Source organism: Cavia porcellus, unplaced genomic scaffold, assembly GCF_034190915.1.
Source record: "Cavia porcellus strain 051 isolate PalLab524CR breed Dunkin Hartley unplaced genomic scaffold, mCavPor4.1 scaffold_26, whole genome shotgun sequence".
Taxonomy (NCBI): Eukaryota; Metazoa; Chordata; class Mammalia; order Rodentia; family Caviidae; genus Cavia; species Cavia porcellus.
Window position 1 is genome coordinate 46,320,603 of NW_026947509.1, and position 70,671 is coordinate 46,391,273.

Genomic DNA, 70,671 nt, shown 5'->3' on the forward strand with positions numbered 1-70,671 from the left:
AGCTGAATGACTCCCTGAAACCATCACTTGCCATGGTAATAGCCTGACTTTTCTTTTCTTCGGCAGGTGCACCCTCTCAGCCCATCATGACTTGTTTACACTCCATTGTGCTTTGTACTTCTTGAACAGATCCCTCCTTTTTCCATTCACCTCTTAGCTTTTGAAGGAGAGCATTTACAAGGAGATCGATTTGCACACAAGAGAAATAAAGGCAGAAGTCCTCAATTGCCAACAATACAGACTAAATACTTTATTAGGTTCCAAAATGAGAAAATGGTAGTGTTCACCTATTTTAGTATAAATCCACCACCCTCCGTAAAGAGCCTGCCTTAGCATCCACAGCCCCCCAGTCGTGGTACCGCCTGTACTCCTGGGGCCGCAGCAGGTATTGCCGCCCGCGGTAGTTGGGCAGCTCATAGAGGACCCAGTGGCCCTCCAGCACGTGCAGAGAGCGGAGCTCGCTGAGGTGGAAGCGGTCCTGGATGCAGGGGCAGTCCTCGCTCAGCTCCATCATGAGGCCCTTGTGGTCTTCTCTCTCGTACAGCCGCATCCTGTGGGAGCTCGCCTGCTCAGCCCCAAAAAGAAGCATTGGAAAAAGCAAATGAACCATCTCCAGAATTCATTTAACTAAACAGCAGTGAATGGGAAAGATCGGAGCAAGTGGTTGCTAATGTAAAGTCGGAACCTCTAAGCTTGCAAGGCTGAGTCTGTTGCTAGAGCCTAACCCTGAGTTTTGGTGTGCTTACTGTACATTGCTTATCTGGGAGACGGACTTTTTAAAAAGTTCAAACTCAGCATTAGACTCCATCAAGAGCTCAACTATCTTGGTTCCTAATTCCTTGTATTAACTCTAACCTGTATTGTGCATGGGGGGGGGTATAAATAATTTGACTGGTATTCTATTAATAAAAGTGTTATTTATTTTATATGCATATAAGTTTACCATGAAAGTCAGATTTCAAAAGTCATGCACCTGAGGTGGAAAGTTGGTAGTCTGGAATCAAAATTTAGCTGATTTTTTAAATTAGGGGAAATGACCCTTCTCAAAGCTGACTAGCCCAAAAGGTAGCTGCACCATGAGCTGAACAAGAGTCTTTAATATCTCCTAGTTCACAGGGGAACCTGCTTCATTCACTCATTAGAAATTCCTATGCTGTAGGTAAAATTACTTTGTGAGAAATGCTGGCCATCAGCTTCCTGTTTGCACGCTCTGTTTTCTAGTTCTTTATGATATTGCATGTGCTGCAACGACTTTTGGTTGACTTAATGGGAGCAACGATTAAAAAAATACAAATGACTCTTCTCCTAAGTGGATGCTTGCTTAATTTCCTGATATCTGCCACGCCCGCCTCCATGCAGAAAGGTATCTAAAGGGTTTTAAGGCTTAGATGCTTTTTAAGGAAAAAACCTCCCCTCTCTGGAGCCCCGCTGGATAACACAGCGGCTGTAGCCAACTTACGTGGGGCAGGAGGCGGCAGGAGCGGACCGAGTCGTTGAGGCCCATCCACTGCTGGTAGTCGGAGTATTCGCCACGCCGCAGGAAGTACTGGTAGCCCTGGTAGTTGGGGCGCTCATAGAGCATCCAGCAGCCGCTGTCCACACGGACGGAGTTGCAGCGGCTGAAGTAGGTCTGCAGGTTGGGGCAGTCCGTGGTGATCTCGTAGCAGCGGCCTTGGAAGCCCCGGTCCTCGTAGAAAGTGATCTGCAAAGGAAGAAGCCTTGCAAATGAGATGATTCGCTCCCCGCCAGCCCGTCCGAGGCCCCCCCGTCTCGCCTGCCCTTTGCCGGTGCCCCTCACCTTCCCCATGGCTGGTGGATGCGGGCGGACGGTGCAAGCTCAGTGTGGTGCAGCCGGCCAGCCCCGGCGGGTCTATATAACCCGGGCGCTGCTGCGTTGGCAGGAACCACACAAAAGGGGCCCGCAGGGGTGAGTAAGGGGATTTTATGGATCCCTTTTACGTGCTGCATTCAGTGGCAGTGACTGTAGATTTGCCTTCATTCTCTGGTATATTCTAATGCTGCCCTATATGCGCTGCTGCTCTCTGTTGTTTTTATTTGGATTCTTAGTGTTTTCTAAATTTATCAGCACATCAGTCTGAACTTTTGACCTGAAAGTCATCCCTACACCATGATTCCATTATACCTCCTGAATCTTCTGGGGGAAAGACTGTCCCTTTCTAGAAATGTCCCAGAATTATAGGAGGCCAGAATTCTGAAACAGAATGCTGCAGGTACTGGCTAATAATTTCCCCAGATGAGACAGCCCAGTGTATCTTGAGTTTTTCCTTTTTTCTTTCACAAGATTTGCCGGTCGGGGGCAGCGCACAAATCTAGATTCTGATCTTGGTGACTTTTGACTGTGCTGACCGGATGTTTTACACTGAGCTCTTAACTTCCTCTTTGGTGGGCGCTCTGGTGTGTAACTTGAAGTCTGCCCCTCAAGCCCACCTTCTGATAAGAACCAAGGGAAAGATTTCCGTGGTCCTGGGGCCCAGTACTGTAAGGTACATTGCTTGGTGAGTTGTTTTCTCTTTCCCAAAAGGATCTGAGGAGGCCCCAATGTTTCCTGGGTGGGAATGTGAGCTTTGGACCCAGCCTGTCTGAACTCAGGCCCCCTGCATAGCTCCAGGAACACAGCACAGTTTCCCAGAGCACAGGGGGCTTGGGAGTGACAGCTCAATGACAATGGTGATGACATGTATGTGTGGGGCTCTGAGAGGCTGGCCTTGAGCTCGCACCTAGCCATTTTATTCCGTTAGTAGACATCAACAGTCTCACAGGATTCTTCTGGGGCCAGGATACAGTGAGATAAAATAAGCCCATCTCACCATTTTTGTCTAAGCTGAGGCAAATGCAAAGCTGATGTGCTATTCATAAAATACCAAATACTCTCTTCCCTCAGCCAAAATTATTGACTGCGACTCTTTAAAAGGAATTTTTTAAAATCAATTCCAGCTGTATCCTTGTTGCCCTGTGTTGCGTGGGACAAGTCATAAACCTAATTTGTTTAATCAGGTGTGTTCCTGGTGGTCTCCAGCTGAAGGACATTGGGAGGAATACATGGGACAATGTTTGTAATGTGTTTGGCACCATAGTTGGTATAAATGAGCACCAGGAATATTTCAAGATTCCTGAAGAATTTATCCCCCATAGAGCCATGCAATAGTTTAAGACAAAGTTAGGCTTGGAAGGAACTTTAGAAATTATCTACTGTTTTTCAGACTCTAGCAGGCAAACACATGCACTTGCTTGTTAAAACTGGAAATCTCCAGCCCCTACTCTCTTCCAAGAGTCTATATCATTAGATTAATACCAGACGCCTGGCATTTGCATGCATTTTTAATCAGCATCAAATAATTCCTGGACTAAACTTTGAAAAAGCTGTCTTCTACAGTGACATTGTATGTGGGCCCTTTTATAAGATTAAACAGCTAGGAGGATATTGCAGATTCAAAGTGTGAAGAGGGAAGGCCTTTTGCAGAGCTTTTGTCTCATCTCAGAATGGCATAGTCTTTTCAGAATCTTTCTCCTTGTCTTTGTTCCCCTCCATATTACTTACTGCCTTTCTTAGAGGGTCTCTTCATATCTCAGCTGGACTTTTTTCGGCCCCCTATCCTGTCCGGTCTTTTTTCATCCACATTGCCTGCTGCCAGGACGCTGGAGTGGTGAGCACAGGCTCATCTGCTCAGCGTGCTCCACTGCTTAACACCAGTCCAGCACCAAACCCCAGTCCCTCAACCTGGTACACGAGGTCCAGTCTCATCTGTCTGTGGCCTTATGGTGTGTCGCACAGAACCACACAGTCCTTTTCCAGATGCATTATTTTTACATGACTGGTTTTTCTCTATTTTTCAACTTTTCTGCAAGCTTCAGCTCAAGCATCAATTCCACTGTAAAGATTTTTTTGAGGACTTTTCCTAATCTTCTAAATTGAGCTTAATATTGTCCCTTGTTTTCTCAGGCATCCTGTTAATACCACTGTGATGGTAAGTGTCACTTCTGTGTTTTGGTTAGACTCCAGTCCCTCAGGATAGATATGGGGAGCCTCATCTTTATTTTTGCATTCTCAATAATTAGCAAAATGGATTGGCAAAGCTTCCAGCATAAATGATGAATGAATGTGAAATTCTTTGTTGCAAGAGTCCCTTGGGCCTTTTTCAAATGCTCAGCCCACACTGGCATCCACACTCACACCAAAGGCCTAACTTGCAACCTTCAGTGTGCAGCATAGCTCAAATATCCTGGGCTTGATTGATTTCATCCTTTGTAACAGTGGAGATGAATGAGAGAAAGGAAGAAATCTTGAATGTTGTGTTGTCTCCGAAACCATCAACTCCTTAATAATTGTAATTGTATAATATTTATGTCTTTTGAAATAACAAATGAATGTTCCAACAGCAGCGGGCAATCTCAGAGTTTTGATAGTGTCTAAGGTGTGGCTAACAGTTGATTTTGCTCCCTTTCTGCTTCTTAGTAATGAGTGTAGAATTTGGCTTTGCTAAATAAGCAGAGGTCATTTGGGTGATGATTATGGAGATCGAAGTGTCCCAAACAAAGGCTGGGTAAAGGATCAGTCTCTCATAATATTCTTCTGGGAACAAATTAAACATATATTTCTTCTTGTGTAAGCAACAGGTGGTGTGTTTGTCACTTTTTTTTTCTCTCCACTAACTGATGAGAAAGAAGATGTAAACTTCCAAGGCCTGGAGGGGAAAGAAAAGGACACATCCTAACATCAATGGCTAATTCCACGGTAGCAGGGAGGAAGATTGCAGAAAGTGCATAGTAAAATTCTTTGGGGGCGTTAACTCAGCACAGCAATTCTTTTTACTGTGCTCCTTCCTGCCATAACTTCTATTCCAGTTTCATCGTTTGATGGGCTTTTTATGAGATGAAATGAGTGGGAAGTTATTGTAGAGTCAAAGGATGAAAAACGAAAAACATTTAAATCTGGATTTAGTGTTTTGAACTAGGATGTGCAAGAACTATCACGGTGTCTATCAGTCTATCAGTTAACTCAAACTGTTGGTTCTCTGATTAAGAGGGGAGAAGGAAGGAAGCAGTAAACGGTGGGCACTGTAAGTGGCCCCAGGTCGCTCCGTACTGGTGACTTTCTCTGTATGGTGGGCTTAGGGAAGGGTATCTTTCCCTTTGCCTCTATTTCAGGGATGAGAGAAAGCAGTTTTTAAGAATAAGGTCTCCATCAAGGAGATCCAGGGACTCTAAATTCTTGTGTTCTCAGATGTTTCAAGATAACTCCTGTTCCTGAAGTCTAATTTTATGTCTCCTTGGTGAATACTATAACATTCGGCACCCCAGAAGATTTAGGTTTCTAACTTATATTTGATGTTATATTGGCAAGTAGAGGACTCTGTTTATTATGTCAAGGAAGCCAATCCCAGTGTGGGGAGTACAAAGGTTAAAGAACTGGGACTTAGAAGCAGTTAGCACAAAATAATCTGAGAATTTATTTCCCAGAAGAGGAATCTCTCTGTATTTGTATGCATTTGCTGACCATGTGCCACAGTTTTTTAAGAACAATCCTAGTTCATGCTTATTTTTCCATTATGATAATTAATAAGACATCATTTCACACTTAACAATGACTCAGTTGAAGGAACAGATTATATGCTCACTCTGGCACGGGCCATGTGGGTATTGGATATGAAGGCCCTGAAAATGCGGGGTTAAAGCTGACTTCATAGAAAATGAGTGTCCCTGCATGAATGGCTATGCACGGAGGAGAGAGAGCAAATCAGGGCAGGCTAGCAGGCCACAGCAGGCTGGACCTACAGACCATCCAAAGCAGTGCCATTTATGTGAAACCTGGTATCATTTTCTTCTGATAAACTTGCACTTGTGCCTCTAGAACCTCTGTTACAAAGCCAGCTATGCACATCCATGCTTTATGATGGTTCAGGGAAAAGAGTTCAGGGTCAGTGGGGTGCATAGGCGGGCAGCACTGGTGGGAGGGTGAGATGACCCACCCAGGGGCAGTGCAGAGTGCAGATGCAGGACTGCAGAGGAAAGCACAGACCACCCATCCCTTCTCCAGAATTCAAGGGACACGGGAGGAATAGGTATCTGTGTGAAGACATGGATTCACGAAGCTCTCACCCATGTGGGATGAGACTTGGGCCAGTTCATTAGAGTCTCAAAGGATGGGGAACTCAGTGAATTTTGACCAGAAGTCAGCAGTTTCAGTGGTAAACTTTAGCAGAAAGAACCCAAGAACCTTATTAAACACTGCAAGATATTTTGGAGGATATTGTTTATTCAGTAGTCTCTACCTGGATCCACAGGAAAGCTTTCTTTTGGGCTTTAATTCAGGGGATGATTAGGATTTCCTTGGTAACTAATTAGTTTGTCTTAGAGACTGTGATTCATGAAACTTGTCTTGTTTTCCTGTCTTCCATAACTGCTGGATCAAAATCTGGGTCTATCTACAGCTAACATCACACCTTCCAGCGTATGCCTTGGACTTGATATGACTCACCATGTTTCATCTCATCTCTCTTATTCTTGTTTTTCTTCTGGCCCAATGTCTTCAGCCACTTCTTTTTAACTTATTATAATTTTTTACTTATTATAATTTTAACTTATTATAATTTTTTAACAGCTTTAATTAATTTTGGAAAATGAAAGAAACAAATACACAGCTATATAGAGTTCTCCAGAAAGTTCAGATTCCTTCCTTTCCATTTAGCACTACTTCTGATTTGTAAGCCAGAATATATTGACTTTCTATTGAAATGATGTAAGACTGAGTTTCCTCGTGGATATGTACCTTGAAATCATCTACAAAGCTCGTAAACAGAGAATGATGGCAAGATTGGAACTCTCATCAGGGATAAAGCATTGGAAATTAAACTGGGAGGAAAGAGATAGCAGTTGTTAGAAGGATGAGGAATATGCGATAAGTGAGACCAGCTTGTTTGTTTCCTTGTGAAGCTAGCGTGAGAGCCTGCATATTGAGAGTGGCTTCCTTCCTGGAAGCAATGGTCAGTGAGGACAGCCAGTGAGGACAACAGAGGGGATAACTTGAGCTGCTTTGATCAGTACGAATTCAGCATTGTAGCCCATGATACAACTTTGTTAGACAACCGCAACTAGCTTTGTCCTAATTGAAGTCTTGTTAAACCTACATGGTTTGGTCACTGGAAGAGTGATGGGATTATTCAGTACTTTATTCCCCTTAAAAGAAATTGCTGCCCATCTCAAAAACATGGCCCAGTGCTTGCTGCTTATGAATACTTAATAGATTGAAAGAAACACAGGACTCTATGAGTGCCAGAATCACAAGCTACATATTTTATTAGATTTTAAAGAAGAAAAGTAGGGAATGGAAATGACTTCAGTAAAAATCCATAACTCGTCTGAAAGAACCAACTTTGGCATTCGTGGCCCCCCAGTCAAGGTATCTCCTGTACTCTCCTGGCCTCAGCAGGTACTGCCTCCCCCTGTAGCTGGGCATCTCATAGAGGACCCAGCAGCCCTCCAGCACGTTAAGGGAGTGGATCTCATTGAGGTGGAAGCGGTCCTGAAGGGAAGGACAGTCATCTGTGATCTCTGACATCTGTCCTCTGAAGTCATCTCTCTCGTAGATCCTCATTCTGAAAGTGCCAGAGTGCTGGAGTGCAGACAGAAAAGAAAAAGAAACAGAAAATGTCAAACACAGAGAGAAATTAAAGTTCTTGCCCATGCACCACCCTGGTCACAGTTGGCCAGAGTTTCCCTGAGTCCAAGTTTGCCTTTATGCTGCCCAGTCCAGAGTCATCCTGCTCTACTCTCTCACTGCTAATGAACTGAGTGCTTCATAGGCAAAGGAAGGGAAAGAGCTTAGCAGCTCTTCAATTTCTATCTACCACGTTCTTGTCCTGGGGAATTAAAATATGCTTAAAATAAATGCACCATATCACTTTAGTGCTTGTTATTTGACACAGCCCTTCTCAAAGCAGAAAGCTATCACTGGACATGCTACAGTTGTTTAAAAAAAAACCTATTGGTTTTCATGTATGATATGGAGCAGAGGGTTAGTACATTTTTGTGATAAATAAGATGCTATGTTTCCCTTTTCTTTGTTTTTAAGCCTGAGTTTTGGGTCAGATCACAACTGTCCAGCTCTTCCACTTTCTCCCAGCTTCCTACCCTCCACAAAACCATTTCCCTGAGTTGCAAAAACCACCTTTGGTAAAGCTCTGTCCGATGACACTGTGTCTCGTGCCTCTAACACCCCAATCTGCTATGACCTCTTTAATCATGCTCCAGAAAATACTGAATCTCAAACTTCAGTTTTGAATATGGATGGCCTTTCTTGTAATTTCTATTGCTGAGCAAAAGCAGAAGGTATGGCCCTGTCTTTCCTAGGAAGAATAAGCTAATAGAAAAGTAAGGCCAAACAAGCCAAGGTACTTTTAATTACCTAAACAGTCCCAACTTTACAGACCGTGAGAGACTGCATTTCTGACTTGCCAGGCTTGGAATGAATACTTTTAAGAAATTTTATCTTGAACAGATAGTAAATTCAGTCTCTCTCCTGCACACTACTTTTTCCTAATTAGTCATTGCACCCTTAATTTTTTAAAACCACGCTGACAATGTACAATCTGGGAACATGATTTTTATAAAAGCACTACTGCATTCACGAAGACAGGCGTCACACAGAGAAGCACTTCTACACTGTGTAGCTTCCACCCCCAGCTCCTGGTTGAACTATTGGGTTTCAGATTCCGTGCTTGTTTTTGTTTTTGGTGCTGGGGACAGAACCCAGGGCCTTAAGTAGCGAGGCATATGTCCTATCACTGAGCTGTATCCGCAGCCCCAGTAAGTAGATTTCATTTCCAGAGACCAGGGCGGGACAGAGCCACACTCACCTGGGGCAGGAGGCGGCAGGAGCGGACCGAGTCGTTGAGGCCCATCCACTGCTGGTAGTCGGGGTAGTCGCCCCGCCGCAGGAAGTACTGGTAGCCCTGGTAGTTGGGGCGCTCATAGAGCATCCAGCAGCCGCTGTCCACACGGATGGAGTTGCAGCGGCTGAAGTAGGTCTGCAGGTTGGGGCAGTCGGTGGTGGTCTCGTAGCAGCGGCCTTGGAAGCCCCGGTCCTCGTAGAAAGTGATCTGCAAAGAAAGACGCAGAGACGTGGGTGCTTTTCCTCAGCGAGGATGCTGCGGCAGGGCAAAGACCCAGCACCAGATGCCCAACACCTACCTTTCCCATTGTGGAGCGAGCGAGCAGCGCAGGTTCTCTCGGTGCTGTGCGGCCCTGGGGGAACGGCCGCTGTATATATAGCAGCCCTGGCTGCTGCCTCCACAGGAAATCACACAAAAGGGCCCATTCCAGTGAGTAAGGGGATTTGCAAGCTGCCCGCTCTCCCTCCCGCTGGTCACTGGGGTTGGCTGAATGGTTTACTCTCATTCTTTCTGGTAGGTTCGGGTTGCTCTGATTCACTAAAGCTGTTGTTGCCACCGAAGTGAAAAGACTCTTTACTCTTTTAGTTGAGCAAAAGGGTGAGCGAAACTCTAGCCCCATGCTTTTATTTTATAGCTTACTCTGCTAATTGACTTCTCAAAGGAAACTGCCAGTATTCCACTCAGGGCCTGCGCTTTTTTTGTTTATTTGTTTGTTTGTTTATGTTTAACTTCTGAAAAGCCAGAATTTAAATAATAAGACGGCTTAAGGAAGAAGGAATCCGGAAAAGTAATCTGCAAAAGTGCTTTGCAAAGCATAAAGCTTAGCTTCAATTCAGGAGCCTGTGATCATCACTGTTGTTGTTTGGGAGGGAACCTCGAGTAGAATTGTTCCTGGAGTGGAGTTCTTAGGCCTCAGGACAGGATCAGATGCCTGTCTTGTCTTTGTCCGCCCCTGACTCGCACAGCCGAGGTTGGGCACACAGTAGGCCTCAGTATTTGGTTCTGATGGACCATCAGTGGGCACAGGCTTGTGGTCCTCCTCTCTTTTCTGTTTCCCGCCCGGCCCTGAATCCTTCCTGCTGCAGCTGCTGCCCGCTACTCTCCCTGCTCTTTGTAATCTTTGCTGCCCTTCAGATCTCCTAAGGTCTTTCTTCTTCTCTGTGAGGGTCCTTTCTCCCTGGGTGAGGGCGGTTTGGGCAGTGGAAGGGGTGATACAGAAACCCTCCGGGAGCCACTCTGCTCACATCCCCAGATTCCAGATGTTAGGCAGTATCCAAGCCACACTGCAGGGATTTCTGGTAGTGTGGTTTTGGGGTCCCTGAGGCCCTGAGACAATTTCCAACCATGCATATAATTAAGACAGTTTTAAAAGTAATTCTAAGATTTATTGTTTTGCCTTTTTTATTCTTATCTTTCTTGAATGTGTAGTGAGATTTTTCCAGAGGCCACATGACATTAAAGTACTTTGCAAAAAAGCATCAAACAGCGCCAGTCTTTTTACTAATTGTTTTTGTTTTGGAAAATAGGGTTATTATCCATAAACATACTTTATGTATATTAGGATGTACTAAGTTTACTGACCAAGAGTTCTCAAGACTGGAAAAGTAAACCCATCCAGGTAAGGAAGAGTCATTCCTTCCAAAGCAGAAGGGATCCAGGTGTTTGACTAACCATCACATGGCTGGTTGGTCTCTTCAAGGGACAGCGGGGCTCTCTGGGACTGAGCTGGTCTGTCTTACTGACAGAGTAGGCATCCTCCAGTGGCAGCAGCTGGATTAGCCAGGTAAGCAGGAGTTAATGCATAGTCTTCACCTTTGGCACAATGGACACACTATTCATGAGAGGCTGGCCAGTGTCAAATGACCAAGTCATTCTGTCCACTTGATTGTTTAGTGTCTCTTTCATGGTGCTCTAATAAGCATTGGCATGGGATGTAATTGTCTTCATACTCGTTCCACTCCCGTGTATCTCTACACATCTCTATCCCAGACCCTCCTGTCTCTCATCTTCCATTCTTTCCTCTTCCCAGCTCTGGACTAACCAGCCAAGCCACTTACCACTGCTCAGTAATTCTGCATATATCCTAATTTCAAGCTATTTTTCTTTCCACACAAACGGTACTTCCTTAAAATTAGCCATTGGGAGGATGTCCCCCGTTACTGTGTTAGGCTGGCCCTGAGTGAGCTGTTGGGGTGCAGCCACACTCCACTTTTGGCCAGCACCCACTTTCCATGTCGAGCCTCTAGTGAACCAAATTCACCCAGTCTTTTCTCTCTTCTGTCACTTGGCCATAAAGAGCCCTGCCTGGAGTTTTAAGTGTGAGCTGGGAGTGAGCTAGTGAAATGGTGGTAACTTCAGCCAATCCCACAGGGAATGCTGGTGATAGTTCTTTTGACTTGAGATAAGGTAACTGCAACTATGTGCCCCTCCATTTTCAGTCATGTGACTGTGGAGGGGTGTACTTGGGCAAGGAAGCTCCCTTCTGCAGGGGGAATGTGTCTTTATCTGGGACAAACTCAGTTTTCAACTGTGAGCAACTTGGGAAAGAGGTAGGAGTCTAAGCACTGCCCTACAGAATCTTTTTTATGACAGGAAGAAATGACTATCATCTTACTATTTGAGATAATCATAATTAGGACTTGGAAATAAATGTTCCCTAAAGCCTCATGTGTTCAGAAGGTGACTGGGTCATGGGAGTTGCTATACTCATCAGCTGATTCATCCATTCCTAAGTTCATAACTGAGTGTGCTGTGAGGAGGTGAGGAGTGAAGGGAACAGCGGATCACTAGGGAGCTGACCTAGAAGGGTATATTCTTGTCTGTGGTTTCTCCCTTCTCTCTTTGTTTCCTGGTTGCTATGATATGAACAGCTATTTTCATGACCAGACTCTTACCTCATGTCATTTCTTTGTTTAAGCTTGCCAACCACTGACTGAAGCTTCTGAAACTGTAAGCCAAAATAACCCTTTTCTCCTTAAAATTAAGGGTGTCTGGTATTTTGTCTGTGATGGGAAAATGACTATATATAATCAGTTAACATTTTTGTGTTTGTCTTCCAATTTTCTATATATAAAACCCACATGTGGTTATATTACTTATACTGATTCTAGATGTCCCCCCAAAGCCCCATTCAGTCGCGAGGGTGGGCTTTGTGATTCATTCACAGTCCAATGCTGGGACTGAGGGTGTGAGTGCTGCATGTGCCCTTGGGTGGGCAGCCTGCATACAATATAAGGGGAAAAAAAAGAGTTTCTGTCTCTGTCTCTGTTTCTGACTCTGTCTCTGTCTGTCTGTCTCTCTCTCTGCATTGTTGCTTTTGCTGTTTTCTGCCACCATGAATAGTTGCCCCTCTGCCAGGTGATTATGGACTTAAACCTCCACAAACTGTTAGCTAAATGAATCTTTCATCGCTTAACTTTGAGTGTTGGGTATTTAGTCTCAGCAATGAGAAAAGTAACTAAAGTGGCTAGGGATTTAGCTCAGCGGCATAAGCACCTGCCTTGCAAGCAGGTGGTCGTGAGTTCGATCCCTGGTACCGATAAAAAAAGAAAAAGACAAAAAAAAAAAAAAAAAAAAAAAGAGAGAGAAGAGTAACTAAGACAGAATTTGGTAGGAGAAGTGGGGTGTTGCTTTGACTATACTTGACCATGTGGTTCAGGAGCCTTTGAGAATGGCTTGTGGGAAGAATCTGGAAATGTTCAGAGATGCCAGTTTAAAAAGTGGAACTCAAGTGACTTAGATTTTTCTGCACTTGAGATTCTGGTCAAGAGACCAGAGGGTTGATAGAAATCCTGCTGGTAAAGACTAGGCTTGAGAGGTTTCTGCTGGGAAGGACTACATTGGATTTTGGATTCCAGGAAGCGTGTGTTTTGACTTGGCAACAGGTTTATCTGCATTTTGCTCACGTCCAAGACTCTGCCTGAGACTGAGATTAATGGCAGTTCTCATAATCTGGCAGAAGAAATTTCAGAGAGGTCGAATATTGAGGCTGTGGCATGGCTACTGTTGGAGCTTTTAACCAGATTTATGTTGAAAATCAACAGGAAAGAGCCAAATACAATAAAAAACATTGTGAGTTTGGTCCAGAAAGGAAGCTTCAGTCAAGCTGTGAACCGTAAAGATAGAGCACAGTACATCTTGGTTGCTGAGAAGTAACTGGAGAATAGGAAAGAAAGCCTGAAAGCATCACAAGAAGCAGCATGACTCCATCCTTTGTAGCCTCAAAATTATAAAAGTGAAAGACTTTGCTTTGAGAAGAAAGCTGTGGAGTACTGTGTTCCAGAATGGTGGCAGCCGCACCAGGTTCCAGGATGGAGATGGCATAGAGAATTTGTTCCTCAGAATCAGATTCAGAGTGCCTAGTGATCAAGGCACTTGACCCTTCAAAGAGAATGAGCCCTGGCTGTTGCTCCAGCTTTCAGCAGTCCTTGGCATCATCCATGTGGCGCTGGTTTGAGGTGTTTTCAGAATGCAATGGTTGTGGGGTTAGGAAAGCTTCTATCCAAATTTCAGAAGACGACTTGGAATTTCAGGCTGTGTGGCCCTGAGAGGGCAGTGTGTGAAGCTGTGAATGTAAACAAGGGTGCATTGGAGACTCAGAAGTTTGGAAAAGCCACAAACATGGATTGTCTGAAGCAAACTGCAAAGAAGGAGCATCCTGGGTTCAAGAGAGAAGCCATGGAAGCTACAACTATCAGCAGTGCCATATGGGCGGGGCCACCCAAACCCTTTAGAGTTTATATCTTGCCACAGATTGCCTTACATGCTGCACGTGTAACTGCAGGACTTAATCTTTACCTTGCTGGGTTTTGGACTTGCTTTGGTCCCATTCTTTTATATCTTCCAGCTTGTAAGTTTTAGAATGGAAATGTCTATCTTATGCCTTTGAATGCTGAAGAGTTAACTTTCTTTTTCATTTGTATAAGCACTCACAGCTAAGGATTTGCCTTGGATCTCAGAGGGGACTTGGAACTCAGACTTTTCAGCAATTCTGAAACTGTTAGGACTTTGGCAACTCCTGGAGATGGACTGAATGCCTTTTGTAAAAAGGAATGTACATGAATTTGGGGGGGGGGGTTCAGAGGCAGAATATTATGGTTTGTGTCTAGATGTTCCCCCCAAAGTCTCATGCAGTTATGGGAGTAGACTTTTAGAGTTTATGATTAAGGGTGTGAGTGCTATACCTACCATAGGGTGGGTAGTCTGCATACAATACAAGGGATAGAAAGAATCTCTCTCTGTCTCTGTCTCTGTCTCTGTCTCTGTCTCTGTCTCTCTCCTTTTACTATTTTCTGCCACCATGAACTCTTGACCCTCTGCCATGCCACCCAGCCTTGGAGCCAGCTGATTAGGGACTAAAACTTCCACATACCGTGAGCTAAATAAACCTTTCTCCCTTAACTTTGGATGTTAGGTATTTTGTCCTAGCAACAAGAAAAGTCACTTAAATATATATTGCATAGCCTACTCTGGTTTTCATCTTTTAAATACTAGTAGTAATACTGATTAAAGTGATGATATTTAATCCTTTCCTATAAAGTTATTTTTTGGTGAAGAAAGACCCTGAATGAAAAATCATTCTGAGCTCTCAACCATACCTAGGTTTGAAGCCTATTCAGCACTCAAGAAAGAACAGTTACCTGGTGGATTCACTAAAAAAAAGTACTATTTGCATATACTGAAAATTCTAATCCTTAAAGAGACTAATCTGAGACCTAATATATTCAGTGTCATTTATAGTTGTGTGTTTGAGGACAACAAAATATCACTGAGTGATTTTAGTCTGATTTAAACTCATTCAGATTTTTATCTGCAGCACAATGTTTACTTAATTTATGACCCTGGAGAAATATCTTTTTTGTTTGTTTGTTTGTTTGAGACAGGGTCTTACTATGCAGGTCAAGCTGATCTGGAACTCACTATGTAACCCAGGCTGGCCACAAACTCATAGTGATCCTGCCACCTAAGCCTCCCAAATGCTGGGATACAAGTATGTGCCACCATGCTCAGCTGGAGAAGTATTTTATAGGTCACTTAGGTTGATCCAGAATTACCCATAAATTTGTCTGTATAAAGACATCACAATTCTGTGAAAGAAAGATAAATTAAATCTCAGGGTCACAAGACCGGGATATGATCAATTCTTTATTTTTATTTTTAAAATTTTATTGGTACATTTTAAAAATACATAATGATAACATTCATCATTGGGGACTTGTACTTATATGTGGTATATTTGCTTTCTTTTTTCCCCTGTTCCTCTAACTTCCCTTCAACCCCTCTGATCAATTCTATTTGAACTGATGGTGATGCTTTCTGGGCCTGAACCGCTGGCTTGGTGGAAGAGCCTAAAGTTGCAAATGACACCACCTGTAATGAGTCCCCCTGCGTGTCCCATGGGATTTTTTTTTTTCCTTTGGATTGGGAATCAAACTCAGGACCTTATGCTTGCCAGACAGGCACTGTGTCACCGACCTACATCCCCATCCCTTCCATGGGCTTTCTTTGACACTGCTTCTCCTAGACTTGGTTTTAGTTTTTTATCACAATTTTAACAACCTTGTGAAATTACTAAAGAAGCACCATTTATAGGGGGCACATTTGAGGAAGCAATAGTGTTACCCATCCATATACATATGTCTGCATTTTCTGTTACTTCTTGTATAATTTTTGAAAAGTCTTTTAACTTCCTCCAGCCCGTTTCTTCACAGGAATGATGATGAAAATCAAATAGTACAACTGATTCAAAATCCCAGGAAAATCATAAAGTATACCAATGACCTAAAAAAAAAAAGTTTTGTACATTTGGTTAAAGAAAAAAATATTCATGATATTTGTTAACGATAGTAAGGCAGACTTTGCAGAAAGAGGGCTGTGAAAATGGGTACTGTAGAGAGATCACTGAAATGGGTTTTTTTGTTTGGGAAGAGAGATTGGACTCGATTCCAGCTCAAACATAGACAAGAGATTTATAGCCATGAAGCAGCATGCAAGTCAGTGGATGGAAAATTACTAAGAAGCACTGAGGATAAGAGGTTTCTGATCTAAACTGATTGTGATAAGATTATTGGTGAATGCAGGCCAGAGTGCTCAGGTAACCATGGGTGGGAGACAGTCACTTACCCACTGAAAAGGAGCTAAGTTCTAGGAAAACGCTGGACCAGACCTAATCAAGCACAAGATCTTGTCAATATTTTTAAAATGGTAGAAGTAATAACAATTTCCTTCATACATAAGTAATAATACGGGCCTTGCTATCAGAGTGTTTATGCTTTGGCTTATCGTTTGGAGACTAAATATGATGAATGAATACTTTCACCTGCAGTACTGGAACATTTTGATTTAACATAGATTTTTTGTTTTGGTAATTTTGACACCATCAGTGATGATCAGTTGTCTACATGTTCCTGGCCAAGGTCCCAGACAAAGGAGGAACATACGTGAAGCCTGTGCGTTTGGTGCAGATGTGGTCCGTGTGCCTCCCCCACTCAGGGCACCTGGCAAGGGTAGGACAGACGCTAGTGGTGCGTCCAGGGATGCACCACTGGTTTAGCCAGCGGCCAGCAGCAAGGTGGTCTGCAGGAGTTGCTGTTGTGTGCTCAGGAGATGCTCTTCGGTGGACCTTGTGGATAGTTGGGAAATCCTCCCTGTCACCACGAGTTCATGATCAACCCTGCTCTAAACCCACGTCCTGGGTGGCGGACAGTGCATGCATCAGCCAGCTTTGCTCATCAGCTGCAAGAGAGATTTAGGTGTGTATGTGTATGTGTGTGTGTGTTTGTATCAGATCTATCCCCTCTTTCCATTTTTGTACCACCAATACAGTGGCTGTGTGTGTTTCAATTCAATTTCTTATTGCATGATAGCTGTATGTTCTATTAAAAGGCTTCAGAAGTCATTGAAGTAGTGTGAAACAGAGAAGTCAGTACATAAAGAATAAGTCAGAAAGGTGTCCTCATTCTCACTGTTTTGTTGAGCTCAGGCTGAGGCATTGTCTCCAGTTCCCTGGTCTCCTTCATGTCCTCAAGTTGGGGTGCTGGCTAATGATACAGAGATATAGCAGTGTGTCTTTTTGTTTTTTATCGGTACCAGGGATCAAACTCACAACCGCACACTTGCAAGGTAGGCGCTGATGCCACTGAGCTAAATCCCCAGCCCATAGCAGAGTGTGTCTTGCTCTAAGATCTAATGTCTCACACCACTGATCCACCATCTTCTGAAATGCCAGAAACTGGCTGAGAAGCTCTTTCATTGTTTGCCTTCACAAAAATGCTGCTGTATACCTTTTTTCTTTTTGTTTTTGCTCTCTCAGCCTACTTGTCTTACCGTGCATTAGACTTTTGAAGTAAGTTCTCAGACCTTAATGCAATAGACCATAACCCACTGTGCTCATGCCCATCCCAATGCCCTCCATTCCCTCGGGGAAGCCTCCATGCTGTTTGTCTACCCAGCTAGCCAAGATTTGGGGGTCATTTTTGTCTCCCTTCAGTCCTCCGAGGTCACCAAGCACAAAACAGAATGGAAGAGTGTAGAACCAGGAAAGTAAGGAGAGAAAGTAAGTGTAGGAATATACATGTGGCTTCTATGTCTTTGGACCCCTCTAAGAGTTAACTTAAAGTGAGGGAATCATTGTTTTCCAAAATAGAGTAAGAATTATCTAAATTTTCTCTTGCTGCGTCTTCAGCAGAAGCAAAATACCTGACACCTAAAGTTAAAGGGGGAAAGGTTTATTTAGCTCATAATTTGTAGTGCTTTCAGTTCATAATTGGCCAGCGCAGGGTGTTCACAGAGGAGAAAAGTTCATGGGGGGCGGAGGGGGGGAGAATATAGGAAAAGTAATGAACTAGAGGGACAGGGAGAAAGACAGAGAGTGAGCAAGCCTCTTTCCGTGCCTTGTACTGTATGCAGGCTGCCTGCCCTAGAGTGAATGTAACACTCATACTCTTAATCCCAGTATTGAACCATGAATCAATCACTGACTCCAGATTCACCACCTCTGAAAAACCTGCCCCCATGACTGCATGAGGCTTTGTGGGGGGGACATCTAGACATAAACCATAAAAGGAATTATCAGTGTTTCAGTTCTTTTTCATTTTTCCAGAGGTATATTTATCCACGTGCTTAATTAGTAATCACAGAGGATGGAAAAGTGTGACATGTGACATGGCTGTGGTCCTTATGCTTGACTTTATTTCCTACTGAGGAGACTAAAAAAGTCCAGAAAGATTCACGATTGGAGGAACTAGGAATTGAGCTCGTCTGTCTGCCCCCAAGCCCTGGGCCAGGGACCTCTCAAATATCATAGTTTGTTTTAGATATGAAATTTTCAGATGTGCATATCTTATCTTCCTAAATTATACACTTCTCATAGTAGGTCCACTGTCATTACTAACCCTAAGAATCACTGGCTCTGACAAGAGTTCTAGGAAATTCTAGTGGATTCCTCCATTGGTGGATTTCAGCCTTGCTGTAAGATCTCAGCGTTCAACTAACTAGAGAGGGCTCTATAATTTTAAGTTTACTTATTTGTGTGATAGCCATAATAGGTGACTGTCAAAAGGACACTCAAGATGTTCACAGTCCCCTGAGCTTGAAAAATTTCTAGTTCATTTCCTCTGAGCTGGTACCTTCTAACCTCCTTGTAGAATATATCTTTGAAAGACCGGCATGAGATTAGCTATACTACTTTCTGTATCACTTTGTTGTTGGTGCTAATTGTGAGGTACGTCTGCACACAAAAGCATGATGCAGAAATAATGGGACTAGAAGCTTCCTTACTCATCTCCAGAGCCTCTTCAGTATCCAGATTTCTCTTGGGAACTTCTTGAACTCTGCTTCATTCTCTGTGACCAGTCCTGGGCATGTCCATGCGTATAGCATAAATATAGAAAGCCTCAAAGAGTGATGATTTGTATATTGAGCCTCTACTGTATTGAGCATTTACAGAAAGCTTTTCATTGATTTTTCACGGAAACATGAAAGAGAAAAACTACAACTAAGTAAGAAAAACTCACTTGCTTGTATCATTCACCTACTAACCAGAAACCAAGTCCATGGACTTCAAAGCCTGCATTGAGCCACTGACGTACCCCACTTTGAAACCTAGTAGAGCCTTCAAATATCAGAGCTGGAAGGAAACACAGCTTATCTTACCCATAGTCCTCATTATGAAGAGAAAGAAACTGGTGGCCTTCTAAGCTTTATCAGATAAAATGTGACTTTTTAAATCTTCTAGTTCACCCGGGTTAAAATAGAACTTCAAATGAACTAAATTATTTCCAGTAGTACAGGTCACTAGTTTTTCCTTTTTTGTAAAATAGAGCTCATATGTCATTGGTCACCCAAGCAGAGGACAATACAGAATGACTTAGCTAAGCCTGCAGCAAAACAGTAAAATTTCTTGTATTTTAGGTATTAGTTCAAGCCTTACTTTCTGGTAAGATGTGTATTTTCTATTTATAGTTTATAGCACATGTTCCGCCAACAGAAAAGAATATTGTTTTAAAATAATTTTATTATATAATGATATTTTAAAGAACTCTCACCCATTTAATGTGTACAATACAGTAGTTGTAGTGTATATGTTCAACCATCACCACAATATAGAATACACTTACTTCCACAGTGAGAAATCGCTCCCTTATCCCTACCTTCTCCTGTCCCTAAGCAACCGATAGTTTATGTAATATCTCTGCAACTTTGCCTATCCTTACTGTTTCATGTAAATAGAAGCATATAATATATAGTCTAATGTAACTGGTGTCTTTAATTTAGCATAAGGTTTTCAAGGCTCACCATGTTGTAGCAAGTATCAGTGTCTCATTTCTTTTTATAATCAAAGAATATCTTATTGTATGGATATGCCACATTTTGCTTATGTAATGATCTATTGACATTTGGGTATTTGGGTTGTTTCCATCATTTTGGCTACTGTAAATAGTGCTGCTGTGAAGATTTATGTGTTAAATTTTGTTTGAAGATCTTTTTTCATTTCTTTGATTGCATATCTATAAGTGGAATTGCTGAGTCGTAGATAATTCTATGGTTAACTTTTCAGGGAAACACCAAATTATTTTCCACAGAGACTACTATTTTACATTCCCACCAAAGACTTGTGAGGGCTCCAATTTTTCCAAATTCTCATGAACACTGGTGTTTTGTTTGGGGGTTTAAAATATCATGACCACCCTAGTGGACATTTAATGGTCTCTCATTGTGGTTTTGATATAAATTTTCCTAATGACTAATGATATGGAGCATCTTTTAATTTATCTGCTGACTTGTGTCAGCAAATGTGTATCTCCTTTGGAAAAAAGTATATTCAAATTCTTGGGCAAATTTTCAGTTGGATCATTTTTGTTATTGAGTTGTAAAAGTTCTCTATATAGTCTAGATCCTAAAACCTGATCAGATACATAATTTGTAAATATTTTGTTCCATTGCATGATGTCTTTTCACTTTCTTGATAGCATCTTTTAGTGCATAAAAGTTTTTAATTTTGATAAAGTCCAATTTATTTTTTCTCTTTTGTTGCTTATGCTTTTGTATCAAACTTAAGAAATCATTACTTGATAAGAGATAATCATATCTTTTTCTGTCAGAGAATTTTATAATTTGAGTTCTGATGTTTCAATTTTTACTCTATTTTGCATTACTTTTATATATGATGTGAATTGGGGGTTTTAACTTCATTGTTTGCATGTGGATAATCAGTTGTCTCAGTAACCAGTTGTGGAAAAGAATGTTCTTTACCTATGAATGGTCTTGATGTCTTGGCCAAAACTTGGTTGAATCTAGGTTCATATAGGTTTCTGCTCTACCATAAATTCCATTCCAGTGTACTTACGCCAGCACCACACTATTTTGATGATTGTTTTATGGTAAATTTTGAAACTGGCAAAGTGAATTCTCCTACTCTTGTTTTTTTCTCAAGATTTTTTGGCTGTTCTTGGTCTCTTGTGTTTCCATATGACTTTTAGAATCAGCTTATCAACTTCTCCAAGAAGTCAATGTGGTCAGGGCATTATATTTGATCATATAAATTTGGAAAAAGAGCTAATATTCTAGGAGAATAAATCTACTAGAACAGAAATCCTAGAGACATGCAATAAACACTAATGGCTCACACTTCATTATTGAGGCAATAAAAATTCATATTGGAATCTAAAATAAAGATGACTATATTGATTGTGAGGTTGAATTTGAGAGAATACAGGAAGTGTATTAATTTCTCACATGGTCATTTATATAATAGTTTACAGGTAGCAAAGTTTGTTCCCAATCTTCTCTCATCTTTTCATCATAAGCATCCTGGGGTTTAGTGAGCAAGGAATTTATTATCACTTGTAGTTTTCAATAATGCAACAGACATACAGAAGATAAGATGTACTTGGTCAGAGAAACAAACTAAAAAATAAGCTTACAAATTGTCTCGGTTGCTGTGAAATTGCAAGGGTTTCTGGAATGAAAGACTTTTAGTGCTAAAACTGGAAAAGTCCCAGGAAAACTGACCTGGGTCGGTCTCTTTACCAGTGAGGCACAGACAGGCAAAGTAAGAATCAGGCTGTTTAACCATGATGTAGCATTTTGCCTCCTGAGAATGATCCAATCAAGCAGGCTCAACTTTCTCTGCTTTACAAAATTCTACCTAAAACCCTCTTGTCATGGACCTTTTCTTCATTAATCTTGTCTGAGACATTGGCTCTCCTAGTCCTCAAGCAAGTCCTTATCTTTTGGGGTCCCAGCTAGAGTGGATTCCATATTTTCTATGAATTCTAATAGTTGTTCAGGGTGTCTGCCTTTCCTCTCTCTTTCAGACTGTGTAGGTCCTGGCAGGCAGTACGGATCTACCTTCTTTTTCCCTAGAGGTGTAGATATTCCATGCATATTGCTGTCTGACAGGGAAGTAGACATTCAGGATAGCTTTTAGGGACAGGCAAGTGGTCCAGAACCCCCACTTTATATTAGAATTCAGTTAAAGATGAGCACGAGCCACTCAGTGCCAGCAACACAATCTTTATTTTATAGCATCTCCATGTGGACCAATCATCACAAGCAAGGCACAGCTTAGTAGGCATCGATGACCCGTCTGAGAGAGCCGACCTTGGCGTCCATGGCGCCCCAGTCGTGGAACCGCCTGTAGTCCCCTGGCCGCAGCAGGTACTGGCGGCCCCTGTAGTTGGGCAGCTCGTAGAGCACCCAGCAGCCCTCCAGCACGTGCAGCGAGTAGATCTCGCTGAGACGGAAACGATCGTGGATGCAGGCGCAGTCTTCGGTGAGCTCTGACATGAGGCCTCTGTAGTCATCCCTCTCGTACAGCCTTATCCTGTGAGAGCTGGTCTGCAGCGATAATCAGAAAAGGAGAAAAGTAAGTGATGTGCGCCTTCTGTGTCCACGAAAGCGACTGCCAGCCCGCATCACCGTGAAGCACGGTTTCAGAGCCTGCTGCAAATGTGTTTCTAATCTCACTGCTGATGTTGTTATTCTAGCAAAGAAGGAAGAATATTGAAACAAAGCTGACATGACCAGTGAACTGAGGACTTTGTGGAGGAAACTAACTTTGGGAACAGAGGGAATAAACGTGTTTCCTTTGTAAGCAGCCATCTGTCACAACTGTGTCTACTGAGTTGTGGAGAAGGTTTTAACTCCCATTTCCACGGGGACGCTTTGGCACTGACCCTGATGCAGCTTGTGTGAAAGTCACTTTTTTGCATTTAAGGTGCTCAGTGATTCAGATGTGCTGAGCCCACTTATCTTTCCAAATGATTTTTTGGCGAATCTTTGAACCAACTGATTTTCTAGTCCCCAAAGAAATGTCTGTTTGATTTATGTCTCTGTGAGTCTGTACATTTTTCTAGCCTAAATCTGATTTCCGGTCTTAATTTTCCTGCCCTAGCACCTAACTTGGTGCCTCCAGAAAGCACAAACATGCTCTTCATGTGACTGAAAAACATGTAGTCTTTTGACAGAGACCACATCCCATGAGAGCCTAATCAATTCCCTGCCTCTGCCCTATGTAAGAAACTCTTGGAAAATAGAAGATACACAAGCTGAAACACACTGCTCTAGGTTCTACATCAGTATGTTATCAAGTGAAATAAAAAACATCAGTGCAGTTGAAGTGTATTCTACCTACACAGCCCTGTTATTTTTTTATCATTAAAGATTATAAGTACTTCTTTCTCTACTGAACAAGATAGATTTGATTTAGAAACTATAAATTGCCTACATCCTATCAAGTTAATAGATTTATTTAATTTTCAAATGTATTTATCTTTTAAAAAATTGACAGATAAATTTGTGAGTATATACATGTTCTTAATTACAAAGTGTACTGATTGTATATACAGGATATACATATAGAAGTGTATGCATGGTAGGACATCTAAATCTGTGTCACCTTATATACTTATTTCTGTGATAAGAGCACTTAACATCATGCTAATGCTAAGAGCAACTTAGCGTTAGTAAAGGATATAATTTAGAATCATTAACTGTGGACATTGTACCTGCCAACAGGTCTCTGGACTTGCTCTACCTAATTATGGCTGTACACCTTTGAACAACATCTGCCTGAACCAGCCTCCTTTTCCCAACCACCCCAGCCTCTCCTAGGTGCTGATGTACTCTCGGCTCCTCTAAGATCAACAGTTTCAGATCCTATGTGCATGAGCGTATAGAGTATTTCTCTGTCTGAGTCTGGCTTATTTCACATAACCTAGTGCCCTCTAGAGTCCCCACCTCACTGCACAGGACCGGGTGTTCTTATGGCTGAAGGACCTACAGCTATCCGCCAGGTTGAAGTTTGAAGGTTATAGTGTCATGATTTCTTGCCCCCTAACACAACATTGGTGAGCATAAGCAAGATAGCACTGCCACTCCTGTCCCCTTCATATGTTTTTTTAAATGTGTGAGGGTCAGGCTTTGCTGTCTGCACCATGCGCCTGTCCTGGCTGAGAACATTAGCTGGGAAAACTTGTGAATAAGCTCTGACGACCACTGATGGGTGTCTGGAAGCCAGACTCACGTAAGGAATGGCCCTGCAGGAGCGGACCGAGTCGTTGAGGCCCATCCACTGCTGGTAGTCAGAGTAGTCGCCGCGCCGCAGGAAGTACTGGTAGCCCTGGTAGTTGGGGCGCTCATAGAGCATCCAGCAGCCGCTGTCCACACGGATGGAGTTGCAGCGGCTGAAGTAGGTCTGCAGGTTGGGGCAGTCGGTGGTGCTCTCGTAGCAGCGGCCCTGGAAGCCCCGGTCCTCGTAGAAAGTGATCTGCAGTGGAAAAGGAGGTGACAGAGATGCTCATCTGGAAGGTACACCCCCTCCCCTCAGAGGCCTGTTGCTGGCCAAGGTGTGGCATCTCCGCGGACTCACCTTCCCCATGGCTGTTGACAGCGAATGATCAGCGTCCAGTGTGACGGGACGGGAGTGGCAGCTGATATATATAGCAGGGCGGCTGCTGTGTTGGCAAGAACAGCACAAAAGACTGCTGGGGGCAATGCGTAAGGGGATTTCTGTGTTCTCTCTTTTTTTCATTTGGGATCATGGGGCAGGGGGCTCTCATTCTCTCTGGCATTTTCGAGTTGTCCTCACTAGTTCCAGTGAAAGGAATTCAAGTCAGCAGAGCCATTATGACCTTGGAGACAAAGGCCGCACTTCTCATCCTATGCAGCTCTCTAGAAATGCATTACACGCCCAGCAGTTTGCAGCGTTTGCCTATAGAAACTGCTGAGATGGAGGCTGGGGCTGCATCCGAGGCAGCTCGTGAGAATCGTCTGAGTTTCAGAAGGACTTGAGGTACAAAAACCTCAATCGAAAAATCTTCCACTGGAAAGAGACTGCATTTCGAAGTCAGGATAGTATGACTTTGATTTTTAAAAACTTGCTCATGTTAAAGATAAAACGATCATTTCTGTGCAAACACTAAAATGTCAATCATGGTTATACATGAATGGTGAGGTGAAGGTACTAACTCGGGTTTTCATGTCTTAGTTTTGCTGTTATTTGCTAACCTTTCTATTATGTTCCAGCTCTGACGTGGTGAAAAATTGTAAAATTAATTATTTGTAAGAGTGTTTATTCTCTGTGAATATTGTTTCATGTTTGTGTGGGGAACTGTAGCTAAGCAGTTCACTGCTCTCAGTCTGCAAAGGAAGCACAATTCTCTTCTTTGTCTTGCTTACAGTCATTAAATCATCACTTCCGCTTACACTGCTGTTACTTCTTTCTTTAAAGATTTAGTAAATGTTTTCTGAAACCACAAATGCATGCTCTTTAAGTAAATTTTACAGTCCCATTGTAAATGTTGCTTCTAATTATAGATAGAAAATGAAACTTCATTTGTCCTGGGGAAAAATATAAGAAAAATTCATTTAAAAATAACAAAGCTCTTTAATAAAAATTTGATATAAAAATTTTTGATATGAAAAGCACAACGCATAGAAGTTTTGGAAACCGTTTAGTGAACTACAACAGGTAAAATCTAAAAAAAGAATACATTGCTGCCTTCAATAGTGTTGTTGCTAAGTATTATATGTTTTATTGTAAATTGCATGAGAGTTCATTTAGTTATCTATTTATTTAGTTATCTATTTATTTACCATTTAGTTATCTATTTATTTATTTACAGTTGTTAAATTTACCCATGTTTGCCCAAAGAAAGAAAGAAAAAGAAAAATAGTAAAGTGAAATGTAGGACTTAGTGCTAATTGTAAAAAGCATGTTTGGAATTAAATACTTTGTCTTGAGATTAAACTACTCCATGAGCTAAAAATAAAGAGATCTACAAGAATCTGAGACACTCAAAGGGCAGGAAAATACACAGGATTCTTGTTTTCCTCCAGGCACCACCCTTCTTCAAGAGTTGCTTTTTGTTTTTAAAATTAGTGTTACAATTTGCCTGTGTTTTCCCTCGCCCAGGTGTTGCCCTGCCATTGAGCCAAGTGTCTGTCTGAAGAGCTTCTCTACTGCTGCTAAACTATGGATTTAGAAGCATTCCTTAGATGTGCAGGGATGGAGGACCATACAAAGCTCAGAATTATTTGGTCATCCCATCCCTTATGTATGTAGGAAGAGGAAGTAAAAAACCTTTATGCCTCAGACCCATAAAGGGGCTCTGAAACGATACCCCACTATGGCAACAACACATTCCCAGTGCTATTTGTGAAAATCCTCAGGCAGCACTTAAAGTAAATGTACAGATGGTAAACGGAGAGACACCAAGAAGAACTATTCTCTCATAATAACAGAGCTAGACAAAAAGCAAACTGGAGAAACCCTAGGCTGCTGTACCTCTGGCAGGGACCACAGGTCATCAGTCTCTCTTTTCTCTTTCTTAAGGCTGCCAGTCTCCTGGTAAATCTTGGATGTCTGTGTGGAAAAGACTGCCCCAGTCTCCCCAGCCACTGCCCTCCATCACCATGTTCAGCAGAGGTCAATAAACCATTGCATTTTTGCATATACTACTGAAAGTGCTCTGCAGAAAGATGGCAGGCCCGAAGCAGGGCATGAGCCCTCCTGACATTCATTTGGTCAAGTCGTTATTACAAACAATGCTGGCTAAGCCAAGTGCCTTGTCAGCATTTGAAAAGCCACCGAAAACATAGAAAATGTTCTTTTCCTAAATGTGACATTCTACAGAGAAAGTTTGCAGCTATTTTTATTTTAATGCTTTTTTGAAATGATTTAAGTACTTTCCATTTGAGATCATAGAAGGCAATCAATGACCAATTAGTTTTATTTTGGTTTATAGTTTGGGAAAACTGTTCACTACCCTACCACTGTGGAATACAGAATGCTACACATTTAGAGAATGCGCCACAAAGCCTACTAGAGAATCTGCCACAAAGCCAGCCTGCTTGCTCTGACACAAAAGTATTGTAGGCTGAATTATCTATCAGTCTTCTGATCACCACCAAGTAGCAGAAGACACACACATTTTTTTCTTTCACCAAAACATACTCTGCAAATGCTTCTAATAGAAGAAAACTCAACATTGAAAATGACATTCAATGCCATTTGCACCAAAAGCTAACTGTAAAGAAAAAGGTACTGGTAAAAGTTATAGTTTTACGATGATGGTTTTTGTCTGGTCCCAGAGGTTCCATTATGAAGTTCCATGGTACAAGTTTCTAAGTGACCTGCAGAATGAAAGGATGATTTTAGTATAAAAGGTAACATGGCACAAACATGGGCTTTAAATCTACAAGAAGTTACACTCAAATATCAAATACTACCTGACAAAGATGGCTTATACCAATGTGGGTATAAAACAATTTCCATGGGACTGTTCTGAAAGATTTGGAAACTGAATTATTTTTCTCAACTAATTATAATATGTGACATCATGCTGGATCCTGTATAGAAGGGAAAAATGCTTAAAAAGGGTATTTTGAGTCAATTGACAAAATTGTTGTGTAGTTGATCAGTCAGATAAAAATAATAAAAATATCCCTGTTAGATGTTCTGAAATTGATAACCCTATTGTGGTTATTTAATGAATGACTTTTTGTCCTTAGAAAATATCGACTGAAGTATACAGGGTAAAATGAAAGGGTCTGTAAATTTTCTGATGGTTCAAAAAAATTATATGTCCACATCTATACACACTCAGAGAGAGAGAAAACAGAAAAGCTCGTGGGACAGAGCACTAGCAGCTGATGAATTCCGATATATGAACTTTTTTGTGCTATTCTTGCAATTTTTAAGTTTGCAGTTTTTCTATACGTGTGAAACTATTTTCAAACACGGAAGTAATAACAAACATTATACTTCTTTTGACTAACCTTATCCAAAGTAAGTCTTTTTAAAGCTCCTTAGGAGCTAAGTACTGTGCTTATAGTATGTTACTTTGAAGTTTGCATATATTGCTTTGAAGTTAAACATATATTGCCTCTCTCTGTCCGGTTGCTTCTCATAACGTTGTGAGTTCTTCAGGAGTGGTAATAGAGGGGGTAATCTTGCTATGTCTCTTCTCTCAGGCCTTCCATACTACTCAGGGAGTCCTCAGAACAACCTATGAAGTAGCTTCTTTTATAGAGAAGAAACTAAAGCATACTAGGACTAAGCAATTCACCTAAGCTGTTACGTAAGGAGCCAGCATTCAAGAGTGTTGTCATTGAACCCTTTGGTATGGTCCTGTCCATTTTGAATTCATTTCTTGGTGATGTTCACACTACTAACACTATCCTAGGAAGTGATAATACACCATTTTGACCAACAAATGGGCCATTAAGACTAATACAATAAAAAAAAAAACTTTAAAACTCTTTCCCAGAATATTTGGATTTTTAAACCATAGTTTCCCCCTTTTCTTAGTATATGAAGAAATTCAGTGGCTAAAATGAATAGAAAACTGTGAATGAGGCATTGTTTCATCTTGAGGTTTAAATAATTGGTTTTTAGCTAAAAAAAAAAAACAGACATACTATCCATAGGCCATAAAGGAAATTCTAAGAATCCCAAATACATAAAATGAAAAGCGTGCTCAAGCAACAAACTACAAAAGCATATTTTGTATCTCCTTCATAAAATACTTATTTCTGTAATATAAAAGGAGCCTAACAGACAGGTAAGACACACATATAAGTATATTTATATGTATTATAGATATTTTACTATCACAAGACATATTCACTAACAGTAGTTATTTATGATCCATGGAAATGGAATGTGGCCAGAAGATGATTATTTTACTTTTCACTGTACATTTGCTGTGTGCTTTGAAATGTTTGTAAGTCTGTGTTACTATCATACTTTTTAACTGGTTTAAAAGATACATTATTCAGGAGCTAGAAAAAAATTGCTAAGTTACACAACTCATGAAGTATGAAAGGAAAAACACAAATGGATTTTTTCTTGTGTGATTACAAAGAAGAGGACTTTACAGAAGGATTCATCTCAGAACCAGAGATGGCTGCAAATGGGGCATTGCTCTTTTGAGGCCGGAACACCACCTGGCCGCAGAACCCAGCCCCTCCCTCAGTACGCACAGCGCAGCAGCTGTCTAACCACCATTCCCTTACTGCCGATTTGCCTAACTGGTGGTAGTTACTAAATCTCCATCACCTGCAAAGCACTTCATACACATGTGGGAAGTGAGAGGGAAACAAAAATCTGCAATCATCAATAGTTGTGGAAGAAAACATATCGGAATAAAGTTATATCTTCAAAGTAGCATTCATATGAGCAGTCTTTAAAGCTAGGTTCTCATTACAGAGGTCTGTGACTTCCTATTTCAGGTATGTGTTTTTGGACATTTAGCTTTGGCCTAGATGACCAGGTTGTGTGTTTGCGGATGTGCACACGCATTTCTGGAGCTCTTACTTGTTCTGTTTTGCTTTCTAAAGCCTGGTGTCTCCAAACACACATAAAAATGACCTCATACTTAGAAGTTCTTCAAAAACAAAAAATACGGTCCTGTAAACTCTAAACTCTTAAACTTCCTGGCAAATACCTTTAAAAGAAAGCTCAGTCTGGTTATGGTTTCTCCACAGTGTGCTTATTCTGTTTTTAGAGTGTTGTATATGAAAGCCCTGATATAACCTAAGAATTTAGGCAGCTCCTAAGGCAGCTCCTGCTGTAGGATAAAGTTATATTTCTAGCCCATCGATAGTTAACTTCTGGAACCCAAAGAAGTCCTGAGCCCAGAATGGGTCTTTTAGATTCCAGTTCACATTTAAAAGATGCACAGCACAGCAAATGAACCCAATTCACAACTCAGAGGACACTTCTCAAAATTCCCTTCCCCACTCCTATTTTGCAACACCCCAGCCTATAGGAAGTCTCTCCTTCATTGTAGCTCTGAACAGTCCCAGACACCCAGCTGGGACCCTTTCTCTGATTTGCTTTCCTCTCGGCTTTTATAATGTTGATGAACTTGGGTCTTCTCAACTTCCTGTTACATTTTTTTTTTTCACTTTATGCATGAAGATCTAGAACCTAAACCCGGAAGAGGAACAAACTCCTTCCTTTCCATTTCCTGTACATCTCTACACCCTGTACATCTATCTGAATCCTACAGTGTAAGTAAGACTTGGGAATCAGGAGTATTAGTCAGGCTCAGGGGAGATGCCAGGCAGGAAATGATAAAAAATTCTCACTATAAGAGAGGGACCAAGAATAGGAACGTCTGGGATATGGATATTGATATAAATCTCCTCAGTATATTTACTTCAATCAAAGAGTAACAACCAATTAACTTATAGACTAGTACTTTTCCAAAGGCTGAAAAGATAATCATAGCTAATACTTATTTAGGGTTTACATGGCCCTCACCACTGCTCTAAACACTTAACCTCTATCTCAGTGAATCAAGTCAACAATCGGAGGTATCGTCACTCTTCCAATTTTGTGAGTTTGTTTTGTTTTGTTCAGGCACGGTCTTGCTTTGTAGAGCAGGCTTGCCTTGAGCTCATTACATACCCAGCCTGGCCTCAGATTTGCAGTGCTCCCACTACCTCAGCCTCCCAAGTGCTGGGATTACAGGTGTGCACCACCATGCCAGGCCTGGAGGCTTGACTGATAATCACAAGATAAGTAGTTCTTTCAAGACATCCTGGTACCTGTTTGGTCTACTTTATGTTTTCAGACCTACTTTGTTCTTCAGCAGGGCACATGAAAGTCTTTTTGATGATTTCGCTTCCGTCGCATTGGCTTCCTTTGTAGAACTGCTCCTGGCTTTTTTATTTGCTGCTCCCCTTCTGAGCATGACACCTACAGACACATGCAGGAACCGCATTTGAATAGAGGAGTTTAAAAAAATGTGTCCTCCCACAGTTTCAGAGCTTTCCCTTCTGGACTGCTTTGCTCCCGTTACCAAAGGATCTGGGAAATAAGGCTTTGTGATTTGGGTAAGTAATAAGGGGTGGTGGGAAATCAGGTCATAAAAGCTCCTAGTTTGTTTTCATTTCATTAATCTCATTACCATTACATTACGAACTAATGTAATTTTGCTTACATTTCTGTAGGCAGATGGAAGTAAACAAGCTTACTCTGCTTGCGGGCATATTCTGCTGCTTTGGGCGCAGTTAGCATGGCCAAAGGGTGCATAGACAGCCGGGGCAGTGGAGCACGAGGGACCTGGAAGACAGGTGGCCGACTTTTCAGAGCTGTACCGCTTGGTGAGATTTGCACTGCTCGTTAACACTTGGCTTGTTTACCCAGCCCAGACTCCTTGACATTAATGACCACGGTTCATGAGATGCACAGGATTTCCCTTTGCTTAGATGCCCTCTCATACCCTCATCCTCTTCATGGTTCTTGCATCTGGGAAGAGCCACTTCCTCCTTTCCTGCCGAGACATGCAGCACTAATATTTCTGCCTTAAATGTTTGGGTTTTCAATTTTTTTTTTCAGGAATTGAACTCAGGACTGAGTGCTTTCCAGGCAGGCACTGTGCTGCTGAGCTGTATCCCCAGCCTACCCCTGTCTTAGTTATGTTTCTCATTGCAGAAACAAAATACCAACACCCAAAGTAAAAGGAGGAAAGGCTTATTTCTGCTCAGTTTGTAGAGGTTTCAATCTGTAGTTGGCTGGCTCCATGGCAGGGTGGCATGGCCCAGGGGCTCTGCAGAGGAGAAACAGTTCATGGTGGGCAGAAGACAGCAAAACAGCAAGCAGCACGGGACAAGCAACAGCTCTCTCTCTGTCTCTTATATTTTGTCCACATCCTTAGGGCAGGTTGCTACACATCCTTAGGGCAGGTTGCTCTCACACTCACGGAAGCTCTTCACATTATCCACTCCCAGAACTATGCCAAACCAACCAGAGGACTCATTTAGTAATCACACATCTTTGATCCCAGCGCCACAGACTCAAGATCCAGCCACCTCTGAAAAACTCCACCTACGACCACATCAGACTTTGGGACATCTAGACACAAGGCATAGCAACCCCCTTCCATGAGAAACTTGCTCTGACTTCCACCCCATCTCCTCCCTCCTGGTTCTGCCACCCAATGCTGGCTGGCTGGCTGATTCACTCATCTGTGAATGCAAGCATGCCATTTGATTTTAATTTCTGTGCTGACTACTGGAGGTGTGAACTTGTTCATATTTATTGACCACTTGTATTTCATCTTTTCTGTACAATTTCATGCAGATATTTTGTTCAAATTTTTTTGTTATTTTAACTTGAAATTTTTGCTTTTTCTTGCTGATTTTTCAGGAATTCTTTACGTATTATGAATAGAAGTCCTTTGGCAGATGTTTGTATTCTGATTATTTCCCACCTCTTTGTGGGTTGTGAATTCACTATAATAATGGTCTTTTGCTTACAGAAAATTTGAATTTCAGTATAGCTCAGTTTATCAACTTTTGCTTTTCTGGTTGGGGCTTTCTGTATCTTATTTAAAAAATGTTTGTCTATACCAGGGTAACAAATGTATTCTTCTATAATTTCTTCTAACTGCTATAAATCAGGTGAACCAAGCAGTGCATATCTGTCCCAGACTCTTTAGGGTTGCATGGTCATTTGGTAGGTCCATCCTGTGCTGTGTATAGCTTTATAGTAGATTTCCAAATCAGATAGCACATGCCTCAGTGTTATCCGGTGCTAGGTTCTGGGGGATTCTTTCCAGGTTCGTGGCATCCTGAGCAAAGAGTTGGACAAGGTAGTAAAAGCAGTGATGGTATAATTTATTGTAGGTGGAAAAAATACCTCTCCAGGGCAAGAGCGGGAGACTGGTCAGACTCACAGCAGCCTGCATGATAATGGAGAAGAGCCTTTGGTATCCAAAATTTCTGGACTGGCTTCTCCCTCATGCAGATAAGGGACTGGGACAATCACCCTAGCAAAACTCACCTTGCCCACTGTCAGATTTAAACTATCCTCTGGGAAACTTGCTTGGTTTCCCATCAGACCTAAATGAGGAATTGAAATAGTACTTTCCTGGTTGGTCCTGTAAGCAGCACTAGATTCAAAGGAAGGAGTGGTTCCCCTTTCCTCCGGGTTTTTATGACCTTTGGCACTTTCCGCCTCTTGCCCAGCCCATCTGCCCCACCCCTCACCTCCCAGCTCTTTGGGCTCTCCCTTCCTTTCCTGTTCTAGACTGCTTTGGCTGTTCTCAGCTCTGCATTTCCTAGCGAATTTTATCATCAGCTTGTCAGTGTCCAAAATAAGAAAGAAAGGGTGGGGATGGAGGGCGGAAGGAAAGAGAGAAAGTCTCTGAAATGTTGGCTGGGGTTGACTTGAGTCTCCAGATTACTTTAGGGAAAATTGAGATTTCAGCAACAACTGGTGTCCTACTCCGTGAACATGTTGTGTCTCTTCATTCACTGAGGTCTTCTGCTTTGTTAAAAGTATTTGTAAGTGTATTTTTGACTTGTGATCAATGGTATATCTCTATACTTCATTTTCTCTTTGTTCCTGGTATGTACGAATAAATTAATTTTCACATTCCCCTTATGTCTAGCAACTTGTCTAAATTCACTTTTTAATATAATAAATTATAGATTCTTTTGGATTTTAAAGTAGTCATTATGTCATATCTAAGAAATGATAATTTTTCTTATTTCTACACTAATATATTTGTTTTCTTGTATTTTCCACACCAGCTAAGCTCTTTGATGTAGTCTTTTTTTAAAAATTGGTACCAGGGATCGAACTCACCACGACCATGTGCTTGAAAGGCAGGCACTTATGCCGCTGAGCTAAATCCCCAGCCCCTTTGATAGTCTTAAATAAGAATTGTGACAGCAAGTACCTTTTTTCTCTCCTGGTGAACCAGCAGGTGGCAGCAGCCCCAGTCGGCCTGCCTTCACAGGGAGGTAATGTCTGTGCAGCATTTCACTATGACCCTGGGTTTTCTGAGATATCATACAGGGAACCTGAATTAAACAGCCAGTGGAGGTGTGGGGCCCTTTTGCTGACAAAACAGTTTATAGACATTTTACCAGCAGTGCTACCAAATTTCACCTCCTCTTTTTATTCAAATGGCAGAAATATTTATTGAGAGAACTTCCTTCATGTGTAGTGTGGTAAACAGTGAACTGTAAGCACAAACTATGACCTCTAGCCCAAGAGGCACACAGTATTTTCAGCAAAATGGTCCTGCTCCAGCACAGAGTGTAATGAACAAGGAGACTTTGATTCAGTCTAGGTGCACTGTGGCTGCGATAACAGCCCTTCAGGATAAAGTGTGCCAGATGAAGGGAAAGGATATTGGCCTAAATGTCATTCTTGATAAAGGTCTGTGTTTTATGGTCTACTTTCCCTGTCCACTGGGAAAGGAGGAAACTATGGATTTTAAAGGTCTCTTCCAACTTGATTATTCTGTGAACCTTCCTGAGTCCTGATAATCTGATGACTCATGCGAGCTGTTCATTTAGCTTCCTCTATGTTTTCTACAAAAAAAAAAAAAAAATGTTTTTTAAACTAGGATGATATTTAAATCCCAATCATATTTCCTTTCTAATTCCAAAGCTATTGACTAATCCCTTCATTGTCTCAGTGTGAAAGAATTATTGTGATTATTTTTCAGTTCCTGTGCTTACTAATGCCAAAGCATATTAGTAAAAATTGCTTCTAGCTCGAAGGAGGTGGGAATGGGAAGATATATACAAGCATATGGGAAACTTTCCCTTGGGTAGGGGTTACACCACCCGGAGGTAAAAATCATCACCTCTGTCAACCTAGAGCAGTAACTTACTAAAACGTTATTGTGATGTCACCGAGACAGAAGGGGAAATTTCAGATCCTAAGCGTCAAAGCAATTGAATATGTATTTACAGAAAGCAGACTGGGCAAAATAATAGCAGGTCATGTAGTGTGGAAAAATGGATTCTTTGCACTGTCTATGACTAAGTTTTGCAAATGTGGCTGGGATGCTGCAACTATATTTTCTAAACATTTTAATATGCATGAAAAAGAGCAAATTTCAAGTGGGAAAAGTATTGGAAAATCCAAGACTTGACAGATTCTGTCCTATAGTAGTGTCTCCAAAAATCAAGACTCCACATTACTAGAGAAAAAGAGACAAATAACTCAACAGAAAGATGGACAAAAGACTTTATCAGGCACTTTCCAGAAGAAAAAATCTAGCAATAATTGTCCATTGGTAATCAGGAGAAGTCAAAACCACGATAAGATGCCATAATACAGTTTGACAAAACTTTAAAAGTCTGAAATATCAGTGTAGATAATTTACACTGTTTATGGAATGAGAACTGTTATTTTAAAAAATAATTTGGCTTTATATGGAGTATTGTTGTGCAGTGGAGACATAGAAAAAAAGTAACCCAAATTTCTAAAACAGAAGAATCCATAAATACATCATGATGTATTCCTAAGGCAGAATAAACTGTGGCTCTGCATATGTGGATAAATTTCTGAAACATGTTGAATGAAAAAGCAAGGCCCTAGGATGATACATTTTCTACTATTCTATTTATATAAAATTTAAAAATGTGCAAAATTAAATAATATAAACTATGCAAATTAAATAATGTATTGCTTAGCAGTGAAACTGTAAAGTGGTTTTCTTGATGTGCTTGGTGAGTGTGCTTACTTGGTCTTTGCACTAGAAATATACAGGGTTTTAATTTGGACAAAGTTGATGTGGATGATCTACAAGCTGAGCTTCAACCCAAGGGGACGTAATTCATACTGAAAGTGCTTATTCCGCATTATTAAGATCTGTCAATGCAGAGTTTTTATTTAGAACCTAGGACTTTCTCCTTATCATGAAACCACTTTTTCATTTCTGAATTCCAGCCTCAGCCAGCATCCTCCAAGAAAAGAAGACCCAGGCTAGTCGAGGAGCACATGCCTGTAATCCCAGCACTCTGGGAGGCTGAGGCAGGAAGATCACACCCTCAAGCCCTTCCTGGGTGAGTCAGCAATTTAGTGAGGCCCTTTCTTGAAATGACAAAAATGACAAATGAAAAGTCTGGGGCTGTCACTCTGTGAAGGCCCAGGGTTCCTGGGAATGTGGCTTCAGGAGGACAGAAGGAAAGCAGGTTCCCACGTGCCCTGTGTGCTGCCCCTGTTCCCTCTCTGCTTCCCTTTCTTTTACCTCTCTGTCTCCAGATAGAGCCAAAGGCTGTGCATCGCTTGCTTCATTGGTTAAAGGAAGATTTATGGTTTTTCTCCAACTTACTTGGAGTAGGGCATTTTATAGTTACCGGAAGTGAGCTGTAAATGGCCTGTATTTACTTAAGTGCCTTGGTTGAATTTTTTCTTAGAGTCCAGACTCTTCGGTAGACAGAAAACGCCCAAGGACCACAGAGTTCAGACAATTGTGTCTGTGGTGCCTGTTGTCACCAGATGGCAGCAAACAGCCCTGGAAAGGCGGCCGGCCTGAGCGCGCAACTGCGTTGAGGAATGTGGCCCGGTCCGGTCTTGGAAGAGCTACACAATCTGATTAGCATTCAGCAGGGCTTTAAGCTTCTGCTCCAGAGAGATCTTAGCTTTACTTAGGAGGTCTTTTATCCAAAGGAATCAGAGGTCATTTAGATCTATGCGGCAGGGGAGAAACTTCTGGGAACATGTCTTTTTTTTTTTTTTTAAACAACTGTCTCCTAATCAAAATCATTTTTAAAAAAGTCCCAGAAAACTGTTTTAAAATAGTCTTATCATTTAATTTTTGAAAGGCTACATTTCCCTTGAGAGGTCCTGCTAATTTCTTATTCCAAACCCACAGGATGCCTGAGTATAATTAATGTGTAGCAGAGAGTTTCTGAGAGTCTGAGCTGGCATTCTTTTTTTTTTTTTTTTTTGTCTTTTTCCTTTTTATCGGTACCGGGGATTGAACTCACGACTGCCTGCTTTTAAGGCAGGCACTTATGCCACTGAGCTAAATCCCTAGCCCCTGAGCTGGTATTCTTGAGTCCAGAAGGACTCTGTGGCGCTCACAGGGAAGGAAACTCAGTTTCATCAGTTGGTTCCTTAAGCCTTGGCCTTTGTGACAATTAATTGCCTAAAAATAGGCAATTAATTGAATCATAGCTGCAATGGCAGGAGCTTGCTTTGGGGTGAATTAGAGCTCTAGTTCTTAAGTAGATGTGATTTTATCTCTGAGGGGACATGCGGCAGCCTGGACACATTTTTCATTATCACAGCTTGAGAAAAGCTACTAACATCCAATAGGCAGGAGCCACGCTGGTGCTGAACATCTCACCATTTACATGAGGACATCAACACCAAACCCCTGGACACAACAAAGAATCTGCTCAAAATGTTAAGAAATCCTGCCCTGGGGGAACCCAGATACCTATCTCCTGAGTGCTGGGATCTTAATTATAGCTTTTATTTTGAGGCTATTGTAATGCTAAACATTAAGGTTTCACTGATATGAATTCTTTTAATCCCACAACAACTCTACTTTCTTTTTCCTGCCTTTGCAAGTGCAACTGAGATTAGGAAATATGCCCAAGATTATTCTGCTTGTAACGTGTGCAGTTAGTTGAGAATTCAAACCCAAGCACCTAGGCTTTAGAATCCTTCCACATGAGACTTGCCTTGCACATATAAATGCATAATACATAATCCCATCCTACAGCAATAACAAGCACAGCTTGAAAGGTTCTTGCCCTAGTATAAAGTACTGTACAGTGATGGCGGTGGTCTAACATGGCAGAAGGCCAAAGTGGGAACACTCACCACTTCCTCCTTCTTCTCCAGCCCTAATTGCAACTCCCCTTCCTGTTTGTAGAGAATTTCAATCAGCTCCTCACATGTCATCAATATCCGCCCCATGCACCACTTCCAATCAGAGGTCATAGAACCCTCTGCCTCTCTACCTGGTCAAAGGAGACAGGCCAGCCGCCGTGGGTTGTGTGCGCCTTTTCACATCCTCAACTCAGTAAACTTGCTCATTTTGTACTTTTTGCTTCTCTGTTGTGTGCCTTTCCCTTTTGTCCTTTTCACTCTTGTGTCGCTTCCCACCCCTCGCCACGCATGAATGGCTGCCCTCAGCCATGCCACCTACCTTGGAGCCAGCTGAGTATGGACTGAAACCTCAAAAAACCCTGTAAGCTAAATAAAACTTTCCTTACCTCCTTTTGGGCATCAAGTATTTTGTCTCAGCACTGAGAGAAAAGTAACCAAGACAAGGATCAAGAGTTGAAAGGACCAGAGCTGGACAGAAGGGATGGAGCACACACACACACACACACACACACAAAAAGAATAAAAATTATGTCTCATGTGCAGGTACCAACTCCCCAGGACAAATGTAATTATTATGTACTACAGACAAGGACTAGTAAAAAAATTTTCAAAACCTGTTTGCTATTACTATGCAGTTTTACAGCGAGATATGGTGGAGCACTTCTGTAATCCCAGCTACCCTGGAGACCAAGCAGGAGGATGGAAACTTGGAAGCCAGCCTGAGCAATTGAGTGAGACCCTGTCTCAAAATTAAAAAAAATAAAATAAAAAGGGATGAGGATATAGTTCAGTGGCAGAGCAGCTTTCCTAGCATGGATAAGGCCCTGGGTATAATACCTACTATCACAAAAAAGAAAAGTAAAAAACTTTAAGAGGCATTCTACAAACATATATTATTCAAGGAGGATGTGGCTGGGTCTGGTTCTGCTTCATAACTAATACCTGGAAACATAGTATAGATGTATAACAGAAATAATTTCTCTCTCAAAACCCCTGATATTAAGTCTCATGTCACCCTTACCTTTGTAGTGCCAGACTTGGCAGAAGAATTGGCCCCATAAATTTTAAAGACTTCTTCAATTGGGATACTGTTCTGTTAAACAACAACAGTAATGTATTGTCATATCATGGCTTTTCTTTTATTATAAAGTAAAGCTGTTATAACTCTAGTATACAGTACAATTTGTGGTATTGTAGGCACTAATAAATAACTTCTGAATAACCAGATAAGGTCTCGCTATGTAGGACAGGCTTGGCCTTGAACTTGCTATGTAGCCCAGGCTGGCCTCAAACTCACAGTGATTCTTCTGCCTCAGCCTCCCAAGATTTGGGATTACACACATTCATCAGCATACCACAGTGAATAACTAGATAAACCAGTTTTCCAGATATCAATTAGTCATGTCTCTCATTTTTTTCTCTTAATGTATTTTCTATAGAGGATAGAACTCAGAATCTTTTTATTTTGCCTCTAAAAATAAAACATTTTTAAAAAATGATGCATTTACTATGAGTAAATCCTAATCATTTAGAAACTTCGGTTGAAAATTAGCATAACTATGCCTTAATATTAAAATGCTCATGTTAGATATAAATAGTCCTATTTATTTATTTATTTATTTGTCTTTTTCCTTTTTATCGGTACCGGGGATCGAACTCACAACTGCCTGCTTGCAAGGCAGGCACTTATGCCGCTGAGCTAAATCCCCAGCCCCTATATATTTATTTATCTACTTATGTGATAGTCTTTCCCTTACCATTAAGATTCCAGCGTAAGATGACAAAATCATTGCTTCCCGTTCTCTATAGTTTGGATACACACGTCTGCTGTGAAGAGGCAGTTTCCTAAGGAGAGTAGGAATAGATAAGAGTAGAGGATTTATTCTTCTTCTTTCAAAAATTATCAGCACACACTCATACAGGTGAGTGGGCTTCTCTGTGACGTTTCCGTGGATGGATGCGGTGTACACTGGTCACACCATCCGCCCTCCTGTCCTCTCCTTCTGCTCTCCTGTCTGCCTCTCCCTCTCCCTCTTCTCCTTTCAATTATTGTTCCTTTCCACACCTGCTAAGGTTGCTTTCATAATCCCGAGGAACATGTGATGGCTGGGTGCTGGCCGCTTTTTTATAAAGATGTGACTGGTCCTCCATGGGTGAAATATGCATTCCTGAGTCTGTGTCCTTCAGTAGTAGCGATAAATTTGTTCTGTATCCACGGCTTCACAGCTATCAGACAGAGCCCCTGGACCCCATGGTGGTGTGTGTTTATGGGTTCCTTAGCCAGAACCCTTTCCCTGTCTTGTGCTTTTGCTTGGGAGCAGAGGAGACTGTTTTCCCCACTGTAAGCCCCTGTACATCCAGGGAAGCTGAGAACACCCTAAATTCCAAGGATGAAAACTCACTGAGGACTGAACTAGTTATCTCCATCTCCCATTAATCCAGAGGACGTGAACACTAGAGGTGGATCCTGGTGACACTGGTTAAATGTGAATGAAACTTTGCCTAACACAGACCCATCTACAGGGCAGGAAGGTGGACTTTCTTTCTTTTTTTCTTTCTCTCTCACTTCTTTCCTTCTTTCTCTTTTTTCTTCCTCCTCCTCTTTTTCTTCTTTGTTTAACCATAGTTGTTCGAACTGGATTTTCTGCTTTATTACAACTGACACCTAACTGCTACAATCATTTAGGATGGGTGTGTAGTTCAAGACCATGGAACAGAAAAGAGTAAATAAACAGCTGGCCTCTGGAGTGAGCTATTGGATCCCGGTCTCATGTGTTCCATGTTCTGACCCACGGGGAGAATGTGTCTGCACTGCACATGGGACAGGATATCAATAATCCTGGAAAGGAAATTAACCCATGACTCAGACTCAGGTACGCAATGTCTGTGGTCCTCAGGGAAAGATTGCAATCGACCATTTTAAAAGTCAGAGTGCGTGCATCATAGGGTATAGCACAGTCAGGTTTCTCTGGTGGAGCATTTCACCTAATACAGACCAATCAGAAAAGCTGGGTGAGGGATCTAACTCAGCAGCACAAGTGCAAGGTTGTGAGTTTGATTCCTGGCACCAAAAAAAAAAAAAAAAAAAAATGCTGCCAACTACATAAATGCATCTGTGACTTCTTGGCGACGGCTGGGTTTCTTTCAGTTTCTAGTTGGAAGGGGATGTTAGTTCCGTCCGTGTTTTCAAATCAGACCGCCTCCTGGTGCAGCATGTTAGGTGGAGTGCTGGAACTTCCTCCACGAGTAACCAAAGGGATGCATTGAAAAGGAAAATCATAAACACATTTCAACTTACAAGTCCTCCCACTCCAGCCAAGCAAGGTCTTCTGAGCGATCCAGCCACCGCAGCGCCACGCCTATGGCCAGGTCATAGTGTGCCTGGAAGCAGAGACACAGAGAGAAGGGTTCACACAGCATCCCAGGGGCTCCCTGGACCCAGTCATGGTGCGTGGGGAAGACTGTCCTACCCTGTCATTTCCCAGTAGGAAGGGCCATTAGCTATGTCTAATAGCCTGATGCTCAACCACATAGTGTGGGATCTAAATTCCTCTTCCGCCAGAGCAGTCGTGTGATTTGTGTCATCCAGAAAGGAAAGGACAGATCAGGGAAAGAATAGTAAACTGGGAACCAGGGAATTGGGACTCACTTCTAGGTACTGCCACCAGTTTGTGGTATATCCTTGGGTGAATGATTGGTGTTCTCTGGGCCTTGGACTTTTAAAATTTGGGAACAGATAAAGAGACACCAGGGAAGAGGGCCACAGAGGACAATGTCCCATTCTGCTCGTGGTGTCAGGACCATACCTCTAGGGGGCAGGGGCAGTGGTAAGGGAACCTGGAGGAACCTTCCTGTCCATCTGGGAAGGGAAGGACAACCTGGGGCCGCTTCAGGGAGGAGGATGAAGGGAAGCTTCTGCAGGTGGAGGAGGGTGTCCCAGGTGGAGGGACTAGCGTGAGCAAACTCCCGATTACATAACCAGCACAGAGTCCCACAGGCAGTTCAAGGCCGAGGGCCAGTTGAATGTTCATCTCTACACCGTGATGACCTTTGCCTGGTCATTTCTAAGTGTTTCTGTTTCATAAGCCTACTTGATATTTATGTAACAAAATATATTCCTTCTTCCTTCCTCAAACTCGTACCCCATACAAGGTTGATTCTGATTTTATTTCAGATGCATTCTAAAGCTCTAACACTCTCTAATGCATATAATTATTTCTTTGTGGGCTTGAACCAGACTGAAATGGGAACCTACATAAATATATAAATATACAGGGAAAGATGGAGCATGCTCCATTGTTGAAACCTAATCTGGAGTTTGAGACTGGGCGGGCAGAGTTGGCAGGACCTTGCTTGTTCATTAGAAATGCAGGTTCCCTGCCTCACCCCAGAGTGTCCTGAATCAAAACGGCCTTGTAATGAGACCTCATTAAAGTTTGAGAAGCACAGCTCTCGGCGGGCTCATGTCTCTGTTTAATGTGCACACAGAGGGTCAGGCTTAGCTACAAACCTAACTCCAAGGCGAGCTTGAAGCTCAGCAGGTCTTGCTATTTTCGGGGAGCAGAGCGAGAGTGCCTTTCTCCCCGCACTAGGGCAAGGATGACAAATGCACAGCAGGGAACCTGAAGGCTTACTAAATTATTTTGGATTAGATGTTTCTGTGGTTTTTGTGAAGAACTATCAGAGCCTAATATAAATCTAGGCTTGAACATGAGTAACAAAGGATTTTAGGATAACTTACCCCTTGGATTTCCCTCACTAATTCAAATAGTAAGGAAATGATCATATTTGAAAACAGCATGGCCATTAATTTTGCAAGTTTTTAACATCACAAACCTCCCATTTTAGCTTATATGCCTTTGCTTTTTAATCATTCCTTTTCCTGATGGGACTCTGATTTTCCCATTTTCATTCGACTTTCTGTTTGTGGGTTGAAGTGACCATATGCACAACCTTAAGATGAGAAAAGTGAGGAAGATTTTTGGGGTGTCAATAGTGCCCTGATTTACTCTTCAAATTCTATTCTCGTGTTGCCCCCTGAATGTACGTAGAGCACAAATGTGAGGGGCATCGGCATGTCTTTCTTTACCATCTCATCTAAAAAGGTGAGTTGCCTTCTTCCTTTTGGGTCAAATTCATTTTCCCGGAGTCTGATTCCAATGTAATCTCCCCTGAAAAGCAAGAGAGCAACATTGAACCATTGTGGGTAGCACAGGGCTAGAGCTGCAGAAAGAGGCTTTGCCCTCCCCCCCCCTCCTTCTGCAGCAGAAGTCCATGAAGACCTCCCTGACAACTGAGCTATTGTTCAACTGTGGCTTATATTGTAATCTGCAGTGCTTCAGGTTTAAAGTCCCTAAGCATAGTTAACTTATGTCACACTTGTATGAAAATCAAAATCATCACGGGGCAGAATTTACAGAAAGGTTTCCAAATATCCACAGAGAAAAAAGTTCTTTTCATTTTTTTGTCTTTTTGAGACAGGGTCTCACTATGCAGTTCAGGCTGGCCTTGAACTCACTTTGTAGTCCAGGTTGTTCTCGAATTCCCAATAATCTTCCTGCCTCAGCCTCCCAAGTGCTGGGATTACACGTGTGCACCACCATGCCCTGCTCAGAAAAGGTCTTTTTTTGTTTTTGCTTTTATAAGATTAGGATTGTGATTAACTGTTTAAAATAAAGATTCGTTTGCTACCCATGCAAAATTCAGGCAGAATGTCCAAAGCTGGTGATTTCTAGATGTGTAAAATGCTACAGAAGTGTATTATTTAAACTTAAGCCTTTTCACATTAGAATGCATATTCTTAGGAGAAGTTATACGTGATGACTCATTAGTAGTTCCGTGTTAGTGTATTCTTATCAGATCCTTTTCTTAACAGTGACTTTTAATAAAAGGAGGTAGATGGAGGAGAACAGAAGGATCCCACCCTGGGGAAATTGGAGAGAGGGACTGAGTGGACTGAACAGGGAAGGGTTCAGGGTCTCTGGGACCAAGGCCTTCAAATCTCACCATTTTATGAAAGCCCCCTAGGACATTTTGGGCTCCTTAGTATGTGGAGGATAAGCTTTTCCTACCTTTCAAAGTTTTCATTTGAATCATTAATCTTTTCTTATTCACAAAAATTCTTGAATCCTTGCTGTGCATTCTAAGTTGAATTCAAGTAGCCTAAAAATATTTTTTGGCTATAAAATTATATGTACATCAGTCTTGAAATTTGATTGTTTGTCTGACATATACAGAGAAGTTGGCATTCTTGATTATGGTTTGTTATTGTTATAGTAGCCTCCAAACACGTGCAAATTAATGTATGAATTCATACATGGTTTATCTCAGCTTTTTTTTTTTTTTTTTTGGTATGAAGATCAAACTCATGACCTCACGCTTGCCAGGCAGGTGCTTGTGCTGGTGAGCTAAATCCCCAGCCTCTATCTTAGCATTTCTTAAAGACTTAGTAAAAGATAAATACCTTACTAGACAGAGAAGGAGCAGTTGCAGGGAACTATGATAAATCCTTTGATTAAAAGGGTATTATTATTATGCTTGCAATATATATGAAATAGAATATAACCTTTCCCTCTCTTTTTATATGCTCTATAATTTTTCACCAGCATTTGCTAAATACAAAGTCAAAGCAAAGCTACATAAAAGAAAAAGTGTTTCCAGGAAGCAATGTTGTTAAAAATTCGGATGTCTAAAGGAAGATGAATTACTGGGTTGATATGCCAAGAGTAAGAGGCAGCGGCTGTCATCTGAATACTGGTCTTCGGGACACCTTTTCAAGGCCTCTCTCGTATGTTCTTTCCCAGCCGGGCCAGCCCCTTGTGGGTGCTCATCCTGCCTACACTGACCGGCAGGATGGTTCCCAAGGCTCAGCTCGCTGCAGGTACTGGGTATGAGGCGTCCCTGGCAGGAGAAAGAGGCCGGGCGTGCCCTGGCCTTCTCCACTAGAGCACATACTTCCTCAGCTTTCCCCCTCCTTGCCGGCATCCAGGCCATCTATGACAACCCACCAAACACTGAGCATGAGAAATGAGAGTACCTCTCAGCCATACTCACAGCAGCTTTTTCATTTCTTTCTTTACGAGCCTTCTCTCCATGGTTAAAGGTTTATGCAGCTGAGCAGCTCTCCGTGGTTTATACTGCACCTATGTGCATGCGCGTACACACACACACACACACACACACACACACACACACACATACGCGTTACTCTGGAGAACACCAGTGCACAAATATAATGAAAATGTTAACAATTTTGGTTCTGAGATGATAAGTTCCTGGTCATTCATCATATTATCTTTTGTACTTTCTATACCATGACTTTTGAAATCACTACACTAAATACCATTAGAAAGAAACCTTTCTTTGAATGCATGTAGCATGTGAACTCTAGGGTTTATTGGGGGCTGCTCTCCAACAGCAAGCAATCAGAAAGTGGGGCGCGTGGTTAAATAAATTCTCCACCAGCTCACTTAGCTGTTTTGAATCAGTCTAGCTGCTCCTGCACCTGCTCCAACCTTCCAGGAAAGGTAGGAAGTGGAGAGGGTGAAGCGGCAGGAACTGGGCACATCCCTGTGACAAGGACGAGTTAGGAAGACAGCCCTGTTTCTCCTACCAGACCGTCATGGGGAGAGGGTGCTACAAGCAACAGAGGTGGCCTCATGGCCGGGAGAAGGGAGAGCCTCGGCCAGGGAAGCCAGGTGCAGGATGAGGAGTCCCCTCCGCCACCCCTGGCATAGCCATGCCTGGGCTTCTCGGCTTTTTGGCACCGCAGTCTCAGGTTTACCTGGAAACTGATAAGCCTGGTTAACATCACCAAAGCCATCATATGACCCCACAGAGGCTGGCACGAATTCAGATTCTTTTCATTCAATAATCTGGTGAACTGTGTGTTCATAGGAGATTCATCCTACCTCAATTCCTTGGCAGGAAGTGGGGCTCACTGTTTTAAAGCCCAAAAGGTAGGAGACAGCATTTTCTTTAATTCATTCTTCTCATTCTGAGCAAATACTTTGACTCTCAGATTTAAGAATTATAAAGTTTGAGGGCTGGGGATTTAGCTCAGCAGCATAAGCGCCTGCCTTGCAAGTGTGGAGTCATGAGTTCAATCCCTGGTACTGATAAAAATGAAAAAGACAAAAAAAAGTATTATAAAGTTTGCATTTCTTCGTTGCTGTGTTCCTTATAGACTCCTTTGCCCCATTCAAATGGCATAAATGCTTAAATATGAAAATATGAGCCTCTCTCACCTGCAAGACATGAGGCTGGAGTCACAGTCTCTGTGAGGCCGCCAGGTAGCTGTGTCACCTTGGACAAGTGAATTTGCCCCTCTGTGTTTTGTGTTTCTCCCTCTGTAAAACAAGGACGAATGACAGGCCAGGTTCCTTCTAACTGCAGGACGCAGTGATTGATATGCATTGAGCAGCTCTGCCTGGTGAAAAACAGCCATTTGCACAGACTGTTCGGCTAGATCTTAATTTTGCCGGTCTCTCTTTTTCTGTCTGGAGAGCTTTAAAGAAAACAAGACCACCGGCTGGAAACACACACACACACACACGCACACGCACACGCACACGCACACTCACACACATACGTGTGGAAGAGGTATTGGAAAGATGTCGGCCACCTCAGGCGTTAGCAGTCTCACAGAAACCAGCCCTCCGGAAGGCACAGCTCTCGTGGTCCCCAGGAGTACCACACGCACAGTACACACAACCCCTCCACCCCCCAGCTCTCTGCTGTGCTCTATGAGATGCCAGCTCTGCACAAATTCCCCTGCGAGAATCTTACCAACTGCGGGGCTTTTGTTCTTCCTGAGCTTCTGCGGATGCTTGTGCATCAGTGTGGCTGGGGCTGGTGCTTGCAGACATCCTAAGAGTGGATGACTTTTCCTGGTTGCTAGGAAACTGTGGCTGAATGCAAATACCATCTTTAAAGCTCCCCCACCACGCCCCCAACACATATTCTGAGAGCAGGAGCAGAGAGTCACACATAGGACTGTGATCCTGACCCCGAGTTTACGTATCTTTTTACCTGAGTGGATTTAGGTGTCCACCTGAATGATTAATCAGAAACTGAGCCAGGAGCCGGCATCCCAGGTTGTTTTCTTTAATAGCATTTCCCTGCAGACATAGGAGCCAACCGGATTGCTGGAGAAGCCAGTTAAGCTGCTCCTCTAGATGTGGGGAGCCCTAAAGAAAGACTTAGGGAGATTCTACTGTGTGACCCTAGACGCAGAGCAGTCTAGGGTCCCAGGAACCGATTCTGAGTCCGGGTCATCAGCGCCTGTCTCCCGTCCCCTTCGCACACTCAGCTCCGCATTTAAACCCTCGCTCCCTTCTGAAAGCCTGCTGATCTCCCCCCTTCAATAAGATCTAGACTCCTTCACGCCACTGGGCAGAGGTCAGGTGTGTTACTCCGGTCATTCTGTGCAGTGTCAACATCTCTTAGCCCGCACCTCTATCCCCCTCCACCCACCAAGTCTCTTCTTTATACAGAGAAGGGAAAATCTCTTTTTCTAACCCACTGCTAAGCTTGGTGCTGAGGCCCCTCTTACAGTAGATTGACCAGCAAGGGAGAAGCGTTCAAATTTATTGAATAGGAACTGGACTTGACTTGAGAACCTCCGTAGTGAAATGAAGTCTCTTGAAGAAACAGGAAACTATGCTTTCATGGTTTATTTTGATAAAGAGTAGACAGGCCTGAAATGTGAGTCAAAGGGGTGCGACCTCACAGTGAGAAACTGGAAGAGACTTAACCTGGCCTAGTTGGTTAAGAGACTTAACCAGGCTGCTCATATGCTTGTCTGTGTTTCTATCCCTTTGATCCTTCCCTCCAGCTTAAGGGAGGCACCTCTCCTATGACGGTTTTAGGGCTTCCTTCATGGAAGGTGAGAAAACCCCTTTAGAATTTATGGCTTGCTTCAGGGGAGAAGGGATGAGGGGGACATGAGAGGGATGTCCCTGCTATTGCTTTCTCAGATGCGGGAGGACCAGGTTCATTTCCTCAGGAAGACTCTGTGTCATGTTGGGGCTGGGGATTTAGCTCAGTGGCATAAGCACCTGCCTTGCAAGCAGGTGGTTGTGAGTTTGAACCCCAGTACCGATAAAAATGAAAAAGACAAAAAAAAAATTACATTAAATACATCTTTTTTTTTTTTTTTTTTTTTTTTTGTCTTTTTGAGACAGGGTTTCGCTATGCAGTTCAGACTGACCTTGAGCTCACTTGGTAGCCCAAGCTGGTCTCAAACTTCCTACAATTCTCCTGCCTCAGCCTCCTGAATGCTGGGATTACTCTTATTTAGCTTTTGTTAGAAAAGCTTCAACCACAAACCTAGGATCGGTACAGAGAAGACAGTGTCTTCCCTCACAAACATTTGGTAGTATCTTTAGCACTTCCGGAGGGAGGGGGGATGCATGCACATATAGATAGTATGTACTAAACCAGTGTATGTTCTTAGCAGACTTCTTTGTCCTCTTGAAGGGTCGGCTATCCTAAGGTAACAGGGCTAAGACAGTGCTCACCCCAGGATTCAGGCATGTCTGGACACATCTGGGCAGGTCTGGAGAAACTAAGCTTGTGGGATTATTGAGATTATATTTGCACCAGTGTTTCCTAGTGCTGATTGTGCTTTACAGCCAACCTCAGCAATGAAAAGTCTCCCTAGCAATGGCCCACCAGGGGTAGCTGTGAGCTGTCCATCTATAATTTTTTAAATTTCTCCCGGGGCTCCAGCATGCAAAGAAAGCTGATAACCTCTGAGGCATGTGAAAGACAGTGATGTCTTAGGTGGTTCTCTATTGTTGCCATTACACTAACCTTTAACTAGACAGAATAATTTCTGCACTTCTAAAAACGGCAGGAGCAAAGATGGACCAATTCTTTTCTCTGGTCTGTGCCACATAGATACGATGCCCAGCTATGTGACAGCCAGCCCATCACCAGTCTGAGAGCAAAGCTACTATAAGGGTGAGGGCAAAACCAAATCACTTCAAGGTATATGTTTGTAAAGCTAGTTCTAGTTGGAGATTGATAGTCACTTTAGCCAAAGATGCCCTAACGGATACATACCTCTGCATCCAGCTTGAAAATTCATGCTAGGATCCTTGGTAGAAGAGGCTACAATATTAGTGAATAAAAATAGTACACTTTCCCTGTGATTGTCCAGTCAAATCTCCTGAGATGGAATAATCTAGAAATAAAGGCTTTATTGAGTCCAGCCAGAAAAGAGATAATTGCTTGGACATTTCCTACAACTCCCAACAGCAAGGCTAGATAATAGTTCCAAGAGACCTGGCAGTCAAGAACCTCCTATGATGAAAATTTGGCAAAGGAAGTTGTTTACATTGAAGCTATATTGGCTATAGATAAAAGAGGCAAAACGACATGAGGCAGGGACCCTTTTGGGATAGGATGGTTGTCAAGGGGAAGTATTAGTGGGCATGGTGGCCCCTGACTATAATCCCCACCACTCTTGGAAGGTGGGGCAGGAGGAGCTCAAATTCAAACCCAGCCTAAGCCATTTAGTGACTTAGCAAGACTCCACCTCTGAATAACAATGGAAAGAGGTCCGGAATGTATCTCAGTGTGATCCCTGGCTTCTATCTCTAAAGTGACCAAAAGGAAAAAAGAAAGGGTAGGGGAATGGTGCTGGTGGTTTGCTCCTGGGGATTTTTAAGGTAATGTTTACACATGCGATCAGGAATGTGGAGTTTCTGTTGTTTGGCCCACAGCTTATTTGATTAGCTTCCCTTCCATTGCTACCCTCTCCTCTCCTCCGCCATTATTAAATGGAGGACATCACTGATTTTATTTTTTCTTATCATGCTTAGCAAGGAACAGGATGGAGGCAGTAGTGATACCACAGGCTCTGCCCTGGTGAGGCAGCGTCATCAGCGATGGCAGCATGAGATCCAGCATCCTAATTTCCAGCATCAGCAGCTTGGCACTGGACATCAGCAGGAGCTCAGACCAGGAATGAGTCTCTCCTGGGCGGGCTCCAGCCGCCCTCTTCTTTTGTTGCAGAGTCACTCTTTTAAGCTGAGACAGCAACAGGAAACAAAACCCAACTCGCATCCTTGGACAGTTCGTCAGAAGGCTAGAAAAATCTCACCGCCTCCAAGTGCAGGGACATGGGACTGGGCCTGAGGAACCAAGCTGAGTGTGCAATAGCACTGAGAATCGGGAGGTCCTCTGCTCTTCTCCGGGGGTCAGCTCCCTCCAGCTCTCTCCCCTTCCCTCCCCTTTGCCCTCCCCACTCTTTCCTTTCTCCATGCTTGACTTTTCTGTTTCCCCGTCCTCAACACAGTAAATGACTGCTAGACAGCTCCCAGGTTTGCATGCTACACACACACACACACACACACACACACACACACACACACACACAGATGTGCTTCTCCTTCTTGGTCCCTCGTTGGCTTTGCAACACCTCTGAAAGTTCTACAGAAGGTACCGAGCACATTGACTTTTTCCCCGTATGCTTGTCTACTGGAATTCTACTCTAAGTAAGAGCTTTCGTGTTTCCCTTATTTATGAATTATTTATAACAGTATAGATTCCTGGATATTGTTTTATCCCATGGAACACCACCCAGCGCTATGTTTATTTATTTGGCTTCATTGTTATACTCTGGCTATTAGCAATGCCTTTGGGAAGACCTTCTTTTGGGTCAGGGACAGCCCAGTGATAGAGGGCTTGCCTGGCATGTTCAAGGTCATGGGCTCAATGGCTGGCACCACAAAAAAACAACAACGTTTTTGTTTTGCACCCAAGACTTGCCATTTGCTAGTTATTGGGCACAAAGTACCTGGCTAAATATTTCTAAAATAATCTTCTGCACACTGTGTGTTATAGCAGGCATATAAGGGATAACAATGAACAATAAATAAGGAATGTAACACAGTGTTTACCACAAAATCTTCATTCAGTTAACTTTAATCTTGCCAACCTAATAAACACCAATGTGTGAAGCAGTGCTTCCTCTACTGAAAGAACTTTCAGGACAAGGCACATATCCTGAGTATCAAGGTAAATTCTGTGATTTCCTAGTGTATTTAGAAGATTATCTTGCCATCCTGGAGGGTTTGGGTGAATGTTGGGAAACAGATTGTCATTAACCACTCTTTCCTAGTAATGCCAAAAATAATGAAATATGTAGGAATCTAACAAAGGATGTAAAACAACTCTACACTGCAAACTACAATACTCTGAAAAAGGAAAGCACAGAGGATATCAGAAAGTAAAAAGATATCCCTTGCTCTTGGGAAGGAAGAACCAACATGGTGAAAATGGTCATACTTCCAAAATTGTTATACGTATTTAATGCAATCCCAGTCAAAATATCATTAGCATGCCTCACAGATCTAGGGAAAACATTTCTAAAATTCATTTGGAACCATAAAAGACCTAGAAGAGCAAAAAGAATTCTGGGCAACAAGGACATGGCAGGAGGCATCACAATCCCTGACTTGAAATTATACTACAGAGCTACTGTGATAAATGCAGCATGGTACTGACAAAATAAACAGACCTGAAGATCAACAGAACAAATGAGAAGATGCAGAAACAACTTCAAACACACTCAGCCACCTTACCTTCGACAAAGGAGCTGAACGCCTTCACTGGAAGACCAGTGTCTGTTGTCATGCACTGAATTAAAATCAAAATCAATCAAAGATCCAGGTATTAGAACATAAACACTAAATCTACTGGAAGATGAAATGGGTAGAACTCTTGAAGACATAGATGTAGGTAAAGACTTTCATAAACAAAACCCAGATGGCATGGGAAACCCTACATAGAACAACTGTATTTAAAAAAAAGAAAACTTTGCACTGCAAAAGAAATCACCTACAGAGTGAGAGAACTCACAGTGTAGGAAAAAAATTTTTGGCAGCTGTTCCTCAGAAAAAGGACTAATAACTAGAATATGTAAGAATTTTATTTAAAAAAACTTCACAATCCCCAAATTAAAGACTTAATCCAAAAATAGGCATTTCAAGTGAAGCAGTAGAAACAGCAAATAAATATATGATAAAATGTACGAGACCATTCAATTGAGAGATACAAATTAAAACAACACTGAGATTCCATCACTGCAGAAAGAAGGGCTATTATCAAGAAGTCAGCCAATAATAAGTGCTGGAGAGGCTGTGGGAAAAATAAATTAGTGTGTGGTCTGTTTAGGAGAATGTCCCTTATGCAGCCAAGAAGTAAGTATACTCTGATGCTGTGGGGTGGGATACTGCAGACATCTACTAAATCCATTTGCTCAAAAGTTTAGTTCAGTTCTGATATTTCTTTGTTGATTTTTTTGTCTGGTTGCTCTGTCTCTATGCAACAGTGGGAGTATGGAGCATAATACACTTACATTAGTGCCTATCTGACTTTTCATGTCCATTAATATTTGTTTTATACAGTTGGGTGTACTATATATAATTGATGTATATATACTTACAATTGTTATATCTTCCTCTTGGTTTGTTCCCTTTACAAGGATGTAGTGACTTTCTTTGTCTCACTAGATCAGTCTTGGCTTGAAATCCACTTTGGTTGCAAAAAGAATAACTTACTCCTGCTTTTTTCTGAGTCCCTGTCACATGGAGTATTGTTTTTCATCATTTAACTTTCAGGCTATGAATTTCTTTTTGAGTTAAATGTGTTTCTTGTATGCATCACATTATTGGATCCTGATTCTATCTGTTCTGCCAGTCTGTTTCTTTTGGCTGGTGAACTCAGACCATTAACCCTGATGGTTATAACTGACATGTGTTAACAGCCTTGTCAAGTTGCTTTCCTGTTTTGGGCTCCCTTTCTTTCCCTTCTGTTTAACTGCTCACCTTTCCAGGTGGCTTCATTCTGTCGGGGTTCATGGAGTTGAAGTCTTCGTTGTCTTTTTCTAGAATGTCCTTGAGAACATTTTGGAATGCTAATTTGGTGGTTGTGAATTTCTTTGGGTGTTCTTTGTCATGAAAGTATCTTATTTCTCCATCAATTTTGAAAGATAGTTTTGCAGAGTGCATCGATCTGGGTTGAAGGATGCTTTGTTTTATGGCTTGAAATACCTCACTCCAAGCTCTCCTTGACTTCAGGGATTGTGTCGAGAAAACTACTGTGATTTGGATGGGCTTTGCTTTATAGATGGTATGTTTGTTTTTCTCTAACAGCTCTTAATATTCTGTCCTTGTGTTAAATTTCTGAAATCTTGACTATTATATACCTTGAGTACTTTGTGTGTGTGTGTGTGTGTGTGTGTGTGTGTGTGTGTGTGTGTGTTTTGATCATGGCTAACTGGAATTCTATGCTTCACTTTTCTGTATGTCAAATTATTTTGCCCTGCTTGGGACGTTTTCTGCCATTACTTTTGTGAACTGGTTTTTTCTGTCATTTGCACTAGTTACTGCTTTTTCATTGACTCCAGTCAACGTTATGCTTTGTTATGATTCTTTGCATCATCTAGCAGCTGTTGGATTGACTTTTTTGTGGTCTCTTGCAATTTTTCAGAAATATTACTGTTCGTGATTACTAGCCACAATCCTGTTTTCTAGGTTTGATATTCTTTCCTCACTTGGGCTTATTCTGCCCATTACTTTAAATCTTCTGGCTATCTTTGAATCTGATTCATAGATCCATTTTTTTTCTGTATTGGATGTTCATGATTTTCATAATTTTCCTAAGCTCCTCTGTTTTTTTTATCTGTATCTGTTTCAGAGTTGCTAACCACGTCTTTCATTTTGGTCACCATCTTCATAGTTATCTGAGAAATTACTTGACTTTTGAACTCAATTCATTACTAAAGGTTGGTTGTAACTCAAGTTGGTCATAACTCAAGATGATTTTTTCCCATAAGAAATAATCAAAACACCCATAATGTGTTCTGAACATCCCAGAGTACCCTTTAATGAAACTTTTCATAATAAAAAGAGTAGGATACTATGTGTAATTTACTAGACACACCAGTAGTTTTTCCAATATATTCACCAAAAAGTTATAAAATGTGCCTAGTTTACCAGAAATGACAATTTCGTACTATACTCACCATTCAAATTGACATCTTTGGCTTGCAGGAAGGGAGGGTGAAAACGAAGGTGATCATTGTTTGGAAGCAGAGTCCCCTTCCATAAGAACATGAGGTATGTGTGCCTCTGGCATCCCTTCTGTCCCTGGGAGAGTCTGCAGTTCACTAACACCTGCTTTGATTCACCAGGTCTCAACCTTTTCAGAACTAAATCTGGTCTAAGATTGTCTGTTTCTGTCTTTTCTTTAACACTTCTTTCTATTGCAAAGGTTTTGTTTTCCTTCCCTTCCTTCCTTAGTGTCTTTTCTAGTTTTGGGGGGCCATCTTGATAGTAATAATCATAGAAATTATATAAAACACTGACTGATATCACCCATAAACACATGGATTTGGACTCAGACTGATGCTTATGTATGCTTCTCTGGCATCAAGTCTTTGTTTACAACTGCATAAGCAGCTGGCATTTGAGTTGTAACTCAAGACTTTGGTCCTAAGTTAAACCTAAAATTCTAGTCAGAATCCAAGTTGTTAATATGTGAGGCCAGTTGTAACTGAGGGTCTGCTATATTTCTGAGTTGATTCATCTGCTTGAGTTGTGTTGCCTCATTTCCCCCCTGGGTTTGCGTTTGGTGAGCTTAAAGTCTAACATTGCATCTTGCTTAAGTGTCTTCTCATTTTCTATGTTTTAAAATTTAGTCCCTGGGTTGATGTCTGTAAATTGCCTATGGCAAGTAGCTTTTGCTAGAATGAGAATCTCAGAGGTGTCTTGCAGGCAGAGCTGGCTTTAGGGTTTTGAGTCTATTGCAGCATCCTGCATCTTCAGTTTATTGGGGATGAGAAATTGCTGCCTATGTCGCCCAGCCCCTGATTCTTTGGGACCAGCCTATGGTATTGTTTATGACTGTAAGGCAGTCTCAGTCTTAAAAACAACTGACTAGAACAATTATGTTGGCTAAAGTAATACAATCAGCAATAACAACAGCATCCAACACAGCCTAGGAAATGACAAACTGTGGTAACTATTGATTTGCCAACTTTCACCATATGAATGATATTTGTGGTTGTATAACAAATTCTAAAACAAAATAGAAAATTGTATACAGTGAATATTCCCTCAATATGGCAATTTTACCCTCATAGGGGAAAATTTTAAAAGGGCTGGGGGGAAAATAGAGAAATAGAAGAAGAGGAAGAGATTAGAAGCAACGCAGGAGGACAGAGGAAGATTGTGCAAGCTTAGGGAAACTAATGCAGAAGACAGGAGGGAAAGAGAGAAGGAAGGAATGAAAACAAGAACAGAACAGAACAATGACAACAACAAAAACCAGAAACAATGGTCACATTCACATAAAAACAAGAACAAACTATCAAGGAAAAAGCCAGAAAAAAAACCAAAAACATAAAAAATAAGAAGGAAATTTTCCATTTCAGGGTGTGCCTCTACTGTCACTGGTAGATGAAGTGAGCAGACGGAGTTGAGGGTCTCGCTGATTAATCCTAGCAAGCCCACTGAGACGTGCTGCAGAGTGGTGGGTAATCCAAGCACACTGGCACCTTTAGTTACGCTGAAGGTGAGGCTGGTTTCTGGCTGAGAAATTGGAACCTGATTTTTTTCAGCCTGCACCACTCCATGTGCCTCCTGCCAGTCTGAACTCAGTTCTTGACCCGCCTCCCAACTTGAAGTCGGTTCCACCTTACCCTGACACTGGGAGTGGGAGATGGAGCCAGTCCCCAGCTGCTCTGAGTTCCAAGCTCAGTTAGCTCTTCACCAAGATGGCCCACAGCAACTTGCCCTCTACTGGGGGCGTCTGAGCCTGAATAACTCATCAGCCCCTGTAGCCCACTGCATCCATCACTCCATTCCGCTGGTGTATCTCTCTGTGGGAGCCTCCGGGGTCACGGGTAGTCCCTGTGTGTCTGCAGGTTTGAACTGTTCCTCCACACAGTGACTCAGGGCTCAGGGAGAAAGCACTGCGTGCTGACCTCTTTTTCACTTTGCTTTACCTGTGGGTTTCATTTCCTGCTTCAGGAGCCTTCTGGTCCTAGAGATTCACACGTTACTTCTCTTTCTCACATTGCTATATTCCAGCATTTGGACACCAAGTCTCGGAGACACTCTTTTTCTGCTGCTGACCTGTCCATCGTGGTCTGATTTTATTGCCTGCAGCAGAATGTGATTTTTTCTCTTTTCCCACTGGTTTGGCTGTAGAGAGGACTCCAGTGACAGAAGAGACTCTGGGCTGTGAGGCAGGCAGCTGAGTCAGAATCATGGACTCACAGGCTGTAAGACTTAGAAGAGATTCGACTCATTTTGCTAACTTTCTTCTGGCTCAGAGAGATAAGAAATGTCCCCAAAGCCACAGACAATGAGGCCAGTAGTGAGTCATCTAACAAGTGACCTTGGTGTTGCAAACACTTTGAAAAGCACAACATAAAGCAGAGGCAATAAAGCAGGGCTCAATAGCACCCATTCATGCTTCTCCCTCAGGTTGAGATAAAGGATGGGAAGTTTTGTGATTTGTCCCAAGATCCTGCATCATTCACTCAAACTGTAAATAAAGAGCAAAATGAGAGACAGAAAATAAGAAGAAAGGAGACCTTTTCCAAGTGGAGGGGGATCTAGGGATGGAGGGATGGAAGAAGGCAGGGAAAGGGGTTGAAAAAAAGAACTATGTGTTATATACATGTTCTAAGCTCTCACAATGAATATAATCACTATATAAAGCAAGCATGTGCTAAAAAGAAACAAAAACTGAAGAAAGAGAAAAGAAGTGGTGCATTGCCGTTCTCTAAGTCGAGAGAAGTGAAATACCTATGTGGGTCGTGGGGAACATTTGGTCCTGGGCTAGTGAGTTCAGAAGGAAGCCTGTCTCAGAAAACTACAGCGTAAGTCACACAAGGAAGAACGAAGCCATGCGGCAAGTGTTGGGAGAGAGGAATCAGGTACAGAAGAACCCACAGGACCTGATTCATTCATAAAGAACAAAGAAAGATGAAACTGACACAGGCTGTTAGAAGTTGTGGTTACAAAATCTTTGAGTTTATGTAATAAACATATGGGTGCAAAAGTGGGCTTGGTCTTGAGCTGGTGTGAGGTTTCATACATCTTGAAAAACTTCACCAACCTATCCTGGTGTGGTGGTGCCTGCCTGAGTCTTATCAGGATTGCAGGCTGTATCCCAGCCTGACACGATTCAGCAACTTTGTGAGAACCTATCTCAAAAAAAAAAAAAAAAAATCACCACACTGTATATTTATGGCATGTGTTCTGATATATACATTTATTTATTTCAATAGGAAGTTTTACAAAAGTAGAGAGGGCATTACTAGTAGAAATAGATTCATCTTAGTGGATTATTGCTACCTACAAAGTGTTTTGTCAGATGAGAATACTCATTTCATCAGCTACTACATGGTGATCTACAAAAGGGGGGAATGGAGGGAGCGAAGGAGAAGGAGTAGCTAGTAAATGCCCTGTGGAATATCGCCAGCGAATTCTCCTGTGTTCACCCCACCCAGCGCAGAATGTCCCACACAATGCGTTCTTAATGACAACTGTCAGGAAATCATTTAAGCATCTGGTTTGATTCAAGGTTATTTCTTTCCTTTTGAAAGCTGATTGTTGAACTAGGGAAGTAGTTCAGCAGTAGGGTGCTTGCCCATCTGCACAAGGCCCTGGTCAATCCTAAGCAGCCCCTCGCCCTAATTTTATTATCATTCAAAGTCAACTTTATGTGCAGCATTACTGTTTTTGGATTCTCACATGAATAATTTCAATTTCTTTTATTTATACTCCTACTGACTGTGGTCATCCATCCCTACATTTGCTCTTTCTGAATCTATGTACAGGTGTTGGGAGAACAGGTTCCCTGGGATTATCTGATTGGCCAGTGTGGACATGCCTTTTGCTAGCTCATTTGTGACGGAGCTGGGCCTCACTGGGAGGCTCATAGTACACAGCGATGGCTTGACTGGGGTGGTGGTGGTGTCAGTGGTCCTGAAGAGTATTTGGCTAGAAATTCAAGCCAGTTCTTCAATATCAGCTTTACAGGCAATCAAACTGATATTTTCTATGTCTGACTTCTGTTCCTGTCTCTTAATGATTCCAAATTTGGGCAAAGGAAAAAAGTAGGTTTTGTTTCTTAGCCCTCTAAAATCCCAACTCTGGGGCTAGGGATATAGGTCAGTGACACAGTGCCTGCCTGGCAAGTACAAGGTCTTGAGTTCAACTCCTAGTACCAAAATAAAATAAAATAAAATAAAGTAAAGTAAAATAAAATAAAATAAAATCCCAACTCTGTTGTGGTCACTTATGCTTCAGAGTTGTTTCCCCTTTTGATTTCTTACTTCCCCATTTATGAAAGGATCCTCTGAATTGTATCTATCTACTTTATGAAACTATTTACTTCTATAAATGGGTTCATTCATGTGTACAACTTAAAATGGTACCTGGTACATCAACTGTACTCATTAAATGTGAGTACTCATAAAATGTGGTTTATAATATTTTGATCAAAGCAACATTGTGCTATTCTGTAACTTCTTTTACCTTTGTTTCAGTCAAATGCACATCGTAGGTACCTTTTTCTATGTCCATGAATACACTTTTATATCATTGCAATTAATGACTGTTGTTTTATTATGTAAAAGTTCACAACTAATCTAACACTCCTATGTGGTCCCCTCCTTTAACAGACATCTTAGAATTTGGGAGAAAGAATGTGGAACAAATACAAACTTAAAAGCTTCTTCCAAGTATTGTTAAGTACACTAAAAAGTACACTAAAGAGAGTATTAAAAATAGAGAAGGTAGTTTCATAGTCTTGAAACCAGGAAATATGCCAATGTCACTTTATAAATGTTGAGCAATATTTCTCACATACAGTACAACTTAACCCAGATGAAAGAAAATACTTAGAATCAACTTTAGCACAGTGTTCTTGGTTCTTGATAAAAATTAAAGCTGTCAATAGTCTGAGCAATAAAGTTAATAATACTGACCTTTGTGTTCTCATAACTTTTAGATCATTGCACATTCTAGTAAATTCAACCATCCCATTTTACTTACATACTTATATTCTGAAAACAAGCCTGTTTTTAAAAACTCCCTGAAATATGTGATCTAAAGCATACTTTTATCAGTCAACACATTTCACTTTTCCCCCTCTCCTGTAGCTTTCTCTTTACCCTTTACCTTCAGTTGGTAACCACCAGTCTAATGAATAGTTTTGCACCGAGTCCTGCAAGCAGAGGGTAAGAAATATTTAATGTAGTTAACCCAAGAATTATGGAGTCAAGAAGAAAAATAGCTTACATTTCCTTTCTCATTTTAAATAGATTACTAGTTATCAGTCACGTCTATCTCCCCTCCCTGCTCAGGATCTAGTTTAATTGTTAGCTGTAAATGAAACAGCTGGAAAGCTTCAGAAACATGCTAAGACTTCTAAAATGGGGTTAATTTTTAATGTATCCTGGGTTTCCACAGCCACATCGAGCTCAGGGCAGTCTGTAATAGTGACTCAACAAAAACAACAAATGATATCAATACTGTGGAGTTTTTTGTTTGTATAATGAAATTGTTATTTGAGTCAGCACTTAAATGGTCACCGGTAAAATACTTTCCATCATGACTGATGCTTTAGATCTTTGGGTCTGTTCTAGAGTAGAAAGTCCATCAGTCTAGAGTAGAAATCATTGTTCATGTGGGTGTCAGAACTGTTCATCTGTTACTTATTGTCAGCATATTTTTCCTAATACACCTATGTAAACACGAGCATAAAATTCATACACGTTCAAAATTGTTAAAAATATGCATTTTTTCTCCAAGCAACCCCCAGTCCAGTGTTGTTTCAGTTTCTTTCTTTCTTTCTTTCTTTCTTTCTTTCTTTCTTTCTTTCTTTCTTCTTTTTTTTGGTATGGGGATCAAACTCATGACCTCGCGCTTGTCAGGCAAGTGCTTGTGCTGCTGAACTAAACCCCTGGCCCTGTTTCACTTTCTTTCTTTCTTTTTGTTATGTGGATCATTTATTTTATATTTTATTTTAAAGAGGGTAAAATTAAACACAACAAAACAGAACATAAGAAAGCAATGTAAGAGACATAAATTTCAAAGCAAGACAATCAGAAATCTTTACTATTATATTGTTCTCGTTTTCTTCCAAATAGTTGTTCATCTCTTCACATACAGAGAATTCACATGAGACAACATAGCATAGAACTGATCTGAACAGGATGAGGAAGGCATATTAGGTCTTCAAGACCAGACAATAGGGAAGTCAACAGTGACTGTCATAGTGTTTCTCATTCTCTTCAAAATAGCTGTTCATACTTTCATGTATGTTGAAATTATACAAAAAAAAAAAGGCTAAAACCACTCTGAACAAAGAATAATAGTATTGCTGGATTTCACATCATGATGCTATGGAATCAGCTCTTGGTACTGTAGTGTCTCTTTTTCTTGAAAGTAGTTGTTCATTTCATCATGCATTATATAATCAGTTGTCATAAACTGTTTATAGGTTCTATGCATGCATGAGTCTCTACATGTATTTATATCCTTTCTGTATTAAGGGAAAAACAAAGCATAGCAAGACAAAACAAAACAAATTCCTATAAACACATGAAATGAAAAAGTCATATAAAACCAGTGCAAGGTGATCTACAATGGTTACTGTGTTGTCTCTTGTTATCGTCAATAGAATTGTCCATATCATCAGGCAGTACATAACTGAATATAGCAGTACATAACAATATTAATAAAAACAAAACATTGTAGACAGTGTAAAACTTCAAAAGTAGGTAATAATCAAACCAGAGTGGGTATCCTCGTGAATCTTGTCATCTTCAGTGTAGCTGCCTATACTCTCAGAGTTGATACTATCAGTCATAACAGATTTGAATAAAATCTGTCAATACAAAACAGCAATCTAACAAACAAGATTCAACTAAGATCAGTCATGATAAATAGTGTAAGTTATACAGGGCTTCAGATTAATAGGAAATTAAGGATGATTACTGTACTATATCCTGCTATTTTCAGGATAGCTGTCTGTGCCCTCAAATCTAGTACAAGTAGAACAACTGGAACATAATATAATCTATCTAAACAGAGCGGTGTGACCAATGTGGGTTTTAAATCCTGATACACTATTTACAATATCCTCTGCCTTCTTTTTTAAGACTATTCACCCCCCTTTTACTCCCACAGGGTGCTGTACCTTTTGGGTCCACCAACTCCCTCAGTTTTTAGATTGGGGGGGGCAACCTGCTATTTACCTAAGTGGTTCTGAATCTTCTCACTCCTGGACTTGATCTCAGGTTATATTTCTCTACCTACAATGGCCTCAGGGTTTTCCTTCATTATAGCTGAGTAGTTCTCTACTGCAATAAGTATCCTGTTTTTCCAACCTATCTGCAGATACTGGTTGAGTTGCTCCTATTTCTCTCTAGTTCCCTGTCACATAGAGCATTTTTTCCCTCATATTTGATTTTCTGTCCATAAATCCTTTTTCAGATTAATTATATTTCCTATACAGAGCATCTTGGTGGACCCTACCTCCTGATTTATTCTGCCTGTGGTTTTTTTTTACTGTATCAAGGCCATCTATGTTAGAGATTATAGTCAACCTTCTCTGCCTCATCTATGCCATGTTATTTTTCTGCCATTGGTTGTCTACTTTTCTCCTTCATTCCACTGTCTGCCCTGTTCATTGAGGCCTCTCTGCCACTGTTCCTGAAATCCTGGTGTTTTTTTCTTTCTCTCTAGAATTTCCTTCAGTATTCTCTGTAGGGTTAGATTGGTGGTCACGAATTCCCCCAGTTCCTCTTTGTCATGGAAGCATCTTGTTTCTCCATTAATTTCTAGAGACAGTTTTTCAGGGTACATCAATCTGGGCTGGAGGTTATTTTCTTTCAGGGCTTGGAATACTTCGCTCTAAGGTCTTCTTGATTTGATGGTCTGTTTTGAGAAATCTGCTGTGATTTTGGTGGGTTTTCCTTTATAGGTGATTTGCTTCTTTTCTCTGATGGCTTTTAATATTCTGTTCTTATACTGAAGTTCTGGGATATTGATTATTATATGTAGCTCTGCTTTGGTTGTAGGTGGCTGGAGTTCTGTATGCCTCATACATCTGAATATCATTTCCTTTTCCTATGCTTGGGAAGTTTTCCTTAATTATTTCTGTGAATAGCCTTTGTATTTCCTTTGTTTTTACTCCTGCTTCTTCACTCACACTTTTCATTCTTAAGTTATAGATCCTCTTGTCATTTTCTAGCCTTTGTATTGTTACTGCCTGTTTCCTTGTTATTTTAAAGAGATTTTTCCTTTCATGATCACACATTGCAAACCTGACTTCAAATTTTGATAGTCTATCCTTAGTTTCTTTCAAGCAGTTTTGCCATCTTTCAATGGAGTTTTTAATTTCCTGGTAATCTTTTTGAATCTGCTGTATGTATTCTAGGTTTTCTTTATATTCTTCTTTATATATTTCTTTTTTGTGTGTTCCTCCATTCTTCTATCTGTGTCTTCTTAAGAGGTGCTTAGCATTTCTTTTATTAATCTACTTATATCTTGCTTTACTTGAATTAATATTTCAGTTTTTTTTTTTTTTTGTCTTTTTCCTTTTTATCGGTACTGGGGATCGAACTCACGACTGCCCGCTTTCAAGGCAGGCCCTTATGCCGCTGAGCTAAACCTCCAGCCCCAATATTTCAGTTTTGAGTTCGTCTACAAAGTCCCAAAGATATCTTTTTATGTTGCTGATGCCGTGTCTGATATTGCTTGCTCACTGCCCTCAGTCTCTTTTGTATTTACCTCTTTTAGATCAATATTCCCAGGGTTGGGGGCCGGGGGGTTGGGACTTTTTCTTATTTCTTTCTCTTGTCATGTTTTTGGTTTCTTCCATACAGATGTATAGTAGAGGTCCCAGCCCCTTTCCTTGTTGGTTATGGTTCTTCTGAAGTGCTCTGACTAGGGATTTCTGCCCTCTCCAGTTTGCTGTTGGTCACTGAGGTGCAAGCAGGGGCAGCATATGCTGGCCCCTCCCCTCCGGGCCAGTCAACCTTTGGGGGGCCTTCACCGAGTTAGTGTGTGCCATGCATAAGAAATTGGTTTGGGACAACTTATTGGGTCTTGGCCAGGGGCATGAACCAGGCCAAGCAAATCCCATAAATAATCTCTGGGAAGGGAGTAACTGACTGAAGTCACTGCTGTTCCTTGTTCAGGCCCATCATGCCCAATTCCAACATGTCGTCCAGATGGTCACCCCTTTCCTGTCTTATTCCCAGCACTTACCTCAGGTTAATGTAGGTCCCTCGACAACTCCATTCTCCTTTGGGCTTACCAACCTCTGACTTCAGCATGACCATGGCTCTGGCAAGTCACACGGCGTGAGTTTGGGCCACTCCAGGCGAGAGCACCATGGGTGCTAATCTTAGCTGCTTCAATGGTAGCCTTAGAACTGTGTATTTGGTCAGTTCTTTTTCCTTTAGTTTCTTCCTGGGTTGAGAGGATCCATCTCCCTCTGTCTGGACCTCTCCAGGATGTTTTATTCCCTCATCTGAGTTGTCTCTCTCAGGGAGCCTTTGTATGCAACTGCTTACCCATCCACCAACTTTAGCTCCTTCTTCTGTTTCACTTTCTTAATGGTACTTTATTGTTTGTTTGCTTTCCTCCAGCTTTGTGGAAGGATGATTAGAAATGAATATTAAATATATTTGAGGAATAGAATGATGTTTTGGTATACACCTAATTGTGAAATGATGATCACAATCAAGCTAAGTAATATATCATATCCTTGGCTATGCAAGGTACTGTGTGTGTGTGTGTGTGTGTGTGTGTGTGTGTGTACACCTTGTAAAGCCAGGTATATGCTATTTAATCCCTCTGCTCTACCCTCTGGTAGCCACCCTTCTGAAAGGTCCTACATAGAAGCAAGATCATGAAGTGCTTATCTGTGCCAAGCTTACTTCGCTGAGTGTAATGTTGTCCATGCTCACCCATTCGTAAATGACACAGCTTTCTTCTTTTACAAGTATATGTATATGAATATATGTATATTCACACACTATATATAAATATGAATAAATATGTATTTCTTTCAGACTTCCTGTGTCCATTTACCCATTGACAGACAGGGCAAGGAATTTAGCTCAGTGGTGTAAGTGCCTGCCTGGCAAGCGCAAGGTTATGAGTTTGATCCCTGGTACCAAAAAAAAAAAAAAAAAAACGTTGACAGACACTTAGGTTGCTTCTGTGTGTTGGCTTTGGTGACTAGAGGAACAATAAACATGGGAACACAGATATCTATTTGGCATAATGGGTTCATTTTCTTTTGCATATATCCAGTAGTGGGAGTGCTGAATCATATGATAATTCTATTCTTAATTATTGAGGACCCTCTATACTGTTTTTCATAATGTTTTTGTCAATTTACATTTCAGTCAGTTGTGCCAGGATTCTTTTTATTCTTTTCTCTCCAATACTTGTTATCTTTCATCTTTTTGATAACAACTATTATATTATTTCCTCGATAACTAGAAATATTGAGCATTTTCCTCATTCCTGTTAGCTATTCGTGTTTTCTTCTGAGAAAAGTCCGTTGAATCCTTTGTCAGTTTTTCAATCTGATTCTTTGTTCTCTCACTGTTGACTTCCTTATATATTTTGGGTATGAAAATATTAACACTATTTGCAAATATTTTCTCTTATTTTAGGGTTGTCTCTTTATCCAGTTGACTGTTTCTTTGCAGAAACATTTTAACTTGATGCAGTACTATATGTCTAATTTTGCATTTTTTCCTTTGCTTTCAAGTCATAGCTAAATGACCACCAGTCTGATGACAAAAATCCTTTACCTCATGTCTTCTTCGATCATATGATAATTCTAGTAATTTTACATTGCAGGCCTTACAGTTATATGTTTAATCAAACTTGACCTGCTTTTTAAATACACCATGAGATAAGGGTCTAATTTCATTTTTCTGTATGAGGAGATCCAGTTTTTCTAATACTATTTTTTGAAGAGATTGTTCTTTCTCACTGAGCACTTGGTACCTACATCAAAGATGAATTTACCGATGGACTTCTGGGAGAACATGGCGGATAGATAGCAGTAGCTACAGAGGCTCTCTTAGATACCCCACTTAAAATCCAGGAATGGGGCGGGGTGAGAAGTCCTAAGCAAGGGGAGATATACCCTGCCAACCTAGGAATGAACTAAACTAGGAGAAACCAACTGGAAATGCAATCCCGGTGCTATAACAGGAACAGATAAGGTCTCAGTGTGGAAGCTGGACCCCAGGCACTGGAAGCTGTGATTTGAATTTCCTGCAGCTGCTGCTGCATCCCAATCAGCACAGCAAGGAAAGAGGCGCAAAAGCTCTGAGAGTGGGAAGTGGCAAATAGAGTTGACAGCATGACTGGCGGGGAGCCCTGCATCGACCTGTGGTGAGTGAGCAGATCGGGGACCCTTCCATAGAGTAGGAGGCTTCAGCAAAGGACATACTGGGACCAGGCAGACTAGCCAGAACAGGATGCTGCAGTGTCCTTAGTTGCATGTCACCCTCTCAAGCGAGATTGGTGGGGAGTGCCTGGCCTGGGTGTCACTGCTGACTTAAGACCCAGTAGGCTAGCCCAAACCAGGTCCCAGCACCTGGAGGTGCACCCTAGCAGTGAAGCCTTCGGTAGGTTGACCTGGAGGGATGGGCTAAGCATAGGCTGCCCAGGCCTGTGTCTCCCTAGTACACTGCAGTGCATGGGAACACCTAGCCGGTGCAATTCAAACAAACTGTAACCAACAAAGAAAGAAACTGGGCCTCCTATATATGCTTGTATGAAAGGAACAAAAAATATGGGAAAAGGGAGCAACAAGAAAGGGTCCTCGGCCCCCAATCCTTAGAAACATGCAATATCAGACACGGCACCAATAGACATAAAGCGGTATCTCCAGAGCCTCATAGACCAGTTCAAAAATGAAGTTATTAACTACCTAAAGCAAGATATAAGTAGAATAGTTAGAGAAATGCTAAGCACCACCCAAGAAAAAACAGATGGTGGAATGGAAGAACAGAAAAAAGGGGGAGAATTGTTTGATGGATAAAATAGAGAAAACATAGAATACGTGAAGCAGGTTCAAAGACATTACCAGGAAACTAAAAACTCTATTGAAAGCTGGCATAACAGCTTGAAAGAAACTAAGGATAGATTATCTGAACTGGAGGGCAGATTTGTAATGTGGGAGCATGAAATGAAAAACTTCTTAAAAATAACAAGAAAACAAACAGCAATAATACAAAGACTAGAAAATGATAAGAGGATCTATAACTTAAGAATTAAGAACATAAAAAGAAGAAGTAGGGACACAAACAAATGGACTACAAAAGCTATTCACAGAAATAATCCAAGAGAATTTCCCTAATTTAGCAAAAGGTAAAGATTCTCAGATGTATGAGGCATACAGGACCCCAGCCACCTACAACCCAAACAGAGCTACACCCAGACATATAATAATCAAAATTCCAGAAATCCAATATAAGAACAGAATTTTTTTTGTTTTTTTCATTTTTATTGGTACTTGGGATCAAACTCACAACTGCCTGCTTGCAAAGGCAGGTGCTAATGCTGCTGAGCTAAAACCCCAGCCAAGAACAGAATATTAAAAGCCATCAGAGACAAGAAACAGATCACTTACAAGGGAACACCCATCAGAATTACAGCAGACTTCTCGGCATAAGCCATCAAATCACAAAGAGCGTGGGGGGAAATAATTCAAGCTTTGAAAGATAATAACCTCCAGCCAAGATTGATATATCCTGCACAACTGTCCCTGGAAATTGATGGAAAAACAAAGTGCTTCCAGGATAAAGAGGAACTTTGGGAATTTGCAGCCACCTATTTAACTCTATAGAGAATACTGCAGGATATTCTAAAAAAGGAAAATACCAAGATTCCAGAAATAGTGGCAGAGAGCCACAATGAATGGAGCAGAAAGTGAAATGAAGAAGACAAACTGACAACAAATGACAGAAAAAGAGCTCAACAGAAATGAGGCAGAGAAGATTGGATGGTAGGAACAGCCATTTTGGAGAAAACAAGACATCATAATAGCTAGTGCTGATTTAGTATCATGTTGTTTTGAAGTCCCATCAAGCTTTTATTCTTATGTCTTCATCAGTTTTAACAGGTTGTATCTTATTGGATTTTATTATATGTGATACTATAAGCAAAAACTTTTATAGACATTGTTCATTTTCTGTTAGTTGATTCTAAATACCCTGTAATAATGTCATTCTCTTGAATGGTTTTACATTGTCTGGATATGTTTCGTGCTACAGTATATGAAGTTATACTCAAAGATTTCAAGGAAAGAGACACTATGGAAACTACTTTTATGTCAGGATATCTTGAAACACTATTTTGCTTAAATGGTTATGTTTTGACCTGCTCTGTTTTTTTGTTATGCCCTCTTTTATCTCAATCTCCTTTTTTAACTATTTACTTTTTTATTTTTATCCCTGTATTGCCCTCACCATCTTGTTCTGACTTATTTTCCCCTATTCTGCTTAGCTTGATAGTATCAAGTTCGAAAGTATAGGCAACAACTGTGAAGACAATAAGATTCATTATGACACCCATTCTGGTTGACTATTATCTTCTTTTAAAGTCCTGTAATGTCTCCAATGTTTTGGTTTTATTTTTTACTGTTTTGTTCAATTTTATTATAACTGATGATATAGGCAATTCTTCTTAAGATAGCAAGAGGCAGTATGGTAACCATTGTTGATCACCTTGTATTTTGTTTTTACATTATCTATGATGTCCATCCTTTTGATTTGACTGACTCTGTTCTGATATGTTGCATTTGACTTTACTGTCTTCAAAAAAAAGTAATAAGAACTGTGGGAGTAATAAAACCCAAAATGTGTAATTGTCATTGTATAAAAGAAAAGAAAGTGCTCTAAAAGAAAAGAAAAGAAACTACATATATGTTTAAGTGTATAAGATATATAACCATATTACTGAGTTTTGTTGGGTCATTGAACAAAACTATTTGCAGTCTCACTGTTTGAAAGTCCACTTTATATACTTTAATTTTGTAGCTTGAACAACTATTTCTAAGATGAGAATATGTAATCTATTAACTAGTGATTTCTTATTGTTTATTTTTTAAATTTTGTATTACTTGTACCCTTTTTCTGTTTTATTTTTTTTTTCTCCTCAAATAAAAGGAAAAAAAAGATGAATTTACCCTAAATAAGTGGATTCATTTCTGGGCTCCGTGTTCTATTCCACAGGTCTACATGACTGTCTTTATGCTATGGCCATTCTTCTTCCTCTTTGTTCTCCTCCTCTCTCCCCTCTTCCCTTCTTTTTGTCTTCACTGTAGCTTTGTAGCTTATTTTGAAATCAGGTAATGTGAGTTCTAATTTTCTTCTTTTTACCAAGACTGCTTTGATTATTTGGGGTCTTCAGTGGCTTCCATATGAATTTTTGGATTATTTTTCTATTTATGTGGAAAGCCCGTTGTAAGTTTGTTGGGAATTACTCTCTTGCCCTACTCATGTTAAAGTGGTTATCACATTGATTGAGTTCCACATGTCAAATCATCTTACACCCAGGGATAAACTTTATTTGATCATGGTGTATGACCCTAGTGTTAAATCTAGTTTCCTAGTATTTTTGTTGAGAGAATTTTTGCCACTATATTCATTAGAGATATTGATCTGTGAATTGCTTTAGTGTCAGGGTAATGCTGGCCTTACAGAATGTGTTTAAAAATTTATCTTCTGTTTTCAGCAGAGAATTTGAGAAGAACTGGCATTAACTCTTCTCTAAATATTTGTTAGAATCACCAGGGAAGCCATTGGGTTCAGGGCTCTTCTCTGTTGAGTGATTTTGGATTACTGATTCACTCTCCTTATGCATTTTTTTCTGTTTAATTTTTTGTTTCTACAGGGTACAGTCTTGCTAAGCCATATGTGCCTAGAAATTTATCATCCTGCTGGGTTCTTTGCTCTTGATTCTCAACATAAATCTGGCTAAAAGCCCCCAACAATAGCCATGTTACCGTGTCAATATTAGACTGCCTTGAAATTTCTTCTGCCAGATTAACTGGCCTGCCACCCTTAAACTTAATCTCCAGCTAAGTCTCTGGACACTAGCAAAATACAGACAAACTTTCTCCAAGACATAACTCACATGACCTGGAGTCCAGCAGCCAAGGCAGGCCTTTTTCCCAGCAGAAACCTCTTGAGCCTGGTTTTTTACCAGTTTTCTGGTCTTCTGAGCTCTGACTGGACTCTCCCATACAGAACAGCCTAAGGCATTCTAGTTTTATTCTTTCAGGTGATATTGCCAAACCTTTCCAAACCCTTCCCACAAGCCATTCCCAAAGGCTATTGAATTATATGGTCACAGCAATGACCCCACTCCTCTGGTACCAATGGGTGTAACTTACTCAGCTTCTTTGTTTCAAACTATACTATTTCCCCTCAAGGGCCTGGTCATCGATAACCTTTGAAGGAAGGTGATGGAGGAAGTTCCATCTTCTACAGCTACTTCCAGCTGAATAGGAGCATTGATCCTACCTACGTGAGAGCAAGGAACTCTCACCTTGACTGACGAAGGCCTTTAAGGTAACTGAGCTCTTCCTTTAAAGATTTATTGATGAACTATGGATGTGGGACCAGATTCTGATCTTGAATTATAGTCACCAGCATTAGTTTGATGACTGTCAAGCAACAATAAACAAATTTGAGTAAGAGATTATGTAAGATCTACATGGTAACACTATGTGATGCATTAATAAAGCCTATGTCCATTACAATAGCCAGGGCCCCCAATTCCAGACATTTGACCAGAGCATCCACGACTCAAATAATTTTTCATGGATCTTGGAAGCATATCTGGCCTTTTTTGTGTGTGCAATGTCTCTTACTTATTGACAAAGGATACACACTCCTTTGTAAGGAGTTTATATCAATAGACTTTTTTTTTTCTTTTTCCTTTTTATCAGTACCAGGGATCGAACTCACGACTGCCTGCTTGCAAGGCAAGCGTTTATGCCGCTGAGCTAAATCCCCAGCCCCATCAATAGCCTTTTTGTTTCAGCTGTTAAGACATCCAGTTGCACAACCACACTTGTGAGTCTATCCAGTCTTGAAGGAAAGTAATACTCTAAAGGAAAGCACTAGTCTTGAAGAAAGCAAAATTTGTCAAGCCTGTTTGTCAAGTTCTTAGGTGACATGGATTTTCATCTGTGTAATCACTTGAGAGTTGGCAGTCCCTAGGCAAGAATAAATAAAATTTACCAAGATAGTAAGGCATGTAAGAGCAAAGCATGAGCCCTGGAATGGAAAGGAAAGTGGGGACGGAGTCACATCAGATGCTGTTTCTAAGGTGATTGGAACAGCACTGTAAACAACCAACTCCTAGACCTGTCCACAGGTAGCTAGAAGCTGTTAGCACGGGGAGTAGTGTGAGCCCCCTTTAATGTTTAGCCTAATTGTTCATATTTTTATATGTCTTTGATTATATTCCCTTAGTGGGTGTTCCAGACCATTTTAAAGAAGTCTTGTGTCAACCAAAATTTACCCCTTGCTGTTGACCAAGGTTCTTACTCAATCAGGCATAACCTTTGGAGCCATAGACAAACCTCAGCTGTTCTGTAAACATAAGCCATGAGGATGGGTCATGGTGCTGCTTGAACATAGGGGTTTTTGTGACAGCCTGGAAGACTTTTCCTCTTTGGTGACTCTCCTTTTGTGTACATCATGAGTTGGTTGACTCCAGTTGTCTGGTATCAAACAGTCTCCTTGCTCAAGAGATTGAATGACTTATCAAAATTTTAAGCTCCCGTACAGATATTCTGTCATGTTCTGGGTCCTTGTTGACTTTAGAGGGCTAGAACAAAAATATTGGCTAGCTTTAAGCCCAGTTATCTTTTAACTTTGATCTCTAAGCCTTAGTTGTTGAACAGCCAGAAGGTCTGTTGTGCCACTAAAGTGAGAGCAGTGAATTTAACTATTGTAATTTCATATGAATATCAAGCACATTGCAACATAAAGCATAACCCGAGGACTGTTATTTTCTTACCAATCATGTTTGTCTTAGAAGTTGAATCCTTGTAGAATGTTAATAGTGATAG

The 70,671-nt window shown here is 41.3% G+C and overlaps 4 protein-coding genes across 14 annotated transcripts; all 4 read right to left on the minus strand.

Moving 5' to 3' along the window:
- Positions 1-225: 225 nt before the first annotated feature.
- On the minus strand, positions 226-1,841 carry Crygc (crystallin gamma C). Its single transcript, NM_001173093.1, has 3 exons — positions 1,799-1,841; positions 1,460-1,702; positions 226-565 (listed from the first exon to the last, which is right to left on the minus strand). The coding sequence occupies exons 1-3, from the start codon at positions 1,805-1,807 to the stop codon at positions 293-295; spliced, it is 525 nt and encodes a 174-aa protein (NP_001166564.1). The 5' UTR covers positions 1,808-1,841; the 3' UTR covers positions 226-292.
- A 5,447-nt stretch (positions 1,842-7,288) lies between these two features.
- On the minus strand, positions 7,289-9,248 carry Crygb (crystallin gamma B). The gene is made up of 3 exons (NM_001173081.1): positions 9,208-9,248; positions 8,874-9,116; positions 7,289-7,630 (listed from the first exon to the last, which is right to left on the minus strand). Exons 1-3 carry the CDS (start codon positions 9,214-9,216, stop codon positions 7,355-7,357), a joined length of 528 nt encoding a protein of 175 aa, NP_001166552.1. The 5' UTR covers positions 9,217-9,248; the 3' UTR covers positions 7,289-7,354.
- Positions 9,249-21,907: 12,659 nt separating this feature from the next.
- On the minus strand, positions 21,908-26,570 carry Cryga (crystallin gamma A). Of its 2 annotated transcripts, XM_005005576.4 has the most exons (4): positions 26,197-26,570; positions 24,280-24,364; positions 23,935-24,177; positions 21,908-22,247 (listed from the first exon to the last, which is right to left on the minus strand). In XM_005005576.4, exons 1-4 carry the CDS (start codon positions 26,361-26,363, stop codon positions 21,975-21,977), a joined length of 768 nt encoding a protein of 255 aa, XP_005005633.1. In that variant the 5' UTR covers positions 26,364-26,570; the 3' UTR covers positions 21,908-21,974. The 2 variants fall into 2 exon arrangements, with proteins under 2 accessions (XP_005005633.1, NP_001166565.1); NM_001173094.1 differs by lacking the exon at positions 26,197-26,570 and having other exon boundaries at positions 24,280-24,311.
- Positions 26,571-26,623: 53 nt separating this feature from the next.
- On the minus strand, positions 26,624-46,456 carry CUNH2orf80 (chromosome unknown C2orf80 homolog). Of its 10 annotated transcripts, none has more exons than XM_023566962.2 (11): positions 46,300-46,456; positions 45,759-45,860; positions 45,423-45,626; positions 44,566-44,654; positions 42,602-42,683; positions 40,811-40,893; positions 39,270-39,357; positions 38,534-38,605; positions 30,897-30,984; positions 30,468-30,618; positions 26,624-27,044 (listed from the first exon to the last, which is right to left on the minus strand). In XM_023566962.2, exons 4-10 carry the CDS (start codon positions 44,604-44,606, stop codon positions 30,482-30,484), a joined length of 591 nt encoding a protein of 196 aa, XP_023422730.1. In that variant the 5' UTR covers positions 44,607-44,654; positions 45,423-45,626; positions 45,759-45,860; positions 46,300-46,456; the 3' UTR covers positions 26,624-27,044; positions 30,468-30,481. The 10 variants fall into 10 exon arrangements, 8 of the variants coding, with proteins under 8 accessions (XP_023422730.1, XP_063093442.1, XP_003474517.2 ...); XM_063237372.1 differs by lacking the exon at positions 46,300-46,456 and adding an exon at positions 46,136-46,262; XR_010043508.1 differs by lacking the exon at positions 45,423-45,626 and having other exon boundaries at positions 30,500-30,618; positions 30,863-30,984.
- Between the last annotated feature and the right edge of the window lie 24,215 nt (positions 46,457-70,671).

Bases quoted from the DNA above. Each gene is read 5' to 3' on its own strand.
- Crygc (NM_001173093.1), bottom strand. The intron at 566-1,459 runs GTAAGTTGGCTA...GGGGCTGAGCAG, and splicing joins CCTGCCGCCTCCTGCCCCAC to GCGAGCTCCCACAGGATGCG.
- Crygb (NM_001173081.1), bottom strand. The intron at 7,631-8,873 runs GTGAGTGTGGCT...TCTGCACTCCAG, and splicing joins CCTGCCGCCTCCTGCCCCAG to CACTCTGGCACTTTCAGAAT.
- Cryga (XM_005005576.4), bottom strand. From the start codon at position 26,363: ATGCAAAAATGCAATGGTTTATTGACCTCTGCTGAACATGGTGATGGA. The intron at 24,178-24,279 runs GTGAGTCCGCGG...TTTCCACTGCAG, and splicing joins TGTCAACAGCCATGGGGAAG to ATCACTTTCTACGAGGACCG. The intron at 22,248-23,934 runs GTGAGTCTGGCT...TTATCGCTGCAG, and splicing joins CCTGCAGGGCCATTCCTTAC to ACCAGCTCTCACAGGATAAG.
- CUNH2orf80 (XM_023566960.2), bottom strand. From the start codon at position 44,606: ATGGAGAGAAGGCTCGTAAAGAAAGAAATGAAAAAGCTGCT. The intron at 39,358-40,810 runs GTAAGTTGAAAT...TACTCTCCTTAG, and splicing joins TGGCTGGAGTGGGAGGACTT to GAAACTGCCTCTTCACAGCA. The intron at 30,985-38,533 runs GTAAGGGTGACA...CCTGTCTTCCAG, and splicing joins CCAAGTCTGGCACTACAAAG to GTCCCTCGTGCTCCACTGCC.